At 46.0% G+C, this 70,828-nt stretch overlaps 1 protein-coding gene across 6 annotated transcripts; it reads left to right on the top strand.

Moving 5' to 3' along the window:
• Window positions 1-32,398: 32,398 nt before the first annotated feature.
• On the top strand, window positions 32,399-66,579 carry LOC128973101 (core histone macro-H2A.1). Of its 6 annotated transcripts, none has more exons than XM_054389300.1 (8): window positions 32,399-32,570; window positions 44,429-44,535; window positions 45,865-46,062; window positions 48,560-48,667; window positions 55,726-55,816; window positions 59,572-59,661; window positions 63,197-63,371; window positions 66,414-66,579. In XM_054389300.1, exons 1-8 carry the CDS (start codon window positions 32,399-32,401, stop codon window positions 66,577-66,579), a joined length of 1,107 nt encoding a protein of 368 aa, XP_054245275.1. The 6 variants fall into 6 exon arrangements, with proteins under 6 accessions (XP_054245275.1, XP_054245277.1, XP_054245274.1 ...); XM_054389302.1 differs by lacking the exon at window positions 55,726-55,816 and adding an exon at window positions 54,171-54,270; XM_054389299.1 differs by having other exon boundaries at window positions 48,557-48,667.
• Window positions 66,580-70,828: the final 4,249 nt, after the last annotated feature.

Here is a 70,828-nt window from a genome sequence, read left to right as displayed (position 1 = left end):
GGAACTCTCCTCTGCTCCCATTGGTTTGGTCCTGTGCCAGCTCAGAATGAGAAGTGGTCCATTTCCCACTTCATTTCCCCTTCCAAATTCACAGGGAGTGTCCAGCAGGTTTCAAACCTAGTCCTGCTCAGAAAGCTCAGCACAGGCTAAATCCTCACCCAGAAGCACAGCCCAGTGATCCAGCCCAGTGCTGCTGCACAGGGGACACCCAAGTTTTGCTTGCTTTCAGTATCTCTGGCAGAAACTCCCCTGCCCATGCCAGAAAGAGGCACACACTTTTGCAGCTCATCCAGATGTCTGATAGTGAGAGATTGCTCATAAGGCAGGGCACAAGCAACAGCTTCTTCAGCAAGACAAGCCAAATCCCTCTCGAATTCTCAGCCAGGAAAAGAGAGAGGTGGTTAGTTCAGGGCCAATTATGTAATTATGAGGTTTAAGAGGTCAGAATCCCTTAGGAAAACAACAGAGGAGAACATGACGGGTTTTAAAGCAGGGGCTGAGTGACCTTCCCCACACTCAGCTCCCATCTTGCTCCTCCACACTTTTGGGTGGCAAAAAACCAGGAGAGCCAAAATGTGTCTTTTCTTGTAAGCTAGCAGCTGACCTCAGCACAGCCTGAAGGCATTTCCAGCCTATCTCTGCCTTTATTATGTGAGTCATATGCCCCTATTCATCCTTTGTAGTTTAAAGCAAAAATGACCTTTTATAGCTATCTGAAGCATAATTTTGCTCATGTTCCCCACTCTCACCATTTGTTCCCAGTTAAATATCAAACAGATGTGCATCCTTTTTTTTTTTTTTTAAATATTTAATATTGGAGAGCATGCCCTCGTAAGACTGGGAAAAGCCTTTCAGGGAAATAAGCCTTGCAAATAAAAAGGCATATTAGTATATTTTAAGGTGATTTTAACTGTATATTTCCAAGCATTAAAGGCAGCAGATCCAGCAAGCCATAAAGTGACAAGTGGGAGGTGGGGAAAGATCTATGGTACTAGTTTGAAATAGGAATTAGACCTGGAATGGGGTGGGAAAATCCACCTACCCTGGAGCTGTTTGGATTCACAGGTTTGGGGAATGAGGGGGGCAGGGTGGATGACTGGAAGGGGGCACCAGCTCCATCCTTCCCCCTCTGACAGAGACAGGTTGCAGACAGTCAGAATTGGATCATGGGGAAGGTGGCAACCTCCAGGCTCATTGTGTATCTCCTGACTGGGAGGCAAAGAGCAGAGGGTTTAGGTTTTTCCAACCTAGTGGGAATGCTGCTGTGGCTTCAGTGAAGGCATCAGTCAGCTCAGTAAGAGCTTTGCTCTGGATCCCCTCCTGACTGCAGTGCTCTGATGGTGCAGGGCTGCATGCAGCATTCCACATCCCCTAACCTTTCTTGGCACTGCACACATTCAAAGTTCAGAACTCAATTACCTGGCTCCCGTGATCTGCAGCAGCCATCTCCTCTGATGGGTAGTGCTGGAATTAAACTACTTCCATCTGGCTGCTTGAGTTTCTCCTCTAACAGGGAAGGGCTGACACAGGCCTGCAAATGCCATTTCCATGTGGCACCAAAGGCAGTTTGCAGGGCATCATCCTGTCCTGGGGCTGCTTCCTCTGCAGCTTGCAGCTCTGGAGAGGAGAGGTGATAGCTTTGGTGCTGCTCAGAGCTCAGGCTGTGCCTGCTGGTGCAGCCCAGGAAGATGTACAAGGTGATCACTCCATTAGGCTGCTCCAGCAGCACCTGCTAATGCGAATAATCTGAAGCTGTTTTCCTTAATGACTGCTAAAGGGAAATGCTCCTGTTTCCATCCTCTTAGCTCTGACAATGCACCAAGCACAGGGCTCTGCAGGCATTGGAGCTTTGAAGGCTTGGAGAGATAATTCCCTTGCTTGCTCTCATGCTCTCTGTTTCTTTCAGAAGCCAGGCTGCCAGCTTGCACATCCACAACACTTCCACAGATTCAACTGTTAGCTTCACTGAAGGAAAGGAAATCTGCTTTCCTCAGCTTTGGGCAAAGGGAAGGACACTTCCATCTCTGTATGTCTCACAACAAGTGGGAGTGGAGCATAATTTACATTTTGAGAAGCTCTATTGAGGCTCTAGGAGGTTTATTCCTGTCTCTGTCAGTCTTGCTGAGGGGTCCCTTGACCAAAGTCTCATAGTTCAGAGGGCTCTGGAGCCCGGGGCAGAAGGCAAAGCCTGTGTTTGGGTAACCTTTACAAACCCCAGAAATGGGTCACACAGAGCACAGGCACCCAGGGGTCACTGCTAAAGGGCCAGATCTGTCACATCACCACATCCCTGGAGAAGGTGCATTCCCAGAGGCTTCCAGGGAAGGAAAGCTAGTGAATAATTTCCATCCTAACTGGGCTGGCCCCGCACTGCCTGGCATGTCCATTGCATCATGAGCTGTGATGTGAGGAAGCAATACTTCTATCCAGGTGCATTGCTTTCTCTGTTCACCTCCTCAGTGAACCTACCATCACCACCTAGGTCCAGCACAGGGTCATCAGGCACTGAATTAGCACTGATTTTTATTGTGCTCCTTCACAAAAGAGCAGCTCAGAGAGCTTCCAGCCTGACTCATCTCCCAGAAAGTCAGTGGAGCTGAGGTTGGGTCCTTCATGCTTCCACCTGGTAAGGAAAATGAGCCCAGGTCTGGCTGTGGAGTATGCAGCAGCCTTGTTAAGGCAACTCAAGTCACAACCCACCAGAATTCACCAGTGTTTCTTGACTTCAGTCCCTTAAACCAGGACAACCCCCCATAAACCCAGCTTCTCCCCCCAGCTACTGAAAAAGAGCAATGAAATGACCTCTGCTTGCTGTCCCCCACCAGCTCAGGAATTTTCCATGCTTCTCTGGGAACAAACACAGAGGCTGCCAGGATGTCAATGTGTGGTACTGAGGAATGAGAATCACTGAGATTCCAAACCATCCCATCCTAATCCTCACCTCTCCACCAGCCCAGATATTCCTGGGATAACCAGAAACACCTGGGTACAAGGAATTTCCTGCTGCAATTCAGCCTTAATTTCCTCAGATAGTAAAAAGCTAAGGCTCACAGAGGTGAAAGAAACCAGCAATCAATCAAGGAAATCACCACCAGCAGCACCGCTGCACCGCCACTGCCTTCGAAATTAAATTTTAATTCCCACCTGATGGTGCCCTCGGAGCTGCTTTTACACAAACCATTCACCTGACCCACCTCTGTACTACAGGAGATCTGGGGGTGCCAATAGTCATTAGCACCCACCCAAGGTCCACCACAGCTCTCTGTGTGCGTGACTGTGATCAGAATCAAAGTGAGAAGCATAGCTGCACAGATTGGAGCATTGACAATCCCACCGTGGAAAGTGATGAACAACAAAGCAGCCAAGAAATGGTCTCCAAGATGTAAAAATGAGAGGGGTTTAGTTATTTGGGGTTTAGGAAGTGGCTAGAGTGCTTCCTGGGATCATGCCCAGAGATGAGCTTCCCCTTTATGACCAGAGATGAGCACTTCTCCTTGTGGGCAACAGCCTCAGCAGCAAAAATATCTAAGAGTCTGCCACCAACCTTGGGACATTGCGCTTCAGAGGAGCTCAGACATGGATCAGAGAAGGTGAGCAGGGCTGAGCTGTCAGGGGGAAGGCAAGAGGAGGAATTTCCAGCAACAACTTCCACCCTTTCATGGCCTGGATTAATTAATTAAAGAAGTGCAAGCCAATCAAGCCAGGTTTTTAGAAGGGATATTCATAGAGGTTCCATTTTTAGATGCTCAGCACAGCACCTGCAGTTATTTCTCTGTGAAACTCTTCCAGAGCTATCAAAGCAACACACACAATTCAGGGATGTTTTAGCAAAACTTGGTACGAGAGAGTCAAAGAAGGGGAGGAAAAAAAAAAAGAGAGAAATTGAACTCAGTAGAAGATTGACCCCAAATTGCTGATATTGCTTTCTTCTTCTCCTCAATAAATCTAACTGTGAATATTTATAGAGTCCCAGGATGCCTTGGGTTGGAAGGGATCTTAAAGATCATCTTTTAAAGATATCATCTCAAAGGTCATCTGTTTCAGCATCCAAATGTTCATGGGAACTCAATTTTTTTATCCTCAGACCCTTTACTCGGCAGCTTCCTGACACATCTGATGGCTTTTAAGCCCAAAGACCTGGCTGTCCTCAGCAGGAAGGCAACAGCAGCCTTAGGGGACAGCAGCCTCAGGCAACTGCCAATGCCAAGGAGGGAGAGCTCTCCAGAGGAGGTGTGGTCACGTTTTACCGGCAGGAGTCATGAAATGTGCTGCAGCTCCAGCATCCCAGCCAGCGAGGAACACAACTGCAGGTTGCTGTGGTGGGAGCTGCTTTGCCTTCTGGGGGAAGAAGGACAGAAATGTGGATCTCTTGCTCAGCTTTACAGCTACCTGCAGCTGAAAGCTGTTGTGGTCACCATGGGGGCTGCAGCAGCATCGTTAAGGACGAGGTTTGCTCAGACACATTGCAGTGTGGGCTCTGTAAAGAAAGCTCTGTTTGACCCCAGTCACACTGCTTGTGTTTGAAGAGCAGCAGCTGGAGTGTCTCTCTTTGGTGGGTCAGGGACAAACCTCACACACCAGTTGTCTCTCATGTCAAGATCAGTGCAAGGCACTGAGATATTTCCCAACCCTAAGCCAAAGCAGCAAAGCCTGCAGTGATAGGCAGTGTCAAACCAAAAGGAAAAAGGAACAAACAAACAAAGCTGCCCCAAAAGCACGGGAAATTCAGTGGCTGTGAACTAGGGAACAGCATGGGATGCTCAGAGCAGCTGAGGGATGCTCTGTATGTGAGAAATTCGAGTTAGAAAACTGAGATCCTGCACTCACAAGGAGAAAACAAAGTAGACATCTTGTCTAGATCCTTACCCTTCCTCATTTCTGTTGTGCTCCAAGGCTGACCACAGCCAGGAAAGGCTGCCAGGGTCAAGGTCATCTTGCATCTCATACACACTGCTGGCACCTTCTGAAGGAGGAGGAAGATCTCAAGCAGATGACTCTGTAGGGCTCAAGCCCTCACAGGTCAACTAACCCCTTGGGACCTTGTTCAAGTGAAACCAAAGGAAGATTATCAAACCACAAGGGCAGCGTTTCAAACCCACCTGGCTCCCATTACTCAAACCCAATCCTGCCAAAATGCCAGGTCATGACAAGCCCTGGTCTTGAAGGGGAGAAGATTTCCAGTGAAGAACAGTTCCACCAGGCCACTTTCTAGCCTGTGACACTCTGATTTCCCAGCAGAGTGCTTTTCAGTGCTGCTGCCATGACACACGTGTGCAGAGGCGTCCATGCTCAGCCAAGAACAAGAAGGGAAAGGTGAGGAGCTGCTCGACCAAGGGCTGCAGCAGGAGCAACAAACACAATCATTTGGAAATAATTCCCTCTCCTCCTCAGCTCTTCTGTGTATTCCTTCCTTGGGCAATTCTTTCACTCCTCAGCCCCGTTCTGTGGGAGGGATTTTCCAGCCTCCTGGCTGTGCACAGTGTTGGGGTTGGCTCCGTGGTGATGTCATGTCTTACTTTAACCAAAATTCAAAGCATGTCTGCGTTGCCCAGCAACAGGGGGGAAAAAAAGCCAACTGCTCTTTCCTGAGGAGAAAATCAGAGTGCAATCAGCCAAAGTCACCCTGTTCCCTGTTAATTAAGCAAAAGACATGTTAGGAAATGCCTTCCATCGAAGTGACAGCACTCATTGCTGCTTCCACCTGCAGGACCAGATCTTGGCTCCTCTTCTGTGGTCTGCTGAGCAACCTGACAAAATATTGGATGCAAAGTGTTTCTCCTAACTCCTGGTCACTCGGGACAGCTTCAGAGTTTTAACTCCAGCCAGGTCATAGGAGAGGGTGAGGAGTGACACTTAAACCTCTTGAGGTTCACCCCAACCTCATCCTGAGCCTATCAGAACAATTTGCAGGTGTTTTCTCCAGGGTCTTCATTGTGCTCTCTGCTTCCCATGGCCAGGAAACCCACCTGACACCAAGGTCCTGCACACACCCAAAGCTCTATGACATGCTCCTTGTGGTCTGCCCTTCCCAGTGGTCCTCTTGGACAATCTAGGACTGACTTCTCCGTGCCACTGCATGCAATGTGCTCCAGGAACACTCAGAAACCTTCTTGGGTGGCATTGATGATCCCAATGAAGCCTCATCCTGTGGTGCAAAGGGTAGTGAGAACTGGGTCCTCCAGTGCTCTTCTCAGTCCCTGGGAGAGGAAGCCATGGACATGCTGAAGAGCTCAGACTCTTCCTAAAAGGAGAGCAATTAATTTTAATCCCCACTAGATGGTGCAGGAAGTCAATAAATGTCAGCTGGCTGCTAACACTGGGCTTGGGTTTCAAGCTCTTCCATAGCCCACTGCAAATACCTCATCAGATGGTTTCCTTCAGGAAGCCCTAAGCAGGGCTTGAGCTGGAATCTGAGGAGCACCCAAACTCTCTGCTGTGCACCAGAAAGAGCTTTTAAATGCTTTGGGAGTACAGTTCTGCATATTTGGACAGCACACAGTTGTTCTGAAGGATAATAAAGACAGCACTGCTACTAATACTCATCAAGGAAGTAACTGGACTTCAGAGAACTCAAGTTCTGCTGACATTCAGAACTTCTCCATGAGATTTAATAAGCAATCACATCCTCTTTTCCTCACAGGATGGTTTAATGTATCAAAAGGCAAGATCTGCTGCCTCATAATGAGATTGTAAACGATTTGGAAGTACAGCCTGTGCAGCCCCTACTACAAACACTCTAATTTGTGATTAAAGATCTCCAGAATGCTGGAGGAATATAAAAGTCTATGTAAAGATAATGAAATCCAGATGGATCTTAGAATTCTTTCTGTCTTGCCATACGATAATTGTTCCGTACCCTCCTTCCAGCTTTCTGAGTCTCAAGCCATAAACCAGAGGGGTCTTGCAAGCCAAATACGTGAGTTATTTAGGAGAGGGTTTGCTGCACATCTGAGTCTGTAGCACTGACACATGGCAGCATGCAGGTCTGAACCCAACAACAAACCCTGCACACGCTTGGGTAAGGATGAAAGAGGGAAGGAGCATGGCAGATGTTGGCTGGATCACACCAGGCTTAGCTCAAGGCACTCAGGCACTCTCTGGTGCTGATGGCAGAGTAACAAACATCCTGTAGAGAGGAGAATGCAAGTTGCCCAGGGACCCCGCCAGCAACTAAAAATAAAACCAGCCCCAGACCCATGAAATGAGCCCTCTGCCTCAGTTCTAAATTTCACCATGAGACAGAGCTCCCAAATATCCCAAAATCCAAAGTCAGACGACATTCCAGCTCTCTGGACACAAATCAAACCCAAGGAGATAATGAGCCAAACAGAGACATTAATTATTTTTTATGTTGTCATTTATTTTGAGACATTTCATTAATGCCATAAAAATCTGTAATATACATTTTCAATAAAGAAGCCAAAGTGCCCCAATCAAAGATCACATGACCTTAGGTTTCATTATGAGAAGGACCTGGATTCAATAAAAAGAGGACATTGCTTTATCCCAGACATAAATTTGGTTCAGGCAGCAATATTGAGGAAGGTTAAATGGTAAAGAAAACCAATCTCTGCAGGCAATATGAATCACAGGGAAAGAGGCTGTGGTAAAGTGATAATAAAAATCACAGCTGTAATTTTGCTCCCATGGAACCAGGGAAGGCACAGCACCGTTGGTCTCTCCACACCATGCTGCTGGACTCAAATGTGACTGAACGAGACCAGATCTGCAGGAGCTGTAGGTCACCCGTGGAAAGTGAGGGTAGGAGTGGATGCAATCTGCACCACAGCAAGCACAGAACACCTCCTGAACACAGCTGGCTTGCAACATTCTGAGTGACACCAGGGCAAGGTACCATGAGCACCTTCTGGTCTCCTGGTGCCAAAGGCTGCAGCAACATCGTTTTGGTGGAGCAGTGGCAGTTTCCCCAGGGGACAGCTCAGTGCCAGGTGTTTCCATTTACTGTGGTTGTTGTGGGACTCTCTCAGGAGGAAAATGCAGTTTGGCTTCCCTGCTGGCATCAGAGGAAGACTGACCAGAGACTGCTGTTCTGAGTGGCAGAGCTACACCAGGACAGGACATGGCTTACCTCTGCTTCTCCAACAAATCAGTTTGTGCCTGTACATTTCTGCTACCTCCATGAAAATCTTTGCTGCACTTGCACGATCCTGCTGTCAGCTGCCTGAAACCACAAGGAGTGTCTCTGGAATGCCAAAGCTCTGTCTTGTGTCTGAACCTCTTTGGTGGCAGTGTTAGAGGCACAGGCTGGGAGTGAGCTGGCTGAGGAAGGAAGGTTGATACTTCCCAGAACGAAAAATCCCATCCCCGTTACTCAGCAGCTGGCTGTGGCTAGCACCAGCTCACATTGCCAGGAATTTTCATTTGTGGGTATCAACCGGACTGAGAAATAGATGGAACTCCAAACCTCCCATCCTCCCACAGAGAAGCCTCTCTGGATTGGGGGCTCATGCAGAGCAAGAGCAAGAGCTGAGTGAGGCTCAACTGTTTCACGCTCTTGAGCAATGCAGGACCTCTTGTCACACTGGCTGAGCACAGGATGTGACCTTCTGTCATGCCACTCTCTCCCTCCTGCATCCCTGCAGTTAAATATTGGACTTGCTCCTAATTTCTTTGATCCTCTTAGTATTTATTGCCAGACCCTGCAGAAACCATTCCAGCATCCCTTCGTTCCCATTTCCCTGGCAGCTCTGCAGCTACCTTTAGGATTTATTTCTCCTTGGAAGCACAGCCTGAGTCCCAGACACGATCACACTGCATCACCTCCCCAGGCAGAGGCTCTCTTCACAGGCTGCTGCCTTCCCGCTGAGTTTCTAGATGATTTTAACAGTGATTTTTTTTGTTTGTTTAACTGCATTCATTCTGTTTTTTTAATTGTTAGCTTCCCTGATAACCAAAATCTGGTCACTGGGGTTGCACATTGAAGGGTTTAATGTGGTACCCCATCCACTCTATGCTTCCGGAGGGACAGATGCAGCCCAGTTAATGCTGTCTGGAGAAGAAGAGTCCAGGAGCTAGGGAGCTGCAGCATGTTGTACACAATCCAGAGCACTGACAAGTATCAATACAAAGCAAAATGATCAATACTTCATGCAACAGACTACAAGGTGTCTAAAGAAAAAGCACACATCTTCAGGGTGGGTATCTGACAGAGGTCAGATAAAGTCACCAAGCTCTCTTCCAGCCTCAATAGCTTCAACCAGCTCATTCCATCTGCAGTGGCAATTCTTACACACTGCAAACTGATCACAACCTTCTCAACATGGACTCCAGCACTCAATCCAGGCAGAAGGCAAAGCTGGGGGGATCCCCTTTGCCTTTTGAACAACAGCTTTTCGTGGCTGCTGAGCTGCTTCCCAGATTTAAAGAGAGGAGCACTGCAAAGCAGAGCTGCATTTATGTGGCAGCAGGTACAGCCCCATCATCTGCAGAGCAGCAGCACACAAGCACTGCAGCAAAAGCATCACTGCTCTGCAGCAGGAGGTGAGCATTTCACCACCAGATGTTGAGGAGAATAACCTAAGAGAAGCAGTAGCCCTTGGTGACAAGCTGCCATAGGTCTCTACAGGAGCAGACGCTTCTGAAATAAGCTCTTCAGAAATAAGAGCTCTTCAACAAAAAATCACGAGCTTCCTAGAAACAAAGTTGATGATCTTCTATAATCCTCTCCCGTGGCCAGCTCCCCATTTTCTGTTCCTCCCTCCTCCTTCCCTCTGGCTGGTAGAAGTCAGCCAAGCTGTGACAATAAAACAGCCACTGCCTGCTGAGTCTTCGGGTGGAGGTGATGGCACAAATCTCTGCAGAGAACAAAACGTCACTGCTGCTGAAGCCATTTGAAAACCATCTGGTGTAATTTACTGACTAATGGAGTGAAGACTTGCTCTGCCCAGCCTCACAATGCCAGTGGCTCCTTCTAGAAATCTCCAGGAGCCCTGGCACACAGAAAGGTTGTGGTGTTGCAACCCTGCAAGGTGACTGTCCAAACGCTCCTCACTCTTGGCAAATGTAAAATCTCCAAACCTGGTTTGAGCCTCACTGAAAAGCATTACAGGAGCTCCAGTTTTGCAGTGCTCTGAGAGTAAATTCTCTCCCAGCAGCTGGCATGCTGGCAGTAAGGAGAGCAGCACACAGAGTGCACAGCAAACCCCAGTAAAGCTGGAGTCCATGGGGGTCCAGATGCACCTCAAAAGCTAAAATCATGCATTACCTCCCCATGCCTTCCTGGATCTTGTACAGTAAATCACCAACCTTGACACTGAATCCCTTCCTTCTCCTTCCTAATGCCTGTTCATTTCTGCTAATGTCTGAAATAAAAACCAGTGTGCTGGAAATATTGCAGGGAATCTGTGGGAAGCCAAGAGTGCATCACCAGTTGGGATCCCACTGGATTTCAGGTGCATCCGATTTACCTCATCCCCCATACATTGGCAGGTGGATTTTGTTTAGCAGCTGAAGGGAGGAAAAACAAAAAAAAAAAAAAACAAGAGAAGTGTATTTAACTGAATATATATCCACATAACAAGAGAAGTTTATTTACCTAATAAACAAACAAACAAATAAATACATAGCCTGATCTTGGCAGAATTTCTCCCTTAGTTTAGGGTAGTTTAAAGCTTGCCAGTAGCTGCAGCCTCCATCCTTTGCACATTTTTCTTCCTTTATGCCTGCAGCTCCTTTCCCTCCTGGGAGGTGCAATAATGCTGGAGCACCCAGGTACAGAAGTCTGCTGACAGCAGGCATGAAGCACTGCAGCAGGAGAACAGAAAGGCAGCTCAGAGCTTATTGTTTCAAGAGAGGAGCCTCATATATTGCCTTTGCTTTTTGGAGTTTTCTTGAAGAAGTCTTCGTGGAGCAGGCTGCTGATTCAGCATTGCCTTCTGGTGAGCTGTGAGAGAGTGATGATAGGAAACTGAAACACCAGAGCTGGGACTTGAACAGGGCTGCAGACCAGCAAAGCCAATCTTCTGCTGCAGCACAAAGCCTGGGCTGTGCATTGCTGAGGTTGTCTAAGGTGGCAAGCAAAACACTGCTGGTTTCTGCAGCCAGAGAGACAGAAAGAATAAAGTGGTGCTCTCTGTCTGAGCCCACCCAGGCAGGGACAGCCTGCCTCCCAAAGTGCTGCCCAGCCTTATGGCAGCCTTCCTGGCCACAGCAGCTCTCCTTCTCCAGCACCACTTGCCAACTTTCCTTATTTTGGCACCTAGCATGGAGAAAAGTCTCACTGCCAGGTGAAATGTGTTCCTTGAGCTGAGGTTATTTGGTGGTAGATTCTTGCTAGGGCTCTGTTACTTGGGTCTGCTGCAGTTTGTCCATCTGCTCCCTAGCTGCTGCATCCCTTATGGGTGCTGAGATGCTCATTTTGTAGCTCTCGTCATTTCCTTCTCTCTTCCAAGGCATTCAGCTGAGCAGGTGCCTGATTTACTGGAGCATGTTTTCAGATGCAAAGACCTGAAAGATGTTTCAGTGCCTCCAAAAGCCTGAGCACTCTCCAGCAGCTGTTTTACAGCCTGTGTCACCTGCTTTGAACATGCTTTTTGTGGTGCTTCACAGCTCTCCTCTGAGTCCTTACTCACAGGTTTAGTATCACCATTAGGAACTGGTTTAGATTAAAGCAGCAGTTTTTTCTGCAGCCTGTGTGTTTTTCCTGAGTGCTCTGCCTGCAGTTCCTGTTGCCTCTGCAGCAGCTGGGTTGTGCCACTGCCTGCTTTTCATGGCTACCAATTCCCTTGCTTCTCCTGCATAGCTCAGAAGAAGCCAGGGCAGCCTGGCAGGCCCTGAGCTGCCTGTCTGCTTGGCTTTCCCTTCCCTCTGTGGCTGTTTTTGTGTCCAATGGAACTTTATAGATTTTATGGCCTGCACCTCCATCAGGTTCTACAAGCCCTTCCAGTCAGGAAGGTGCAACATTTCACCGTACAACCCCCACAGCAGCATCTAACTTTTAGTTTTTCTCATTTTTTTCCCCCTGAAACCTGTGCCATCAGGCCTTGCCTGGATGCCAGGACTGCTTTCATCTCTATTAGCCAACCCAAATCTCATCATTGCTTTTTTTTTCATACTCATAACGCACTTGTGGGTAACAGCAGAAACTGTCTCCAGAACAGAGCAGCTTATGAGGGCAGCATTCAGAACCCAAGTTTTGCCTTTAACCTTAAGCCAGAACTCGTTGTGTAAAATCAAGTGATGCCAGACCTTGGAGTTCAGTTCCAAGATGGAGGTACAAGCCTTGGAGCTGGCTGCACTCCCAGGCAGATGCCAGCCACAGCCATATCCTGCTCCAAAGGGCTGGCCAGCTCTGGTTTCTCTTGCTTTGGCTGTTGTTCAGCACTAGGCTCATGGCAAAGCTCAGTGACAGATGCAATAAGCCCTGGTCTCATCTACCTCCCATAGCTACCAGCAGAGCAGCAGCATTTTTGTCAGTTATTTCTTGGCCCTCTTATCTCTCTCAGTGCTTAATGCAGCTTCTAGCAAAGCACTGCCACCAAGTTCCACCCTGAACCTATCCTAAGCCTATGTTTTACCCTCAAGGCAAAAATTTAAAAGGCTCACATTGGGAATTCCATTCACCTGAGTGCTCTTTCTCCCTTCCTGTCTGTTCAGACAGACATAAAACGGGCAGCTGACTTTACTCTTTAATTAATTTACACTCAGTGACAAGTATTCAGCATTCCTCCACACTGCTCCAAAGCCAACACAAGGAAATCTGCGCTGGCCTACAGGTAAGTGGTCTGACAGTGGATGGAAGCTGCAGGGACCCAGTGAGAGGCATTCCCAGCAGCACAGCTCCAGCTGAGCCAGCCTCAAACTCTGCTGGTTAAATGCAATTTAAACTCCATCTGCTGGCTGAGGTCCTTCATGGCATCATGTCCTGACACTGATGGTAAAGGTGCTCAAGGATGCTCCACTTTGAGTGCTAAGTGGCTTAGGAAGGATGCTCCAGTCCCTTCATCATCCTCACAACCCTTCACTGGACACTCTCTTGTACATTCCCTGCCCTCTTGAACTGCAGAGCCCAGAACTGGATGCAATACCCCAGATGTGATCTCACCAGGGCAGAGTAGAATGGGAGGGGAACCTCCTTTGAGGTGATACAAGACTTTCTAAAGTTATTCGTGATCTCCACAGCTCTGTTTAACAGAAACACAATCACTAATCACATTGGAACACCCTGGCCACAGCAGCCCAGAAATATTCTGTGATGCAAATGAGTCTGAGGAGGAGGAACAAAGTTCCTCTTAATAAAAACGTACAAACAAACAAGCTAAAAACACCAACCAAAACCCACCTGACTATATTTTGACAAGAAGGCTTGAGATAGGAGTTTCAGTGTCACAGTACATTAGAGGTTGGAAGGGACCTCCAGAGATCAGTGAGTCCAACCCCCCTGCCAGAGCAGGATCACCCAGGGCACTCTGCACAGGAATGCATGCAGGTGGGTTTAGAAAGACTCCAGAGCAGGAGACTCCACAATCTCTCTGGGCAGCCTGCTCCAGGGCTCTGTCACCCTCACTGTAAAGAAGTTTCTCCTCATGTTGAGGTGAAACCTTCTTTGTTCAAGCTTGTACCTGTTGTTCCTTGGTTTATTATTGCACACCACCAAAAAGAGCCTGGCCCCCTCCACCTGACACCCACCCCTCAGACATTTATACACACTGATGAGATCCACTCTCAGTCTTCTCCTCTCCAGACTAAACAGCCCCAAGGCTCTCAGTCTTTCTTCACAGGGGAGATGCTCAAGTCCCCAAATCATCCTTGTGGCTCTCCTTGGGACTCTCCCCAGCAGGTCTCTGTCTCTCTTGAACTGGGGAGCTCAGAACTGGACACAGTGCTCCAGGTGTGCTCTCAGTAGAGCAGAGTAGAGGGGGAGAAGAACCTCCCTAGGCCTGCTGGCCACACTTTTCTCACTGCACCCCAGAGTTTGAGTAAGCTGATGTTGTTTTGTTTGCCCAATCCAGTTTCCAGAGATATAGTTGCAATGACTGAATGAGAATGGACTCTGCACACATGCAGGGTAATGAGGGTAATGGGACTGGTGCAGAAAGATGGGATTTACTTCTGCTGGGATTCCTGTATGCCTGTGATTTTACAAAAAATAGATACTGAAAGAAAATTATTTTAGCACCTAAAAACCAACTTCAGTGGAGGGAAAAAAAAAAAACCAACAAACCAAAACCCACCCATTTTACAGAGTGGTTTAAGAATATGAGAGGCATTCAGGAGAAATGCTGCACAAAAAATAAATGCTTCCATGTGTGATAAGGGTAATTTAGCATAAAACTATATATTTCTTATTTTCTCAGAACTGGTCTGGCCTTAGAAAAATGTTACAGTATTAATGAGACAGAAACCTCTGAGAATTCAGTGCAGAGCATAGAGGGAAATCAAAAATTAATTTAGGAGGCACATTCCCAAGCCATGGGGGTTATCCACTAGGACTCAGGAAGTCACCAAACACTTCTTTTCCTCTCAAAATAGCACACTGAAAAGGGATTTTTAATTTTTTTTTTTTTTTTTTTTTTTTTGCTTCATGCTCATATTTCGTGTTCATTTGTTATCCAATAAAGAGTTTATGTGAGCATTTTTCCATTGTATGAATAGTTTGGGAAGCACTGACCACAATGATCACCCAGAGGATGCTTTACCTTCCATAGTTCAGCTTGCAGGACAGGTCAACCAACACTTGAGACTAATTCTGCTTGCCTGCCTGATCCACAAGCTTCAGAATGGCTCTCTAAGCACTTCCAAATGAATACCCTGGCATGCTTCTCACTGATATCCCCCCCAGTGCTTTCCACAAGCCATTTTTTAATGAACAAAAATGTCCTCAAGACAAGAAGTATGTAGAAGGGAATAATACATCCCAAAATTAATCATAAGGCTTTATGGGAATAAAGCAACAAGGAATATTTGTGGCCCCCCACAAAATCATACATGTGTTGCAGACATCTGCTTATTGTTATTGTGCCTAATGACTGTGGCTGAGGATGACAGAAGAAAAGTCTATCTTGTGCCCTAGGCTTTTGCTTGGGTTCAGCACTGTGATGTTTTCCTCCCTCTGTGACTCCTGCTTCTTCCAGGGACTGTGTGGAAGGCTTGGACTGCCAAGGCACAGAAGGATGGATGGACCTGGTGATAGATGGCTAGCTGCCTGCTGGTTCCCCCATCAAAAGCAGCACATGTGAGTGTAATCATAGAATCATTAAGGTTGGAAAAGATCTCCAAGATCGCTGAGTTCAGTCAGTAACCCAACACTGCCAAGCCCTCACCAAAAAATATCCCTCAGCACGACTTTGAAACCCCTCCAGGGTTTTGGACTCCACCACTTCCCTGGGCAGCCTGTGCCGGGGCTTAAGCACCCTTTCAGTGGAGAAATTTTTCCTAGTGTTTAACCTAAAGGTTGTCCCATCATTTGCTCCTTGGGAGAAGAGACCAACCCCTACCTCACTCCAAACTCCCTTCAGGTAGTGGTAGAGACTAGAAGGTCTCCCCTCAGCCACCCCTTCTCCAGGCTGAACACCCCCAGTTTCCTCAGCTGCTCCTCACCAGCCCTGTTCTCCAGACCCTTCCCCTGCTTCATTGCCCTTCTCTGGACCTGCTCCAGCCCCTCAAGCTCCTTCTTGGAGTGAGGGCCCCAAAACTGGACACTCTATTTGACGTGTGGTCTCAGCAGTGCCAAGTACAGGGGGACATTCCCTGCCCTAGTCCTGCTGGCCACACCATTGCTGATCCAGGCCAGCTCACTGGAATTTAAAAACAGAGTAAAACTCAGAAATTGTGTTTCTCATTGACATTTGTGAACACTTCCAAAGCACAAATTGTGAGTAGTTGCCAAGAAACCAAGACTTCAGTTAGCAGTCATTATGGGTCACACCTCAGCATCTGCTGGCTCCCAGCCCCCCCAGCCTCTCTGGAGCCAGCAGGAGGCTTGGTCCAGCAGACAAGCAATCAGTCAGCTGCAGGAGAGCCTGGGGGTGCAATCTGGGGGACTCCCACAGAGGGAGATGTTGCTTTGCCTATTCCTTGTTTCCAAGATTTCATCTGCCCAAGCCAGGGGAGAGACTTTCCCTGCTCCAGCCCTTGCACAGACGCTTCCCAACCTGTAGGTATTTGAGAAGAGCAAAGCAAGCACAAGAATTTGTCGTCTGTGTCTGCTGCTGAATTCTCTTTTCTCTGTTGTCCTGACACAGCTTTTCTGCAAGACAACTTCTCCACCAAGTGCTAAAGATGGACTTTGAAGCTGTGATGTGGGAACTGCTGAGCCAGCAGTGTTAAACTCGAAATTCCTAACTCTTTTCTTTACCTACCCTTAGAACATCTCCCAAACGGAGATTGAAACTGTCCTTAGGAAACAGTAGGGAAGCAGCTGCATTGCCAGAGCTCTTCAGGTCCTTCAGCAAAGCCCAGGGTGACCTTGTCACCTTGCACAACTTTTGACACAAACATGCAGGCACACTCACAGGATCACAGAGTGGTAGGGATTGGAAGGGACCCCCAGAGATCATTGGGTCAAACCCCACTGCCAAAGCAGGATCACCCAGGACAGGCCACACAGCAACATGTCCAGGCTGGCTTCAGAAGTCTCCAGAAAAGGAGGCTCCTCAGCCTATCTGGGCATCCTGCTCCAGGGCTCCAGCAGCTTCACAGTAAAGAAATTTCTCCTGATGCTGAGGTGGGACCTCCTGAGTTCCAGCTTCTATCCATTATTCCTTGTCCTATTACTGGGTGCCACTGAAAAACGCCTGGAACACCCAGCCCTCAGATATTGATAGACATTGATCAGATCCCCTCTCAGCCTTCTCTTCTCCAGACTAAACAGCCGCAGGGCCCTCAGTCTTCTGTGCCTGTCACAAACATCCAGCACCACCATTTCTTCACTCTGTACCTCTCTGTCCACACAGAGAGCAAACTCCAAAACAAAGAGAAGAAATTCTGGTCTGCCTAATAGGAATGAATTCATGCAGTTCAGTTCAAACTGAGGGCATTTGCCTCTAGGAAGTGGTTTGGGTTTTTGCTGGGTTTGGTTTTGGGATTTGTTTGTTTGTTTGTTTGGTGGGGGTGTTTGGTGTGTGGGGGGGGGGGGGGGGGGTTCTGTTGGTGATTTTCACATCTGCGATAAAAGTTTTGTTTAATTCCAAGAGTAGTTTGTCTCAAGAGATGAGGATGAAAGCCCTTGATTTCATTGCTGCCTGGACTCTAATTCTCTTGACTCCTTCATGAACTATATTCTATATAATATCTGGTGTCCAGCACAGGAGCTTTTTTAATGCATATTCCTCAGAGATGTGATCTGATTTTGCTTTTGCAGGCAAATAAATGGGTCTGCTTTAAAAATAACTTCTGATTTGAAAGGATGCATCATGGAGCTCTCATGCAGAGCAGCAGTTAGTAAAGTATTCCATGGCAACAGCCACATCTTCATAGGTGATCATCTTCTGGACATCTCCCTCTGCATTTCTGCAATTACCAACTATGTCTCCTACCATCTGCAATTATATCAAATCCCTCTGGCATCTCCAGCTATTGCTTACATGGAAAATTAATGTTGGGGAAGCAATGGGATTTAATAACTAAAAATAAGGAATATGAGTTATTAGTACATGACTACCCACCAAGCTCCTCACCAGCTACCAGGAACCACTAGGCAGATCATCATGGGATGTCATTCTGAATCCTCTGAGTTAATGACATAAATCACAGTTCTTAGATTTGATGCTTTCTTTGCACAATAACCCAGAACTTTCCCCAGCCACTTGACATTATAAAGGTAGTCATGCAAGAGGCTGTTTCAGATACCAGAAGAGAATGAACTGCTTTGCTTAATGCACAACCTGCAGTGGGATCATGCTCAGAGCAGGAGGCTGCCTACAGGACAGCAGGCACAGGTGCCTGTGCTCTGGGGGCTCCAGGGTGCTCCAGACTTCTTCTAGAGGCCACATATTCCACATTGCTTGGAAACAAGTACTGGCATTTCCTGATGTCACTGTGTCACACTGCTGATTTCAGAACTCAAACCAGCATTTAGCTTTCATTTGGAAGGAGCAGGCTGTGAAGTGCATTGTACTGGAGGTTAATACTGCCGCTAGTCTCCAGGTTAATTATGATTTTGCAGACTGGCTTTTTTGGAGTCAAAGCATCTGTTAGCTGCATGAATAACTTCCCAACTTGGGTTAAAAAGTGCAGTTGTCACAGTGGCTCTCCTTATCCAGATTTAAAATGGATTCAAAAGTTGGTCTTCTTGGGAAAAAAAAAAAAAGAGAGATATTTTCATTTTTGATATTTTCAAAGCAATTGAGCATTATATGAGATAAAAATTCCTATAGTTGCTATTTTTCTATCAGAAGAAATTGCTAAAATGACACATATGTTTGGAAAACTTGATTAACACAAATTTCATGTCTAGTATTAAAAAAAAAGAAACCATAAGAGGTATGCTGCCTACAACAAATCTGAAACAAAAGAAGCAAATTATCTGTACTAACTTATCACTGTCTACCAGCCTGGGAAATGAATCCCAGACATCCACTCTTTGTGCCCTGGAAGTATTAATCTCCCCACAACATATTAACATCAGTTGGCACTTCTGCTACAGAACAACACAGCTGGCAATCAATCTCCAGTTGACAGTGCCTTGAGACCATGGAGGCAGGAACAAATAATTGTTCCCTGTCTTCAGAAGAGGGGGAATAGCCTCGCACTTGTCTTCAGCTTCGATGTCAAAGCAAAGAGTGACTATCTGAAAATGGAATTAGTTCTGTTCACCTGTGGTGGACAAAGGCAGAGTGTGAAACAGCAGCTCACTTCCACAAAACCAGCTGTGGGGTTTGGAAGTGAGTTGGGAAGTGCAGGTCTGTGTTTGGCTAGGTAAGGGAGATACAAAGGGTTCATTAAGATCAGTGGCTCTGGTAAGGAAGATAAAGAGGGATCATGAAGATCAACAGCTCCCACCCTCCATGAAACAGGTATCAAAATACACAGTGGTTCCAGCACCAGTCTGTGGTTGAATTCACTTGCAGAGACTCAAGATCTTAATGGGTTAATTTTTACCAAGGAGAAGCTTCATGTCTTTATGGTGACTGAAAACCAAAGTAAAAGAGAAGTAAAGCCCTGTCCCACACAGGCAATCACTCCGGTGAGTAATTTCTCAGTGAAGGAACACCAGGGTGGATTACAGCAACCTGCTGAAGGTCAGTGCCAGCCCTCTGGCACAGCTAATCACAGCTAATACTCCTTTGGAACAGCTACACAGTCTGTGGGCTGCACTAGGAGCACACTGAGCACTGACTAGCTTTGGTAGGAGGTCACTGTGCCCATCTGATGGAGAATGTGAGAAAGCCAGAATGCCAATAGCATTAAGCACAGATCACTGGTGGTAGCCTGACTGTAAGGAGTTAAGTGGAGCATGACTTAGGCACTCAGTCTGCAAAAAAAAAAAAAAAAAAAAGGGAAAGAATAAGAGGCTGCAGGAAGTTCAAAGAAGTTGGTCATGTCTGAGGGATCTGTACTTTCTTTTGACCATGTGAAGGTGGAAGGAAAACAGCTGGGACGTCCTGGCCAGGCACACTATATCCTGAAGAGGTACTTCGGCAAAGCAAAGCAAGCCTGGAGAGTGCATTCTGCATACCCAGTAAGCACAGGGTGACAAATAAACACCAGTGACAAATGAGGTGACACACTCAGAATTATGATAGCTGTCCCAAAGTGCAAACACTGACCTAAGCTTAAGAGGATTACCATGCACCACAACCCTCCCCACGCTGCTCTCTCCCCTCCCAAGCAATATTTCCTTCTCGGCCACCTATGCTGCATAAACAACTTAAGCGTTTATGTTCCAAATGGCTCTGAGCTATCTTCTGCAAAGAGCCCCTTGAGCTTGCTAAAATTGATTACAGAGTCAGGGTGTCAAAATGAAGTAAGAATACAAGAATGTAAGAATCAGAACTGTTTATATTAATCATAAAGACAGTGGAGCTCTGGAAAGGTGCTTTTTATCATTCCATATGTAAATAAATACATCACTAACCTGGCAAAGGGAATAAAAGCTAAGCCAAGGTTTGTTTTAGTGAGGTGGTTTATGGAGTGGAGCTTCACAGACTTTCGTAAGCCAGGCTCCCTGTCAGACACTTGTGACACACTGTGTGCTCTCAAAACAGGCACTCTTTGAAGGCTCAGTAGGATAAACCTGAGCTTTGGTGGGAGGTGAGCCAGTCAGCATTAGCATTAAAATGGCCAACAGCATCTTATTCCATGGACAAATTGTTCAGGCTCTTTGCAAACTCAGGCAGGTATCACTCCAAAAGTTCTCACCAACCATGTTTTGAAGGCTTTCTGGAAAAGCAGAGATTCCAGAGACTCCATTAAAAAAACAAACAAACAAAAAAAAAAACAACACCACCAGACAAAATGAGCCATGACGGTAGAAGAGCACAGAAAGTGACCTGCCCTGATTTCCCAGCTAAATCCTGTCTGCTTCTGCCCCTCTGCTCTGCTGTGCTCTTCTGAGACCCCCCCTGCAGTGCTGGGGCAGCTCTGGAGTCCTCAGCATGGATAGGGACCTGTTGGAGTAGGGCCAGAGGAGGTCACAGCAATGCTGGGAGTGCTGGAAGCCCTCTGCTGTGAGGCCAGGCTGAGAGAGTTGAGGATTGTTCAGCATGAAGAAGGCTCTAATGAGACCTTCTGGTGGCTTTTCAGTACATAAAGGGCTTGATGCGAAAGCTGGGGACAGATTTTTGAGCAGGATCTGGGGTGACAGGACAGGGGGTGATGGATTAAACTGAAAGAGGGAGATTCAGACTGAAGAGAAGGAGGAATCTTGTTACAGAGGGTGGTGAGACACTAGCCCAGGTCGCTCAGAGAGATGTCCCATCCCTGGAAACATTCCAGGTTAGGTTGTTTAGGGGTCTGAGCAACATGATCTAGTTAAAGATGTCCCAGAGGGGTTGGAGCTTTGAAAGGTCCCTTCCAGCCCATAATGTTCTACGACTCAGTGTTTCTATGACCTGCCCTTTCATCATGTCAACAGCAGTATTCAGGGGTTGTTTTTAGGGTTCTTTGGTTTGTGGTTTGGTTGTTTTTTGTTTGTTTTGGGTGGGTTTTTTTTTTTTTTTTGAGATAAAACTCATGTGCGTGACAGCAAAACAGAGTGGGAAGAGCCAAGCATTGGAGGACCAGTTCTGCTCAGTACTCTGCACAGCACATGAGAAGGGTTCCTGTGTGGGCAGCACTGCCAGCAGGAAAAAAGGCAGCAGAGAATGAAGAGGAGGAGGTGGGAGGGAGATGGTGGAACACAGGGAACATAGTGTGTGTCCTCAGCGTTGTAAGCCACGACAGATGGCCTGGTGAGTACTGTATCCATATCAGTGGGCTAAGGGCAATCAGAGACCAGAAGGTACTTGACTTAGCAGGGAGTCTTTGTTAGGCAAAACCGCCCGTGTGAATAGCACCGAGGCTGCAATTAGCACTGGGGAGCACAGCCAGGCCAAGGCTGAGTTTCATAGAATCATAGAATCAGGAAGGTTAGAAGAGACCTCAAAGATCATCGAGTCCAACCTGTCACCCTACACCTCATGACTATCTAAACCATGGCACCAAGTGCCACGTCCAATCCCCTCTTGAACACCTCCAGGGATGGTGACTCCACCACCTCCCTGGGCAGCCCATTCCAATGGCCAACCACTCTCTCTGTGAAGAACTTTCTTCTCACCTCCAGCCTAAACCTCCCCTGGTGCAGCTTGAGACTGTGTCCTCTTGTTCTGGTGATGGTTGCCTGGGAGAAGAGACCAACCCCCTCCTGGCTACAACCTCCCTTCAGGTAGTTGTAGACAGCAATGAGGTCTCCCCTGAGCCTCCTCTTCTCCAGGCTAAACAGTCCCAGCTCCCTCAGCCTCTCCTCATAGGGCTTGTGCTCAAGGCCTCTCCCCAGCCTCGTTGCCCTTCTCTGGACATGCTCCAGCAATTCAACATCTTTCCTAAACTGAGAGGCCCAGAACTGGACACAGTACTCAAGGTGTGGCCTAACCAGTGCTGTGTACAGGGGTACAATGACCTCCCTGCTCCTGCTGGCCACACCATGCCTGATGCAGGCCAGGATGCCATTGGCTGTCTTGGCCACCTGGGCACACTGCTGGCTCATGTTCAGCTGCTGTCGACCAGTACCCCCAGGTCCCTTTCCACCTGGCTGCTCTCCAGCCACTCTGACCCCAGCCTGTAGTTCTGCATGGGATTGTTGTGGCCAAAGTGCAGCACCTGGCACTTGGACTTGTTGAATCCTGTTGGACTCTGCCCATCTGTCTAGATGGTCAAGGTCCCTCTGCAGAGCCCTTCTACCTTCTAACAGATCAACACCTGCTCCCAGCTTGGTGTCATCTGCAAATTTACTGATGATGGACTCAATCCCCTCATCCAGATCATCAATAAAGAGATTGAACAGGATGGGGCCCAGCACTGATCCCTGGGGGACACCACTAGTGACAGGCTGCCAGCTGGATGTGGCACCATTCACCACCACTCTCTGGGCTCGGCCCTCCAGCCAGTTCCTAACCCAGCGCAGAGTGCTGCTGGTACGCCCCTATGCTGCAGGGGAGCCTAAGGAGAGATGTCTTGGGAGATGCGGAGTTTAGCTGCATTAAAAACCAGACCATTGATATGGATGAGAACACACTGGCAGCACCCAAGCCTAGCCAGTGCAGCTGCTCATGGCACTGCTTTCCCAAGCCCTGTGCATGCTGTGTTGTCTTCTCACCCTTACTTCAGAAACACTCTCTGAAGGGACGGTTCCCAGACCAGCTCCACAATTTATACAGACTGCCTGCAGTTCCCTGCTTTTCATTCTTCCTTTAAACAATTTTCTTCATGTTTTTTATGTCATATGCCAAAGGTACTGTGAGTACTGAGCAAAACAAGGAGAGCTGCAGCTCAGGGAGGTTGATATGAAGAGCAAGAAACTCCTTGCCTCTACTAGCCTTTGGTAGCTGGAATGGTGTTACACTGGCGTGCCACCGACACCCATCATGGCTCTAGCCAGGAAACAACAGCAAGGGACACTGGGGAAGTGGCTGAAGACTGGGATCCCATTTGGGACATTGAAGTGAGAGCATGCTCCATTCAGGCAGGAGCAGCAGAAGGGCTTGGGAGCGTTAGGAAGCCAGCAGTGTTCTGTGACACGGCAACTTGTTATGACTTGTGTATCCCACGGCCAAGACCTTCTGCAGCAGCTACCCTCTTCTTCTGGCAGGTGAGGCAGCTGGGAGAGAGGGAGAAGGAAGAGGAGAAGAGGGAGAGAATGAGGTGCTCCCACCCTTTGTCAGCTGTGTGTGTGGGTGCCAGGCAGCAGCACCCCAGCTCTTCCAAGTCAGCAAGGATCATTCAAGCGCATTAGCATCTCCCAAGCAGAAACTCCTCCGAAATCCTCCTCTGGGGCCTTTATAAAACGGCAGAAAGCCATTTTCGTACAGCGCAAGGACAACAGCGGCAAGAGCGTGCACGCCTCACGCCAGCAGTAACAACCCCATCGCTCCTCTTCGCTCATTTCGGGAAGGAAGCGGTGCTGCCCTCAGCCCTGCCCTCCCCACCGAAGCACACCGATCAGCACACAATGGCCTAGCCAGGCGCAGGGAGAGGAGGGCCGAGAGCAGCTGCGGAGAACGCTGTGCCAAGGCCCAGCCCCGCGCAGGGACGGCACTTTTCAATAGGCAGGCGGAGCACCCGCACGGCAGCCAGCTGCCGCGGGGTCCGGCTGAGCTCGGCCCCCTCCCGAGTGCACCGCGGGCCTGCGCGGGCGGGCCGCGAGGAGCGCTCAGTGCGCGGAGCGCCAGGGCCCGGGCGCGGCAAGGAGCGGGGCGGAGAGGCAGGGATGTGACGTGCGGAGCGGGCGCGCAGGGCATTGTGGGAGTTCGCCGCCAGCCCCCTCCAGCCGTTCCCGTTGGCCCCGCGGGCGGAGCGGAGGCAGCGGGGCCGCCGCCGGTTACCGAGCGACCGACTGACTGGAAACGTCTTGTCGCCGGAGACCTCGCTGTGAGTCGCTGCCGGCGTTCGGCGCGGAAGGGCCTTCCGCCCTGTGGGGAATGCGGGGGGCGCTGAGGGGCTCTGCCGCGGCGGGGAGCACCCGGCCCGCGGAGCTCAGGGCCCCTGCAGCTGGGATAGGCTTGGAGGGAGCTGGGGGCTTGCCCTCCTCGCTATTCCCCGAGAAAACCCCGGGGCTTGGGCCACGCCGGGCGGTCTATCGGTTCTACCCCTTCTTGTCGTGCTGTGGGTGAAGCCGGGAGATCCACCCCGCGCCCAGCGAAATGGTGGCAGCGGGGGGGTCGTTTCTGCGGAACCTGCCTCGGGGTTGGGGTGTGGAGGCTGGAAGGGGTCCGGTGGGCACCCCGCAGACGCTGGCCCTGCAGATGGGGGGTTCGGGGAACGGCTGAGGGGTCGAGCCGCGGTTTCCTCACGTCTCCCTTCACACGTACGCACGGACTCCTTCGCCTTTCCCACCCCGGGTCATCGGGCAGGAGAAGATAATGTGGAGAGACCGCAAAAAGCGCGAGTGAAAAGCAGCAGAAGGTGTTTTCGGTCTGTTTGCACTCCGGGATGAAGAAACTGTGGCATAAAAGTTACCTGCCGCATGTGAACGACTTAATTTAAAAGAGCCAAACGAGATTTTTCAAAGCGTCAAGCAAAGGCTTCCGAGAGAGGTGGCAAATAAAGGCTGAGCTGGGACGGGGGCCGGGTGTTGTTTGGGAACTGTCACTTCTTGTGCAGCCTGCAATATGTCTGCCTGCAGGAGCTGAGCAACCCAGACGGGGCTGTCTCTGGCTGTGGGTGTTCCTCAAAGGGGACTGCAAGGACTGCAGGTGAATGCAGGTTCCCAAGACTCCGCACAAGCTCCTGGATTTAGACCAAAACCTGCACCTGTAGCAGGCAGTCAAAGGGAACAAGCTGCTCCTCTAACTTATGTCTTCCTATGAACCTTTTGTTTCCTCTATAATCTTTTAAAAGTAAGTTGCAGAAGGACCATGAATTTTCACCTGAAGCTAGCAGTTGGAACCAGCTCATGTTCAAGTAGGGTGGTGTAAAGCTGAGGTTGTTTCATTAAGGTTCATGGAAGGCGGCTGGCTGTAGAAATCTGTTTGGATGAGGTTTGTTATTTATCTCTTGACCATACAAATGAACCACCTTTTTTTTTCCCCAGGGCTGTGTGTGGCTGTCACTTAGCAACAGGTCTGTAGGGAACTTTGCAGATCCATTGTGTCCCCCATTCCCAAAAGCAGAAGAAATAAATGAGCTAAAGAGAAAGTCGTCAATTAATTAAAAAAAAAAAAAAAAAAAGGGTTCTTGGGCACAACCAGAGGTAACACTTTAGTTGGAAACAAAACAGTTACCGTTGCTTTGAAAAAATACAATTTTAGCCACTGACTGTGAGATATTTTGTATCAAGTGGTCCCTACAAAACTCCCCAATGTGTTGTGTGGTTTGGTTTGGTTGTTTTTAAGTGTTCTGAAAGATAGCAATTACGCTGTTGATTACTTAGTAATAGTCACCAGTTAATGTTGCTGTGTTGTGTATCCATAACCTTTCACACTGACATCTTCCAGGCCTTCTGTGTTCCTAAAGAGTAACTTTGTTTTGTTGTGTGTAAGCATTCCCATCTGATTGCTGGTAAAGCCAAGCCGAGGTGCTGTAGATTAAGCTGTAACTGGCCTGAAAACTAGAGGTAAGACTAAAATTTGGCCTAATGACAGCACTACAGGAAGCACTGCTTAGATCAGCACTGGCAACAAAGTCCAGCATTACAAAGTTAGTCTTAGAAGGTATCAGTATGTTTAAATTTGTCCTTGGGAGCTGCCTAGCTCTGCAGGTTAAATAAAAGGAAACATATCAATGCATAGCTTTGATAAAAGATGTTCTCTGGATAAGGTAGGTGATATAATCGCACCCCAGAGGAATGGTCAGAGTATTGTGCTTTCAAATCAATTAGAAGTATTTTTGTACAAATCTGACAGCCAAGATCAAGGCCTGGTGTCTGTTCTGCATAAGAAGTAGTCCTGCCCCAGCAAGGTTATAAAGTAGGGATAAAGGAGCAGGAATCTGGAATGGATGCCACAAGAGGGATAGAAGAAGCCTCCAGAGAGAGCCTCCCTTGTGAGAGGGAATATTGACCCAGTGGGCAGTGCAGTGAGCATTAGGTTTGGTCAGCTCAGTGCTTTCCAGAGGCAAAACAGGCAAAGAAACACCAAGTGTTTGTGGAGAGAGTGCAGTGCCTGCTGGCTTGTTGGGGAAAGCTGCTATAAAGATATGAAGAAGCTATAGTTCTTTGCCCACACCCATTCTAAGGGGAGGATGGGCAGGACTCAACTTGTGGTCCTTGCTGCAAGTTGGTAGAGTCCTGCCATTCGTGGCCTGCTCAGAGGGTCAAGTTGTTATGCTCCCTCCCCTCTGCAGGGTGATGTCTTGTCTTAAATTGCATTCTGTATCTGGATTTTGCCTTGGAAGCGTCCATGTGAACTCTTTATTACCTTTCTGCTTTCTTCCCAAAATGTCAAGGGGCAAAGAACTTTCAACATGTTCTTCAAACCAGTTTTTCTGACTGTTGAAGTCATAAACTGTCCAGTGATTTAAGGGCCTGTAGCAGATTTAATGCTTCCTACCTAGTACACAAAAGCTGTAATGTACAAATGGGCTTGCTTTCATGCCAGTGCTCCCAGCAGTGGTCACTGGAAACAATTCCTTGCCCTTCTCCTGAGCAGTGGTGGCAGGATGCCCAGCTGAAGCTCCTGTCACACTCCCACCACTGTTCTTCATGGAGATTTACAAGTTAGGGGGATACTTGTTTGGGGTTTTCAGGGCCATTGTGGCAAGGAGGGACTTCTGCCAGTTGTAATCAGCTGTGCAACAGTATTTTGGTTTGCACACAGATTTTATGCAAATGTTACTCCTCTTCTACCCTTTACATTATCACTAAAGGCATTCTAGTCTTGCTGATCTCCAACTGAAAGCACTCCTCCTGGGCATTCCTAGGTGGGGTTTCTTCTCTCAGTTTGCCAGGTGAAAGTGAAGGTCTGTGGTGGTACCTTTTCAGGTGAGAAATGGCTGGAAGGGTCATTTCACAACCAGTTTCACTCCTCCTGTTTCAGAGAAGAGAGTTGCTGCTTTGTCAAAGTACTTCAGCTACAATTTGAAGGCAGATCAAAGGATAAGCTATTGACTCTTCTTTGATTCCTGTCGTACCTGGAAACCACGCTCACAGACAGAGACAAGATTATTAGAGACCATTTTCTACAGAGTCTAGAAGCAGGATCTCTTCTGCATGTGCCAGACTAGCTCCTGATTAGCCAAGAGCAGAGCAAGTTAGTTGTCAAAGCAAATTCAAATGCACCTTTTCAAAAGGAGTTCAGTGAGCAGCTGTTGTTACAGCCCAGAAATAGCTGTAAGAGAGAATGGCAGTGCTTACCTTGTTAATCTTTGAAACAATGGAAAGAAAATAGCATTGCATTAATCCCTTCTGAATCAAAAATGAACTTTCCAGTTTAGTCTTGGTACTGGAAAGAAGAGAAGAATAATTCTTAAATCATAGTATTTATCCTGTTGTAGGATAAATGAATTGCAGTCCTAGATTCTGCTAGACTTACTTGATGTGATCATGTAGATCTAAATTTAATCATCTGTTTGCTGAGTGCAGTTAATACACCAATGCAAGCCCATGCTGCCAGACAGTAGCAGCATTCACGGTAATTTAAGTCATTTATAAGCAGAACCTGAAAACTATTAATAGCAAGAGGGTTTATTTACTACTGTTTGATGGAAGTGTCATATTGACTGAGCTAATGAAGTACTGGGCTTTAGAAATGAGGGATCCTTTTACCAGGATGTGCTTTCACAATTAAGTGATGTTAAACCCTTGCCTGTGTGCATTTTGGGAAGATGATATTTGAAAGTGTAGCTTAGTGGAGTACCTATATATTCACCCAGGACAATCTTGCCAACCAGAGTCCACCACAGCCAATTTCAAACAGAAAAAATGTGAATTCTGCTGCTTTTATCACTACACATTTAATATTATTTTTGTTCTTAGAGAATTTATTTCTGGCTCACAAAGGTATGACAGCAGAGAAGCCTTGTAGTTTGAACTTTTACTGTAAGCCAAATTAGTATATTATCAGATCCTCATTTCTGTCAGCTCAGGGATCCTAGAAAGCAGTCTGAACCTTGCTACAGTCTTTAAGGGGCTTTCAAAAGGCTACATTCTGCAAGCAGGGCAATCCGTGTCCAAGCACAGCAGAACCACTGGAGAACAGAGCATTAGATGTGATTGGAAGTCAGAGATGGACTTATCTAAGTTGACTCCTCAGTGATACGCCCTGGTTGTCACAGTGATCATTTGGAGTACTGTCCCAATGAAGGTCAACCACTCTGTTGTTCTGCTGTTCAGAAATGGCACTGCAAAGGCAAGAGAGAGGAAGGAAGGGACAGGACTGGTCTGCTGACTGACTGACTGCTACTGACTGATTCCCTTTTTGTTTTTTCTTTTAATTGTAAATGATCCTGCTCCAATCTTGGCTGAACTATGGCTCATGTGATAAGATTCCCTTTGGTTGCCTCCCTCATCTGCTGGCTAGCAGTGACTCAGCAGACAGCTCTGGTTCATTAGGGCTGGCAGCATTCCAGAGTCTCTGGTATTACAAAGATAAACCATTTGAGAACATGTAAGGCACACGGTTTTCTTTGGGGCTTTGATCTGTTGCCATGCTCTTTACACTTAACTTCAATAAATCTTTTTTGTGGCTGTTGCAAGTGAAATCTCTTCTCTTTCCCTTCTCTTTTGCTGTGGAGAGCTCAAGAAGAGGCTTGGAGAGCTCATTGGGCCATTCCTCAGCTCAAAGGCAGGATAAACAGGTTCTGCAAACCTGGTTGTGGATCCTGAATCTGTAATTAAGCCCAAAGAAGGTCTTCCATGCCAGGTTCTTCTTCCCCTTCCAAATCACATGGTTGGCACAATTAAAAATGGTACTTGAAACTTAATTGGAATTTGCCTCCCTCCACCCCCAAACATCTAAAGATACAGTGAGTCACTACATGTTGTAGGAAGAGGATCTCTGAGACAGGAAGCTCTGAAAATCATCTTTATCTCATTTCTCCTTTAATGCTAGAAGTTCCACAAGTTATTGCTCTCTTCAGTAAGCGAGTCACCCACCTTTTTGTTCAGGCAGAGATTTTCCTCACACAGAAACTTCCAGCCAGAAAGCTCTTTAATCTGCAGTATGAGAGGATCAGGTTAATTGTCAAGGTAGGTGCAGGGCTATGTTAAATATTAATAAGAGAAATTCACCAAGAGTACATAATAAAGGGGGGAATTAACTTCTAGAGCTAGCAGAATTGATAAATTAAGCTTATTATGAAAAAAAAAACCCTACTCCATTTTCTATATGGGTAGAGGTGAGCTAGCTGCAGATGGTAGGAGACTCGGAGACAGTCAGTAGAAAATGCTGTATTAAAGGGAAGAACATTTTCTGAAGACCAGGTGAAAGAGGCTGGAAACAGCAGTGTTTTGCTCAGAGGTAATGTAGAGGAAGTTTGTTTACTGTGACCCATGGCAGTTGACTTAACAGCACTCTGAAGAGCTGGGATGTGTCCAGGGACAGGAATATGCAGTACCTGTTTGGTTCCATGTAGGAAGGAGCCAATTCCTTTACTTCTCTGAATAACTGTAGTCCTGGAACTGCAAAGGAAAGGGCAGTGCTCTTTTATCCCTTTCTGCTACCATCTGCAGCACGGCCATCCGTCTGTGTCTTCCATTTGGGTTTTATGTTGGCTGAGCTGTATTTACTCCAGCTCCCTCAGAGCCTCTTTGGCAGTAATTCTGCAGTGCTGCATTACTCATACTTTGATCTAAATGCAGCTGGTGGCTAGGTGACACTCTCCCAAAGAAGAAAAAGAAATCCAATATCAAGAAGTAAGGATTTCCATGTTAACTTCCAACTATTTTGGCTATCCCATAAACTTATAATCTCATTTATAGAAGTTTAGTGCCTAAGACTTGCAGGTTTTCCCTGGAAAAAGATAGGCTTTTCACCATTCCCCTATCAGTTACAAACCAAGGAAGTTATGGGGGAGACTAGAAGCATTTTTTATGCCTGCTTTCCCTGGTGCAAATTTGATTCAATGAACTTCTTAACATTTGTGAGATTAAACATCTGTAGCATTGATGAAAATGGATAATGAACTATGAAAATTGCTGGCAGAAAGTCCATAGCCAACTCAAAGCCACACCCAGCCTTCCTGCTAACAAAGGCAGAGCTAACTGGATGAGAAAATGCAACTAAATGCAAGGGTTTTGAAATCAGTTGTGAGCTCCACTTAGGCAGTTTCTCAAGGCAAAAACATAGGCTTTTGTCCTCCTCTTCACACAATAGTAGTTGTGAGAGAGCAGAGCAAAAGAGAAGGAGCTTCCCCCTTCCAAAATGTCCTGTCTGGTTTTTTGACATCAGTTTCAAAATGAGGTGTGACTTTCATCTGAGCTGATAAGATGGGATTGTTCCATTTGCCTTTAACAAGCAGTTATTTAAGGTGCAATTCAAGTATAAACTCTTTGATTAATGTAGTGTGGAAGTGGAAAAGAAATGTTTGGTACTTTTGTTTCTGTAGTTATCCTGAGTGGTCTTCATCTGATAGTTATGCAGTGTGAATCCCAGTGACTCATGGAGATTAAGACGACTGCAGGACATGTCAGAACAGGAACTGCAGAGCTCAGAAGTGGGCTTGGTGAACTTGTTTTGCCTAGTTCTGAGCTTGCTCAGTCATTGTAGGTCAGGCATGTGGTAAATACAGATAGGTTCAGAAGGACAAGGGCAGACTTCAGAATAAACACCACCAACCAAAACCCAAAAAGAGAAGCAGAGAAGTGGTGTGATGGGAAAACAAGTTAGAAGGGAATTCACTGGGGAGTACAGAAACACAGTGGGGGATTTGTGTTTGGTAGGACTTGTGCAAGGAGCATGCTGGGGGTACAGAGGTACACTTATCACTGATGCATGCCACTGGTTTCCTTAGAGTTCAGACACACAGGAGGGCAAGACGGGGGCTGTCTCCTTTCCTCTGATCTGGTTTCACAACTCAGTTCATTGCCTAAGCCTTCTTCACAGATCCCTTGAGAGCCTGCAAACCCTTTACCCTTTTGAGTTTGTCAGCTTCTATACAGCCTGAGTCAAAACCAAAGAGAGAAAAAAAATGTTTGACAGCTGTATCAGCATCAGGTTTCTTCACTGACATACACTGAGATACAGTTGTCAGATAGCTGCTGGATGTTTAGACCACTGTCATGTTAAGGAAAGGTGGCAGGTTGCAGCTCATCAGATTCCTAGAGGGCATGTTGGAGCAGCAGAGGCTTCCATGTAGAGATAGCTGGTTTCTGTTAGGGGTTCATTTCAGATCCTCTGGAAACAGAGCATCTAGTGTACAGGAGAGGCACTCTGCCCATCACAGGTCTTTGTTCTGTGAGTTCATACATCCTGGAAAATCTGGTGCTTTAAGGAATGTGAATATACTTTAGGAAGCCTGGAGAAGAGAAGGCTCCAGGCAAATCTTGCAGCAGCCTTCTAGTTTGAAGGGGGCTACAGGACAGCTGGAGAGGGACATTTTACAAAGGGCTGGAGTAAGAGGACAAGGGGTAGTGGCTTCAAGCTGGAAGAAGCTGGATTTAGATTAGACATTAGGAAGAAATTCTTCCCTGTGAAGGTGGAGAGATCGCCTGGAGAAGTTGTGGAGGCTCCAGCCCTGGAAGTGTTCAAAGCCAGACTGGCTGAGGCCTTGAGCAACCTGGGCTAGTAGTAGGAGGTGTCCCTGTGCGTGGCAGGGGGCTTGGAACTAGATGAACTTCAAGGTTCTTTCCAACCCAAACCATTTTGTGATTAGAAGAATGACTCCATGAACCTTGCAGTCCCACCACAGTTGTTCAAATGGCCAGTCAAGAGTTTTGCCCAGAGAGCTGAGGCTTGTGTCAGTCTCCTCGTGGGAAGCATCATCTGCTTTAATACGGAGTCTCTAGTTTACATTAGGCAGTTACCAGACTGTACTCCATTAATGGTACCAGTTTAATCTGTCAGGAATTTCAGGAACTCAATGGCAAGGCTGATTCAAATGAGAGAGTTTCCTTGGTTTATATATTTACTGTGTAAAATGATGCCAAGATTACAATGGCAACTAAACCTTGTGTCAAGCTGTTGGAGCTTCCTTGGTTTATATCCTCCAGAAAGCCAGCTTGTCTGTATGGTGTAGGCCTATCCCAAAATACCACTCTCTTGGGAGGTTCAGGATATGCTGTTACAGTCCTGTTTGGTAACCTTTATCTTTTCTTTTTCTCTCCTCTTCCTAATTTACAGAGTGCTGTTCCAGACCCAGTAGAGACAAAATGTCCAGCAGGGGTGGAAAGAAGAAGTCCACCAAGACTTCCCGCTCCGCCAAGGCTGGGGTGATCTTCCCTGTTGGAAGGATGCTACGTTACATCAAGAAAGGCCACCCCAAGTACAGAATTGGTGTTGGTGCTCCTGTGTACATGGCTGCTGTACTGGAATATCTGACTGGTAGGTTTGGCTGGACTATGTCAAATGGAAATAATAATGCAAAGTAAACTGTCACAGAAAAAAAAAAAAAAAAAAAAAGAAAAGATTCTCTGGTGTTTAAAAAAGTTGTAAGTGAAGTCAGTGTTGTGCTGATCACAAACTGAGCCAAAATCAAGGGCCCCCAACCCTGCCTCAGAGCTTTGATGGCTTTTGTACATTCCAGCACTAGATTTGCTTTGACCTGTTGCAAACAATCTTCTTCCACATGGGCAGTCAGAAGGATTCCTGCCAGTGCATATGGACTGGACCTGCAGTGCTGCAGTCCTTCCTGGTCCAGTTTTGTGCCTGACAGCTTTGTTTGGGTTGTAATTGTCTGTCAAGCATACGCATTCCTTCGAAACAGAGAGCTTCTCAGTGTTTATGCAGGGCTGATGTTGCTTCCAGCATTGGTTAAACATTTTTGTTCAATGTACAGATGATTTTTGCAATTTGTTTGGCTGAGCCTGTGTACAAATGCACAGTCTGCTCAGCTGACCCAGATCATCAGAGCATATTTGCTTATATTTGTAGTCCTTTCTCACTTTCTCTCTTCTCATCACAATGAGACCACCTTAAATAATTATTCTTGGAGGACAAAACTATTATTTTTTCCACCATTTAGTAAGAAGCCTCAAAAGAACAGAATGCTTTGCCTAAAGTCATACACAATCAGATGTGCAAGTAAAGATCTTTATGTAGCAGTTCTCTCAAATGGGACTTTAAATGTTGTAAATTTACCTCACAAACATTACAAAAGTAGTCTTCAAACAGAAAATTAACCCCAGCTGTAACAGCAGCAACACATGGGCTTGTTGCAGTATTGGTTTGCTTAACAGGAGAATAAATGGTAAGAAGTGCATAAGAATAAACCCTCAGTTCAGTCACATTCATGTGGCCAGCCTGACTCACAGCATGTAGCTGTAGGCTGGGGGTCTAGCAGAAAGCACAAGTGCTAGATGGATTACTCTTTGGAGGCAGAATCTGTTAGCATGACTAGGACAAAGTTTGAGCTGGAGCTCATTTCTCAGAGCAGTGTTTCTTTTACCAGTGCATCTGCTTGTGTCAACGTTCTGGCTGCAGCAAGTTCAACTGTTTCAAGGGGCCGTTGTCTTTAAGCTCCAGTGGTGTGCTCTAAGGAACAGAAACACTTCACTCCCTCTTTGACTTAAGCACAAAGCAGCAAAGTGTGTGCTTTCACTTAAAACCAACCTGACCTGACTCTTAAGAATTTTAGATACACCTTACAATAGATACTGACATGGAAGAGCAGAAATACGCTGATTTGGCTTTTTTTCTTTTGTTCTGGGAGACTGCTTCTTCTTCTAAAGAAGAAGATTGGTAACACTAGAAAATAATTAATAGAATGCCTGGGTTTTTGAGGGATTCATATTACTTGATAGAATTTTGTCAGTCATCAAATATCATTGTCTTTTTCCCCCCCTGCTTTGTTCATGTTTGTAGTTTTCTTCAGTCAAGCCTTCTCTTTCAAAGAGTGCTTTTCAACTTCCTAGCTGGCCTTAAGATTAACATTTCCTTCAGCTGGGTTCCTGCTTACAGCAATAACAACTCAAATAAAATGCTTCTTAGGGTGAAGGGTGCTTTGAATGTGCCCTGTTAAAGGCAGGGAACAATACAGGTGAGCTTAAGGCACTGCTAATGAGCAGCACATGTTATGGGTAACTGATTTGAAGTGTTTACTGAGGCACTGATGGCTTAGGCAGCTGAGAGTAGACTGGGGAAATAAAGGTGTTTCTTTAACTGCTTTGCATCCTGGGAAAGTGTCTGAGGAGATTAACAACAAAAAAGGTCAAAAAAAAAAAAGTTTTACACATTTCTTCTTCAGGAGGAAAAAAAAAAAGGAGAGGAAAAGGAGAGTTAGGGGGGAAAGTACGTTTCTATTTTTTTTTTTTCCTTTAAATACTTTGAAGCTATGTCTGGTTTAGTTTTTTTCTAGTATCCTGCACCAAGGTTTGCTTTCCTTCTCATACATAAATGCATCTCAAAAGCACAAATACTTTTCTTTCCATATTGGCTTAGCAGTAGCTTTGACTGCTTCAATCTGGTGGGATTTTTTTCTTTTTCCCTTTTCTGTAAGTTTTTCACACTCTCTATTGGTGTCATTTTTTCAGCCTTTAATGCTCAGTATGCTTTCTACACTTCAAATCATTCCTGCTCTTCAGTGTAATTCAGGAACACTCACTTGGAATGGGATGCATGGAGATTTTGGGTTCTTTTTTACTTCTTTGCAGTTATTGCTTTACAAAACCAGAGAAATCCTGAGTTCTCTTCAGGAGAGTTTTAAAGATGCTCATTGCCAGCACAGAATCTGAGGCTAAATCAAAGCATTTCAGCCATTTCAAAGTAAAAGCAGGAACATGACATATTAGGAAGGAGAGCATGTGAAGTGGCATGCTAATAAATTGACTAAATCAAAAAGCAGCCCTGTGCATGCAGGAAGGAGAGGGACAGCATCAAATATCAAAAGCAGTTGTAGGAAAGAAGAACTTCAGAACAGACTAGGAGGGAAAATGGCAGAGACGTGACCTAAGAGAAAGGAACCTGCTCAGATCTGAAAACTATTTCCTGTGTGTGCAGAACACAGCACTGCCTTGAGTCCTCCAGGAGGTGAGGTGCAAGGTTTTGTGAAGTTCAGCTCTGACATAAGGCTGGAATTAGCCCACGATGTGCTCAGATCTGGGATCTTGGTCTGGTTCGGTTTGAGATGTGAAGTGGAGTAATGCTTCCAGCTGCTCAGACTTGGAGTTCTGCTCTGGGTCCATCCACAGGTTTGGCTTTAGCCACTTTGTGCTTTGAAGGTGACTTCCTGTTTCCATCTATGTGAAGTGAAAATGCACATTCTGTAATTTCTCGTCATGTATGGACTATTTGTCATTCTAGTCTTCTTCAGTCTGCCTGACAAAGTGCTTTTTCAAACCACATTGCTGTTGTTCTTGTACTCTGTTAGTGCATTTACACACAGTTCAGCCCCACTAGCAGCAGCGGGCACTGTTTGAGCACACAGGTCTTAGTCTGGATGCTTCAGTTGCTGCGAACTAAAAACTGTGTCCTTGCTGTGCTGCTTTTCAGTCTCCTGCCTTCTGACAACTTCCACAGGGGCTGGAGTACATCTTCCCTGTGTTGTCTGTTGTAATAACTTTAATAATACTAAATTCACTGTATTATTAGATATACAAATTGAATTCTGGTCTTCAGCTAATAAAGAGGTTTCCCATGTCTTCCATTTCAATATACTTGACATACGAGCAGGTTGCACAGTGAGCGTTCTCCTTCTCTTACTTACTACAGGTTCTTGTTACCTATCAGTAATTATCACACAGTGATGCTCCAATCAGCACACCCAGTGTACGTAGGGTGGTTTCTTAAGTGTACCACCTGCTTGTTCTTTCCTGCTCTTCATCTCCAGAAAAGATCTGTAAACAGGATCCAAGTGTGTGTTCCTGGGTGAACTTGCAGGCAGTACCTTTGAGCTTTACAGGTACTGCAGCAAGCAGATACATTTCCTTTCTTTACTCTGAGGGAATAGTGTGGGTGCTGAAGAACTATAATTTGTGGTTCTGGTTTCTTCTTCACAGTAGCAGTTGATGCAGTGCTGCCTGTCTTGCAGGGAACAGAATATTTGATTACTTTCTGCTTATACTGCAGAACTGATTTTAAGCATTGTCAAGCTCTTTAAGTTGGTGAAAAGTTCAGCGTTAACAATTCCTTTGTATTCTTTCCTTATTGTGGCACTTGTTTTACAAGGGCTCATTGCCTATTTATCTTCCTTAGCTTGTACGTCAGACAACCACAATCCACTCTTTATTTTCTCTGCAAACTTATGTGTCAGTATCAGTTTCTGTCAAATAAAAAAAAATAAACAACTAGGTTAGTCAAGACCACAGACATCACTTGGGGCATTGTGACCATTCAGATGAAGCTGCATGGTTTGTATTTGTCAGAAGTGGTCCGGCCATATATGCAATCAGCTATATTCCCTTCAGATGTATAGCTTGCTCAAGTTAGAGTTTACTCCAAACTTTCTCACTAACAGAAAGAGATATTTCTTTGCCCTTAAAAAGCAGAAATCTCTTGAGCATATTTGAAGGCAGCAAGAAGCAGGCCTGCAAGTCATTTCTGCTCCCTCCACCCCCCCATCGTCTTCTCTACACTGTAAATAATTTTCAATTGCCAAAACGTCACAGCAAATGAGGAGAAGGAGAAGTTTATAAAACAGCAGGAGAACTGGAGTACAGAAGAAATGAGACTTTGATTTATATTGGTCCTGTACATACTGAAGTGAGGGAGGAGAAAATGAGAAATGTCTGCTTTTTCCATTAGAAATTTTTTTTTCCCCGCGACTGGATTTTTTTATTGCCCAGTGTTTACTGTTGATCATGCATTTTGTTAAAATGCAGAATGAGCACCTTTGGAATCCCCGGGTTAGAATTACAGCTGAGGCTGGCTAGTGCTTGCCTGAGCTTTTGTTTTCAGGCTCTCTGATGTCACCAGACTCCCCTAATGGAGGTTCATGTACTGGAGCTCAGTTTGTTGCATTTTCACCTTGATTAATTTTCGATGTGGAAAAACTTTCTGAAGCCAGCTGCTGATTGGCTGCAAAATAAAAGTCTTTCCTGAGTGCTGCTCACTTCAGGTGCTCACTTTCCGGCATGCAAGCTGATCAACTTGAACTGCTGTTCACCTCTTGTGTTTTGCTGGCTGCTGAGAATTGTTACAGGGTCACCAAGGAAAACAACGGTTTGCCTCGTTTGTCAGAGGTGGATGAGCACAGGGGAGCCCAGAGGTCTGCAGTAAAAAAGCATTAGGTTAAAAGATTTGAGTTCCAGGCAGTCTGAGACTACCATAAATAATGGTCCTTAGGGAGTAATGAAATTTAAGAAGGGAATTAATTGACAGTATCTTTTTGATAGGGTTGAAGCATGCATTCACTACCAGGGTAACTTCTTCTGTTTAAACAAGCAGCTGTAGAAACACTAATCCCTATTATGGTGCCACAAACTATGTCCCAAAAGAGGTTTAAAACAAACTAGGGGCTTGTAGGACCTGTGCCTTACTCAAGCAAGCATGAAACTACCTCTTCAGATCCAGTGTGTTTTAGTATGGATTAATACTGGACCTAAAATCCAACAAGAGCCTCAGAAGCAGAGACCTTTCGGAAGTATCAGCCTAGCAAAGCTCCTTCGTAACGTTCCCCTGAACGTAAGACTTGTGTCAGGCTCTTAGCAGAAGTGAGAGTGTCTGAATTTAACGTTGTCATGCTTGCCTCTTTAGACAGGAAACTTTGCATTGTTACCAACAGAATGATCACTTTTTCTGAACTTTAAATGCAGGAATCAGTCTGCTTCAAATGCATAGAAACAAAGAGTTTTCTTTCGTTGGTATTCACATTCACCTAGCACAGAACACCCAAAGCAGTAGATTTATTTTTTTTCACATGTTTGTTCTCAAAACCTAGATCTTGTTTCCCCCAAAAGGATGTTGAACATGCTATGTAGTTACTGCTAAACTGCTTCTGTAAAGTAATGGGGGGGGAAATACTTGTAAATATTTGCCTTCCAAATGATACCACTTGTGCTTGTGTATAGATAGTTGTATCTATTATGGCTTCCATTGCTGTCCTGGTGCAAAAAAGATCTGATGTGGGTGAAAGACTTTCAGACAACAGCAGTTTAATGAGTCATCATATTTTCCTCAGTGTCAGTCTCTAATAAAACCGTTTACACCAGCTGCCAGATGATGCTGAAATAAGCACAGTGCAAGAATGAGAGCACAGCATCTATGGATTGCATCAGCTTTGGGCATTGTTTAGTAAAGCCTTTAACACTGGCTTGTATGTCTTGCTCCTCTTTGTAGGGGTGTGAGTTGTACCCTTTTGAAACATGTATCCTTTTCTTCCTTCAAGCCCAGGTTTTGGAGCCACTTCAGTAAAATCCAAAATGATGATATTGAATCCTCTCTTTTTCTGATACTAACATTATTATTGTTCACTGAATCTGCCACTTGACTTCTCTAGTGTGTGAAAGTGCCAAACATGTGCCTGCAAAAGTCAAAGACTAAGGTGGGCCCAAGTCTGGAGTAGCCTCCTGCACTCTGTAACAGCCAGAGCAAAGCATCTGTGCTGCACTCGATCGAGCACCTTCTGCTGGCAGCAGTCAGATTAATCACCTTTGAGTATGTTTCTAAAGCATATGTAAAGGGTTAGGAATAACAGCAAAGGGAGAGCTGCTGGGTAGAGGGAGAAAAAGAAAGAAAAAAAGTTCACCTGAGTTAGATCAGAATTCTTGAACAGAAAGAGGTTATCTTTTGGTTTGTTGTAAGTAATATTTGAGATGAGCTTCACTTTCAGCTTTCCCTGACAAGTGAGCTCTCATACATCTACAGAGCAACAGTGTAACAAGAAATTAAAAAAGAAATGGTAAGTTAAATAACACTGAATCTTACCATCCTTTGCTCTATTTTAATTTTTTTCTTTACTATTAAAGTATATAAAAGAGCTGAAAAGAAATGTGAGTCAAAGCAGATCGAAGTGGAAGTGGCTTTTGTGGCCTGAACTGGGGCTTTATGTAAGCAGCAGTCTGTCACCCGCCTCCCAGAAACACAAACTTACAATGACTTGGCAAAGTTAACAGTTTCTCCTTTAAGGGACCTAGTTTTGATGCAGCTCAGACACTAAAGACTGAAGGGTTGGGGTTTTTTTATCACATCCTAAGACAGGGATTGCCCTGCTGGGAGCTGAGGTTTCATCAAGGCTTGTTCAAAGCAGTAAAATTCCTTGAATTGATTTTTCACTGCATCAAATTTCCATGACTTTGAACCAAGGCTGAGAACTGTTTTATTGGAATGCACAAGAGGGGAAAGTGTTGTTAAATGATTCTACTTTTGCTCTTGTAACTGCAGATTCCAGGGGGATTGGGTGGAATACACAGAGAGAAGAATGCAGGAAACTCTTTAACCGTCTTGGCTGATTAGGGTTGATTGGGTTAAAACCTTCTGGAATTATGTAAAATGATTCTGAAGTCAATAAAATGCTGATGGAAGGATGATTAATTTAAAGTACAATAAACAGACTCCTTGTCATGTAGTTGGCTTTGTAGCAAATGCCTAATTCTCAGTGGAATTGTATCAACATTCATTTGCTTTGATTTCTGGGTGTCATTTCCAATTTTCTTTTTGAGGAGAGGCTTCAGGACGTTTGGAAACCCCTGACCTGTTCCTGTAGGAACTTGTGTTCAGAAACTGGCCTTGTATCAACACATCACCTGGTAGCTGTTAAGAGTTTAATTTTTCAAAGCTATGATTTCATCTCCCTGAAGAGAAAGGGGACAAAGGGATTCAACGCAACAGCATTGGATTAGTTTGAGATGTAAAAACACACCCCCCAAAAAAGGGAAAACATTCTGGGAATGAACTTAGACCAGGCTGAGCTGAGTACTTACATTTTGAAAGGATTATTGCCTGGAGTGTTTGATAAACTAAAGGCCTTGTCATTTAGGCGTTCCATTCCATAATGACCAGTAATACTTTGAAATTTAGAAGAAATGAACTAGAGCACTCTGCAAGAGTGGGAGAAGGGAGCACACTTCTGTTCTCATGCAGGGCTGCAGTTCCTGCTCTGCCTGCTTTGTCTGGGTCCAACAGCAATTTGTTTCCGTTGAATCTTGTCTTGAGTTCTTGTTCCAACATTTGTGAGTGTGCTGGAATGCCAGAGCAAGGCTACTCGAGGCAGAGCAGTGCCACTGTGAGACAGCAGATAATGAAATTGGGAGCTTAGCAGGATGTTCAAGAGATGACCAAAGAGCAGAGCCTCTGCAGGTAATGGATGAGGAACTCACCCTGAAAACTTGCTTCCGGATGAGGTTTCTGTGGAGGCTTCTGACGCTTTTTGGTCGTGTTTGAGTAGGAAGTGCCTTCAGAACAGCTTTCCCTGCGGTCTTATCTCGGGCTTCAGTACAAAGATGTGCAACCCATTTTCCTTTCCCCTTTAAAAATATTTAACTGAACTTTTACAAACCTCAGCAGACAGAAAACCACCACTTCTGGTTGCAGTGTTGAGAATGGGCTCAGACCAGCTTTCACTCCCCATCGCCATCTGCCCACTGCTAAACCTTGCAGAGGAGTTTTTCATCTGCTATGAATGAGAACTGCATTTAGGCTGATTTGGAAGAGAAAATAACTTTTAGAAATTTCAGGGTCCCTTCCAACTCAAACCATTCCATGATTCTATGAAATTCATTTCTCACTTGAACCATTTACTTTAAAGGTGACTGAAAAGAAGAAAAATGCTGCTCACAACTCTGTCTTTGAAATGAAATTGATGTTCATGTTATAGTCAGACTCAAGGCATCCATCTCTTTTCCTGCTACATAACAGCTGGCCATACATGAAGATAGCACACACTGACATGGCTTCCCTTCTTCATTTTTCTTTTCCTAATTATATACATGGGTTTGGGTTATTCTGCTTGAAATTATTTAAAAGCCCAGAAAAAGCTATTTGGGCAAATAAAGAGTATCCCTTAGTATTAAGCTAAGATTTCAATATGTAATAACTGAAAAATGACACCTTCAGCACCTCATAACATTGAATAACTTCTATATTTTCTTTATTTAAAAAAAACCCAGGGATTTTGGTGTGCAGCAGTTGTGCAAAGCATGTCTCATAGTTGCCTTTTGCCTGAGTGGTGGTGGTGTAATTATTCTCTAGAGGGGAAATGCCTTGAGTAAATATCTGAAAGGAATGGAATAGACATTATGCAACTTCCATCCTTTCTGTGAGTCCTCGTTTTTCTGAAATGCTCTTGTTTTGGCCTTCTGGCTGGATAAATACAGGCTGAGTGAATCCTGATGTCATGGAAGTTTTTAAGCCTCTCTTTTGCCTCAATGCTTACAAACAAATCTTTCTCTCTTGACCCTGTTCAGTTGCAGGAGTTGATTTTTGTATGTCTGGTTCTTTCCCCACCATTGGAAGTTTAATGAAACAGAACTCTTCAATGGCTCAGGCCTCTGAGCCAGGTAGAATGGCACTCCCAAAGGTGGCTCTGACCTAAGGATTCAGATCCCATCTCATTTTTAAATACCTTTTCCCATCTGCTACCATTTCCAGCTCCACACCTCAATTCAGAGCGATTATTCTGGAAGTTTGAGTCAGCTCCCTTATGGAGAGAGCAGGATTTTCATCTAGTTTCAGACCTGGAAGAAACACCATTTATATCTTTAAAGTTGCATAAACCAGCTGTCAGAGTAAAGCTGGCTGCAAGCCTTGGTGCATGCAAGCAGTCCAGATCCCACCCAGATCCAGAAAGTCCTCATTTCTAGCATCTGTAAGGGCTCTGATCTGTTGGGTTTGGATTAGGTTGGTCAGTGCTAAATCCAAAAGCTGTCATCTGTGTTGGCTTCAGCTCCAAACCCTCCTCATCTTCTATTTTTAACTAGGGGAGAACCCTCACTTGACCAGACTCTGTACACAGCTATGTTTTGCTGTTCTCTGTGCTGTGCTCTCTTCATGTGTTTGATTATTATTGGAGAGCTGAGAAGAAAAATTCCACCTTCCATGCTCTCCTCCTCCTCCCTCCCTCTCCCCAAGCTACTCTTCTGTGGTCCCCACTGGCAGTGCAAAGCGTTCTGTGCCTGCAGAGGAAGTGGGGTACCTCAACTTCCCTAAAGGACCATTAGAGAACTGTAATTTCAAAATGAGTTTCCTGTCCAAGGAAGAGGGCTTAGCACTTACAAGAACAGTTCTCCACTGTACAAGGCAGACATTTTAGTTTTATGAGGAACAAATAAAACATTCCTCTGTGCTTTACAGGCATCACACTTTCTTAGACCCTTTAGTTAGAGAATGAGCTGTCTGCACAGTTGGGCTGATGGGTTGCAGAGAGTAACACGGCCTGACTGTTCAGCACTGCCCCATGCAGTAAAGGAGCAGAGGTGGGGGAAGCAGAGGCAAACCCAAAAGGAATCTGCTGTTGGCAGCAAACCCTTGCTGTGCTTTTCAGACAGTAATAAAATGTGAGACACAAACAAAACAACTCCTGACCTGGAGAGGTGAAGATGGTGGCATTAGTACTGCCATACAGAATCTTCCTGAGGTCAGTGGGGGTGTGCAGGATGTCACCAAGAGCACAGCTTGTCCCTTGGAAGCTGGGAACAGGTCTGCTGTCACAAGAGGCTGCACACGTGCTGCACGTCATGGCTGAGCTGTGGGCCTTCAAGGATGTGAAAAGGATTGTACCAGCTTAAAGAAGTTCATTGGAGGTGTGGAGAGCACAGTGGGGTTGACCTTACCCTGCTAATCCTTCTTTAAAAAGAAATTACAGCAATTGTTGTCAGCATGAAATGTTGAGTTACTTTGGGGGCTTAGACTTAATATTCTGTCTCGCCTTATAGTGAAGTTAATTGTGCACTTTAAAGAACACAGAAAGAGTGAAAGCCTCGCAGAGGCCTCTCTGAAGTTTAACTGTGGCACATCCAGAGGCAGCTGTAGCTTTTCCAGTAAGTGTCCCATGAGCTTGTTATGGGACTTAGGATGAAAAAGAATTGGAGAATCATGTACATTCAGTCTGAGGAAAAGCCATAGTATGTGCCATGTAGTATTACTCAAGATTTACTATGTGCTATGGTAAAGGTATGTGGTCATGTGGGCTTTGATTTTAGTCGTTTTCATTTCTGGATTAATGTCCTAATTCAGTTCTGTTTGCCTCTAAAGCAAGCTTATGGGGAGAGCTTTCATGGTGTAGTCAGTTGTTAAATGTGAAATCAGTCTCATGCCCTATTCTACTGTTACATTTTAATAGATTAGTGAGTAATAGATGTGAAAAAGGACATTTTATTTCTATTTTCCCTTTCCAGATGTTAGCAGCTTTGCAAAAGGAAATAGACCAAAAGCAATAGTGAAAGGCAGCCTGTGCGGAGAGGGAGATGAAAGGTTGTGTATAACAGAGACAGCAACAGCAGGGAGTTGCCAAGGCAGATAAACACATGATGTCACTTTCTTTTTTTTTAATTATTCCCCAGGCTTTCTTGTAATTAATTGCATTCTTTGCCTAGGGCTTGTTGGGTTGAGGAGGGAGAAGTTAGCAGGTAATGCTCTAGCCTTTCACTTCACTGATCCTTGCAGGGGAGTCAGTTAATCTTTCCTGATCCCAATCAAAGCCATCATATGTGTGGCTGTTAAAAGTGTTTTGTGAGGACTGGAAATTTCTTCGAAGGAGATAATCTACTTGCAGTAAACAAACATGATTCATCAGTTACTTATTCTGGACAGAAACTTCAAATAGAAGGGGAAAAAATCCTGAAGTCAGCATAGCAGCAGAGTTTGTATTTTTAGTGTCCTGACTTGGCTGTGTGCTGACATGCTTCCATAAGGTGACAAATGAGAAGCAGAGAACAATGTCTTTTCCAGTCAGGAAAAAGTAGAAGTGATGTGAGCCAGAACTCACATTTATGACAAGTCTGAGGGGATAAAAACCCTACAGTATTTGTACATCTAATACTCTGTCACTTGATAGGAGAGGGATCTGAGGAGATGAACACATAGCAGCCCTGAAAAGAAGGCTGAGAAGTCAAGAATCTAAGGGAGCTGCTTCAAAAGGATAGGAACTAAACCCAGTTTAGACCACAGCACTTCCAGTGTGCATTCACCCAGCACTGATTAGGCACAAAAAGAAAACTATCACTTTAGAGCTCAGTATCTATTGAGGGCATTCTCCAGCAGTTAGGAATTGCAGGATGTAATTCAGCTCTCTTTGGCTGGCTGCTAAGTAACACATTGATTTCTCTTAATGATCCCAATGTAATTAAAAGGCTTTTTTACTTTTTTCTCAGCGGAAATTCTGGAATTGGCTGGAAATGCAGCAAGGGACAACAAGAAGGGTCGAGTCACTCCTAGGCACATCCTGTTGGCTGTAGCAAATGATGAAGAATTAAATCAGGTAAGAAAAAAACTCTGCTGTGTGAGGGACATGATTTCCTTTAGGGCTTTTAAAATTGTCTTTCCATATAGCTGAATTGTAACTCAAGACCTCAGCTTATTGAGTAGCCCACCAGGAAACAGCTCCTTCACTCACCAGCACTGCCTTTGTAACTAACTACAGCACTCAGCTCAATCAGATCTTTCAGGACTCTTAAAATGTGTAAAAATGCAGTGGAGATACAACATTGCATTTGCTCACATTGTGACAACCACCTCTGGTAGAGAGGGATGTTGTCAGACCTCCACAGAGACACAGAGAAAATCTTGTAGATGCTTTGTTCTGTTTGGTTTTGTTTCCTCACTTATGTAGCTTAAGGGCTCAGTGGGACCTATCCTGTTCCTATTGAAGTCTGTCTGTGTGACCACAGAATTAAGAGGTCTGGAAATCTTGCAAGTCTGTGTCCTTTGCAGGTTTCAAGATGCCTTTAATTTGGCCTAAAAGAAATTGGCCACCACTGTTAGTGCTGTGGTGCCAGGCAGAGGCACTGGCTGGGATTAATGTACCTTTGTGTGAGGTGCTGTAAAAACGTGTCTCAAAAGCTGCTTTTTCCCAGCCTGTGTGTTGTGATGGAGCAGGGGAAAAAAATATATCCGCAAACCAACCTCCTCTTGGCTTTGTCTGTAATTTGATCATACTTTCCATTCATCATCCCTTGGTAAGCTTGGAGCCTCACTCAGCCATGGCTGGGGAGCAGTAAGCACAAAACAGGAGGTGGGAGTACCTGAGGGACTTTGATGTCACCATTTGTATCCTCCCAAATAGTGAATTAGACCCCGTCAGATGTATAAAAATTGGGCTGAAGTGGGATTTTAGTATAGAACATGATAGGTTTCACCTCTTCTTTTAAAGGCTTGGGTGAAATGCACGCTATGGAACAGTGATCTGCTTTTCTTCAGCCACATAAAGAGGTTTTTTTTGTTGAAGTTTCTTTGGTGTCTTTGCAAAGCCCTTGTGGCTGGAGCTGTCCTCCTTTTCCGGTAGCTGGGTAACAGTCTTCATTCTATGGCTGCACAGAAACAGGGCTTGTGTGAGCCCAAGAGGTGCTGACAGTGAGAAGCATTTGTGCAGGAAGAATACAAAGCATACAAATTCCCTTTATAGTTATCTAGTGTCTGGCTTCTTCTCATACCTCTGGTGCCCCTCCACAAGGGCAATGTGTTGAGAAACACACAAGAACCAGTTAAAACTCAAGGCAATATCCAAAGTTTGCAGTCAATGCCATTTTCTGTTTATTGGGGAGTTAATGTTGGAATTTGTCATCTGCAACTGGTGTTGTTTTGTCTCTAGCTATTGAAAGGGGTCACCATAGCCAGTGGTGGAGTCTTACCCAACATCCATCCAGAACTCTTGGCAAAGAAGCGGGGATCCAAAGGAAAGCTGGAAGCCATCATCACTCCACCTCCAGCAAAGAAGGCAAAGTCTCCATCACAGAAAAAAACTGTATCAAAGAAAACAGGAGGCAAGAAAGGGGCAAGGAAATCCAAGGTAGAGTCAGCTGCTTGTTTCAAACCGAAACTAGCTCATGAGAAGCAGCTGTGGGGAGCATCGCACAGGGGGAAAGATGTTCTGGGTGTTGGGAACAATCCTGGCTTCAGTAGAACTGTAAGCAAGTGCTGAAGGAGGAGTGCTGCCCTCTCCCCGGTGCAGCTGCAAGCCTGGAAAGCCTCAGCAGTGGCACAGGCACAGCCAAGCTGTAAATCCTTTGCACAAAACAGTTGTTTGGTGGGCACAGGCTGGAGGCAGCATGAGAGGGAAGAACAGAGTGTTTGGGGGCTTTACCAGTTGTGCCTTACTGGAACCTTGCTTGGACTTTGCTCAAGTATTGCTGTGTGCCAGCAAGAAAGAGGGAGTCTGGCTGTGCTTTTCACAAGTAAGGTCCCACTAAAGCAGCATTTGGCAGTTTTAAGTCCAGAAGAAAACTAGCCCAAGTCATTGCATTGTAGTAATGTCCTCAGCAAGTCAGAATCCTGTTCTCCAGTCTTGTATTTTTCTGTTGTTTGTTGGAAGGTTTTTCAAATGGGTTTGGGTTTGGTCTAGCTTAGTACAAGGTTCCTCTTAGTTAGTGAAAGCCAGGGAATGTGAAATCTTCCTTCTGAAGCAGGATGCAGTTGTGTTGGATCAGATATCTGAGTCTCCTGCAGCAGCAGAGAAACTGCTTTGTGGCCACACAGAAATCCTTTGGCTGAGCTAAAGACCCCCAAATCTCCTCTGTTATTATCATGGTTTAGATGTGAGTCTTCCATCTTTAGACTTGTGGATTTGAGTCCTAATAATTATTTAAACTCCTTCAAAATGAAGCGTGGAGGCAAGGGGAAGAAGACCACCAAAATGGGATTGCCCTCAAGCTGGGAAGCTTTTAGAAGCTGGGCTCAACTCTAATTCATTGCTTTTTCTTCAGTGTCAGGTTGTGGGAGTAGGGAATCTTTCTAATGAGTTTTTGTAACCAAGGATATTTTGGGTGCTGGCTTTTGTGTTTTGTTGGGGTTTTTTTTGGTTTTGGTTTTGGTTTTCTTTTTGTTTGGTTGATTGGTTGGTTTGGTTTTTTGTTTGGGGGTTTTGTGACAAAAAAACTACTGTCAAGAAATAGGTTGGGAAAGTAGGAAGAGAAGTACACAAATGTCACAGGAGATGGGCAACGTCAAAAGTTGCCTTCTGGGTTAGACAAAGCTGCAGTGTCCACCCTGTGTGTCTCTGCTCTTGTTTACTTGGTCACTTCTGCTTGTTTCACACTTCTGTTTTTCAAGTTGCTGAATTTCATGTTTTCCCCCTAGAACACCTAGCAGCTGACATTCCAAGTGTAGTGCTTCTAGTAACCATGCACTAATAATTTCCGTAAATCTGGGGAATTTTTTTTCCCCTCCTTGATTACAAAAGCAGGAAGTCTGTTGTGGGGTTCTGTTTTTCTTCTACACAATAAACTGTATTGTCTGCTTACTATATTGGTATTTGGCTAACAGTAAACTCATGGGGAATTGAAATGGGACCCAAGAAAATCTAATTTTCAAGACATTTGTGCAAAGCAAAGCATGGTTACAGCTTCTGGAAGCATGAATATACTCCCAGCATCAAAGTCCTTTTGGCTGCTCAGCCACAGATTTATTTTTTGTACTTGGGAAGGGGACAAAAGTAGAGCAGTGGCTTGCTCAGTACTCCAGGTGTGCTTTTTAGCTTCAGCACTGATATTGCTGAGGCACCAAATACTCATCTGAAACCACAGTTTGATTGAAAATGTGGAATTACTTTTGTCACTAGTCGGGTTTAGAACCACAGCAGTCATTCACTCTCTTCATCAGACATCCTTTTCAAAACATTCTTGATTCTTGTTTTCATTCAGAAATCAATTCAGCCCTGAAACCTGTCACTGTCATTCAGTATGAGTGGTGGCTGAGGGCATCTCCTCCTCCCCCTGCACTTTTACTGGAGATAGGGAAGGTGATGATGTTAAACAAGACAGAGAAAATTGCTCAGCCTGTTTCCTACTGCTAGGAAAGCAAACTTATTCTGGCACCAGCTCTAAGGACAGGCAGATTTCAAAGCAATCTTTGTAAGGAGAAGTTTGTGAAATCTGGCAGCAGCTCCCTTCACTGAGGGAGATTTGCACTCTGGCAAGTCAGTTTGTATCTGGGAATGAATGCCAGCCCACACATACAAACTGACACATTATCTCACTCCACACGAGCCATTAGAAAGCTGCTGAAAGTTTGAGGTTGTGTACATGTTCCCATGAAAAACTGAAGAGAAGTCTCATCTGCACTCTGCACTGCAGGGCAAGAGAAGACTCCTGGAGAAGGGCAGGCACTGAGGCCCTGCTGCCTTCAGCTCTGATCAGTCCCTTTAGCTGGACTGAAGGAAAAACTCCAAACACCAGACCTTGTGCTGGCATTTTATAGCCTGCTGAGCATTTATGGCACATCATATATCTTAGTGTTATTAAAGTGCTTTTCTCTCAGCCTTAACTAATTCACTGTATTTTTGGAAGAAGAAGCAGGGAGAAGTGAGCAAATCAGCCAGTGCTGACAGCACAACAGAGGGGACTCCTGCAGATGGCTTCACAGTCCTGTCCACCAAAAGCCTGTTCCTTGGCCAGAAGGTATGCTCCTCTATTTTTACCACTCAATACCTGTTTTTCAGTGCTGCTTAGGGAACACCCTTTGCCACCACCCCCATCTCCCCAAGACACTTAGGTACAATGGCCATTTCCCCACTGAGCACTCAAGGACGTGTGTGATGCTAGACTGTGAGCAAAGACATTCCCTGAAACAACTTTCAGATCATTTGGAAAAATGCAGAAATTAATCTTCTTATGGCTACACAATTAAATACTCACACAGAAGGAGAGGCTGTGTGCTTGTAATCTGTCTCCTTGTTCCTGAACAGCATAATGGTTACAGCTAAGCTTCTGCCAAAGATGAGATTATTCCAAGAATAAAATGTCTTTTTCCAAGGAGCAGCCCACTTGCTGTGCTGATGTAAAGGATTCCCAGGTTTTTATCAGAACCTGTTTCAGACCTTTGTTGGGTTCCTGTTCTGTTCTTCTGTTATTTACACAAGTTAATACTGTGTCATAATGAATGATGCTTTTATCAAAAGCTAGAAGTCAACGATCCTTTTTTTTCCCCCTGTGAATATGCTCTGGGACATGTGGTGGTTTAATACAACTACAGATCTGCTTAAAGAGAAGATGCACTTACAGAGACAATTCATTAAATGAATTTGGTCCTGCCTTGAAACCTGCCTTTAGCTCATGATACAAAATTTTGTTAAGTGAAACTGCATCTTTCTTCTATCATTCAGTAATCAGATCATTGTGCTGTAAGTCATAAGAGATGAGCCATTGTCCATTGTGGAATGTATCTCCTCTGAGTCATTTTTATTTCATGCTGAGGTTGTTCTCCATTTATCCTGCCACAGTTTGTTTGCTCTCTTTAACATGCATGAGAGTAATGTTAATTCTTTTGCAGAATTCCTGGTTTCCCACATTTAATTTTAGAGCTAGAGCTAGATTGCTGCTTGGGTGGGGGTTTGTTGTTTGACTGCTACTGAGGGAGCAGGTTTGAACATATTTTTTAACACATTAGAACTCCAAAATTATAACCTACATTCCTATTTCAAGGAAGCAAGTAAAGTCAGACTGTGGCACCTGCTTCTGAACTCCTTTCAGTTACCATAGGAAACCTGTGCTGAGCCCTAGCATTGCTCCAGCAAGAGTGACCCAGCAAAGCAGTTGGGCTCTGCCGCTGGGCACAGTGCAAGAGAATCATGAGCTCCAGGACTGCCTTAAGCTGTGATGAGCAAAGCCAGTGCCTGCTGTAGAGCTTTCCAGTGAGTAACTTGTACTGGGAAACGGACTTGCTGGCTTTCTCATTCACTTGGCATGCAGCCCCCTCCAAAGGTGCTTTGTGTGATATGTCCATGCCCACACTGCTTTGCTGTCAGTTAGCCCTGCACATGAGAGAGGCCAAGAGTTGGCCTTTACTCGTTACATAATGCACAGAATTAAAAGAAGCAAAATGGAACCCCATTTGTCTGCTGTGAGGGGACACTCTAAATGAAGCAGGTTCTTTTGAGGGTTAGAGGATGCACAGGTGCTGCTGAGATGTGGCTAGCACAGCTAGCACTGGATCAGGTCAGTGCTGCCCTTAGCCATTTCTACAGGCAATTGCTGTTTAAGAAGATAATGTTGATTCTTAAAATCTTTATCCAAGTTGAGACCTTGTGCTTAACAGGGAAAAAATCAGCTTGGTTAGAGTTACCACATGGTAATCATAAACATAATGAACAGGGAATTTTCTCACATAGCAATTCTGGGCAGTAGTCTTGCAGTTCAGTTCCTTGGACCTGGGGATGCTGTATTTTTCAAGATAGTCTGCAGGCAGAAGCTGTTTGCCTCTTTGGAGGAGGATTTTGTACCATTCAGCAGAGCCTCTCTCCTTAAACAGCATTTTGAGGGCAGGAGAAATCTGCTGATCAGGGAGGACAGTGTTCAGGTGGAGGCCTGGAAGCCATGGCTCCCGGCTTCTGCTTTCAGCTGCTTCAGAGACACTGGGAATCACCTCTTCTCCCTCTGTTGCCTTCCCCATTTGTGAAATGGAGATACACACTCCTCACATGGGTGGTAGGAAAGGCTACTATGTTGAAATATGTTGAGCTTTTCCATTTGAAAAGCAAGACTATTGCTGTGAGCCACAGTCCTCTGATTGTTTCTTGACTCTGCAGCACACTGTGATGTTCTGTGTGTCCTTAATAAACTACAACCAAACACAGTAACCTAAGACCAGAACACCCAAACAAACAATCAGTTCTCTTCCAAGCCTCCTGGACATCCTTGAACACCTTTACAGCATGCCTCTGTGGTCTGCAAAACCACTGCTTGCTGGCTCAGGAAATATTTATGAGCTGCAGGGAAGGAAGAAAACAATCCTGGTTGGCAGTGTCATGGCATTCAGCAGGGCTGAACAGGAAAAGTCTTGGCTCCATGCTTCTGATATCATAGAATCACAGAATGGTTTGGGTTGGAAGAGACTTTAAAGAACATCCAGTTCCAACCCCCCTGCCATGGGCAGGGATACCTCCCACTAGCCCAGGTTGCTCAAGGTCCCATCCAACCTGGCTTTCAACACTTCCAGGCTTGGAGCCTCCACAGCCTCTCCTGACAACCTGTTCCAGTGCCTCACCATCCTCATGGGGAAGAATTTTTTCCTAATGTCTAATCCAAACCCAGCTTCTTCCAGTTTAAATATCTCCAGATTTAATTGCTGAACACAGAAGAGACTGTTGCAAAGCTGGGTGTTGTTAAGTCCTGTTAGTGCAGTAAAGCTTGAGGAAACTGCTGACTTTCAGCTAGAAATTCAGGTCAGGAAATGGCAAAGAACCCTGCAGCTATACCTGTAGAAGTATATCAGTGCTACACTAATTAAGTATTAAAATCTGGATTATATGCAATGATTGCATATCCCACAGGTGGCATCCCTGTGGAGATGTGGTGTCCCGAGACAATTTCTGGAGCAGGAGCAGAGCTGTAAGACCTTGAGCCCAGGCGTTAGGGTTTGGACTTTCAGAGAGAACTCAGCTGCTTGTCTGCAACAGGCACCTTCAGTTTTCTGTGTGAAACTCATCCCAGAAACAGTTCCAAGAGCTTAAAGGTAACATGGTGTGAGGGAAGAAGTGCAAGGCTTGGCTCAGGAGATCCTCACAGATGTGCTGGATGCCACCTGCATTTCTTCTAACTAACTAACATTTGGTTTAAATGTTACCCAAAGTTACATCCCTTCCCTGTGCCTATGTTGCCTATGTAACTTGTGCCTGTTTATTTCTGTAAGTGGCCCTTCAGGGGTTCACTTCTTCACTCTACTACATGCTTCATACTGTTGGGTACTAAAACTGAGTAGTTACTCAGGGAAGGGTTTAATTCTGAGGGAAAACTTAAGCTTTTTTGCATTGTTTTTGCCAACCCAAGAGCTAACAGTGCCCTGACCAGGGAATGCAAACCCCAGCAGCATCAGACTCATGGTGTGGTGATGGGCAGCTCTTTAGGCATCTTCTTGTTGCTCTTAAATGGAAACTTGAATTACCAGCTGGTTGCTCTGTAAACCTCATACATGAGCAGGCACAGAGAGAGACCGAAGGTTGAAACCAAACCACTCTGCAGCTGAGAGGTGTGGGGCAAAACCCTATGGAACACAGAATGAGGGATCAAAGAGAGTCATCAATGAACTGAACAAAATGTGCTTAGGGAACATACTCCAATCCCCACAGAAAAGTCTTTTGGTGTGTGCATGTGTTCCGTTGTTGGTTTTTTGATTTCAAAAGTCATGAAGTTCCTTTTAACATTTTGGTTTGATTTGAGTTGACATTTGGTGTTTTGTTGGTTTTTGGTTTTTTAAACAGCAGTTGCTTGTAGTCAAACTCAAGACTCAAACTCAGATGTGAAGTAGGAAAGGCTTGTGAGCTGTTTGGAAAGCAAGCTTGCTTAGATTTTATTGCAAATTCCCAGACCTAAAACTGAATGCCACTCATTTTTAGCCAGAATCACCCCGTTTGGAGGGAGTATAGCTTGCTCAAGCAACACATGCAAATTGCAGGCTTTTCCAAAGAGAAGGAAGGTCAGTTCATGGCATCACATCATTTAAACACCTGCCTGTTGTCCTCCTTACCTGGCCCATTCACTTCTGCTGCTGGCACAAGTCAGCTTGGAGGACTTTAGTGAACTCACATAGACAAGGAGAGGGTTTGAAGAGCTGAGCTGACAGAAGATGGATTACAAACCAAGAGACAGAACTCAGTTCTTGATAAGATCAATTGCCATGCCATGAGTGGTAGGCTTCATAGGCTGAAACCAGCAGGCTTGAGACTAGAGGGAAAGCCTGGCTTAATTGCAGCCGGCTTCAGAACTTGCATAAAGCACGGAGAAGCTCCTCTTTCCTAGCTGCTCTCCATATTGCCTAATCAGCTGCTGAAGTCACCATTCTCAATGCATGCTGTAGACATGGTGCAGATGATGCACATCCCCATAGGAAAAGGCCTGGTAAATGTATTTTGCACTCTCAAGTGATTAAAGTTTTAGCAGTAATAAACCTGGTGCATGTGAAGTGAGGCTTCCCAAAACAGTGCCACAAACCCCTGGCTATCAGCTTCCTGCACCTCTGAGCGCTCCCAAAAGAGCATCCTCACTAGTCTAGCATGGCAGGCTCAGTTTGTTACCATCGACTTGATGATATATATGATGAATTGCAAGTCTTGCTCAAAATGTGCTGTTGGAAGTTGGAATCTGCACTTTCTCACATGTCTCTAATTCTCCTAAGCTCACGCAGTGCAGATGTGAGGTTATTCTCCAGAGATCTGTGCCAACTTCCAGAGTTTTCCCCTGTGAGAAACCCTCCTGAATTTGTCACAGCTCAGACAGAAATGGAGATACCCAGGTGTTAATGAGGGGAGTTAATGAGTGGGGTTAAAATCTCTGTTCCCAGAGATGACAAAAGGGATTAAAGCAAATAAATAAGGGCTAGAAGCAGCAAGCACACAGTCCCTGCTTACAGTACATCAGCAGCCACCCACAGAGGCAGCAGAGCTGTGCAAATGCAAGTTGCAGTGCCTGCCACACAGCATGTGGGGCCCACTGGGAAGGAAACACAGCCCAGCCTCAGCATGGAGGAGCCACTTGGAGCCAGGTCTGTGCCTTCCCTAGGATACACTCACGTTTGCTGGCTTAAAGGAGGAGCAGCAGCATCTTTTATCTGGCTTCAGTGCCGAAAGGTTCCTGTAACCCGGGCTTAAGAAATGATGAGGATGCCCTTCATCTGTGCTGTGAGGAGATGCAAACACCCTCTGGTAATGCCCAGCTGAGGATCCCCAAGAGCATAAATCCAGAGCAGAGCTTGTTAGCAGGTGCAGGCAGGTCCCCCAGTGTGAAGTGTTTGAGTCTTGTGTTTGAAATCCTTGTTGGGTAATAACCCTCCCTTACGACCTGCCTTTTGTTTTGCGTATTTGTTTGCAGTGATGCTATCTCCATCTGTGTTGCAAAGCTCACTTTTCTGCAGCTTCTCTGTGATTTCCCAGCTGTCCTGTTATTTCCCACCTCATGCTTTTCTTTTCAGCTGAACCTTATTCACAGTGAAATCAGTAATTTAGCCAGCTTCGAGGTGGAGGCCATTATCAATCCCACCAATGCTGACATTGACCTTAAAGATGACCTAGGTAAATGGGGCATGGGTTGACACAACTAACGGTCACATGGAAATTATGGAACCCAGAATTTACTCTCCAGGCCCTCAGACATTCAGCAAGAGCAGAAATTGAAACCTGGCAGGTTCTGTTTCATTGAAGAACTCAATTCAAAAGACTGTTTGGGGTTTTTTTCCCACCCAATCTGGACCCTTGCAGCCATTGCTAGTCTTCAAGTTGATTTCACTTCCAACCAATGGTTTAAATTCTTTTCCATAATACTCATATGTGACTGTTAGCTACTCTGGGGGGTTTCTTATGTGGATACTTTGAGGACTAAAATACTTTTTTGTCAGGTTGCCTTCAAAATAAGCAGTTTCTCCATTCTAACTGCAGCCTCCTTTTGTTTGTTCTATTTTCCTGACACTCAGAGTAGGCTCCAAGCTTTTAAAGAGGAGTCATTAAATAATTAGCTATCCCCAAACCTTTCCTCCCTTGATTTCATGTTTAATTCAGTCAAATAATTTGTTTCCATTACGCTTCAATTACTCCCTGTCACTTTCATATTCAGCTGAAAACAAATCCTGGCCTTGTACCAGCACTGAACTCATATCCCCAGAGGTGAGGAATCACTTTTAAAGCTTCTGTCTTGTTTCAGACTGAAAAAAAAATCCTTCTTCTACAGAAATCTGAAAAGAAAAATTAGCTTTCATGCACCATGGCCTGCATTCCCTTCTTATTTGATTACACCTGCTGCTGTCTCTTTAAACTTCCTTCACGGAATACAGCCCATAATTCTCTGTGACTGCATTCCTATGGGAATGTCCACAAGTCATTTAACAGACAAAAGACAGAAGAAGGCTAATTTTGAAAGCAGCCTTTCTCAGAAATACCTATTTCTGTATTTCCAAGTGCACACAGTGAGAAACCTCCCCCTGCCTTTAGCTGATCAATCATTTACATCTTTCTGAACCAAATCTAGCATAGCCCTGCCTGCAGATGCATGGCTGCCTCCACCTGAAGGAGTGACCTGATGCATCCCCATCCCATTGCAGATGAGTGCCTGTCAGCTTGCCATGCTGGCACAATGGAGAAACTGATTATTCTGTGTGGCTCGATGATCCTGGATTTTGTTTTAAACAGATTCCATATTGTAGTGCCATGCTCTGTGGGGAACTGGTTGTTGTAGGTTTCTGCAGAGTGAAACGGGGTATTAGCTGCTTTTAAAACTGTGGAAATGATCTGATGTGATTGCTCTGCCTTGTCATGTTAACCTTTATCTGATCATGTCATGCTCAGTATTGCTCCTCCTGTTCCCTACTCCCCTCTCTCTACACACACCTGCACACACAGCTCAGCATACTCCTTGGGCGCAAGGTTTGGAGGTGGAAAGGTAGGACACTGTGGACGTTGGTACATGTGTAAATGTAGAGCCTGTGCTGGGTCTCTGTCCAACGTGGTTGATCTCCATCTGTTTACCTGTTGTAGTTGCAAGTTGTACAGGCTGACATTGCCACGATCGACAGTGATGCTGTCGTTCACCCGACAAACTCTGACTTCTACACCGGTGGTGAAGTAGGTAATGGCGAGTTCAGTGCTGCCCAGTCTGTATGTGTGTGCATGGTCAATCAGCAGCCACAGCTTGGGGTAGCTATGCAGGTTTGCATTCATTTCTCACTTCCAGCAGTCCTGACTGATCCTAAAAAGATCTGAACGGTTGCAAGCTCAGTAGGCACTGTGATTGTGGTCCCCCAAATCGGCCCTTCAGAAGCCAGCTAAAACTGGAAGAGCAGGAAAAGGGCATTCAAAGCAGGCATGTGAGGCAGGGCCATGCAATGCCACATGGCTTGTGTGAGGTGGGAAATGCCTGCCTTGAATTGCTTTGGCTCTTGATCATCAGATCTCTCACCAGTTCCAGCACACGCTCCCCACCCCAAGTTTCAGGTGTTCACATCTGCCCTGCTAGCTCTAGCCCACCTGAGCTTCTGACCTCCAAAGCTTGGGTAGTTGATATCTCACCTGGTGCACTGGTGACCTCTGCAGCCCTGCTCAGTGGCCCTCATGCCCACAAGCAGAAGGCAAGTGCCACTGGCTGTGTTTGTCAGGTAGCTGGCATCCAAGCTGCAGCAGTGAGAGAAGCCATGGTAGAAAAACGACAGACACCTTAATTCAGTGTCTGAAGTGTCCTCTGAGTAACCTCCCTCAGTGACACTCCTCTGCACACACTGTTTGGAAGGACCTTGTGGAAGGTTAGCAGCACTCGGCCTGACCTGTCTGGTAATTTGAGAAGGCAGTCAGCACCAGGGCTGAATACAGAAGCTGCTGGGAAAGGTGATGGCCCACCCTGCTTTAAAAAAGCCACCTGATCCCAGCCTTTGTTCTGTTCTCCTCTTAATGCCATCACTGCCATGTGATGGTCTGCTCTGCACTCAAGGCTGGGACGAGGGTCCTGCTGCAGATCCAGCCTGTCCCACAGCCCTGCTTCTGCTGGAGGGGCTGCTGGGAGTAACACAGACAGACGTAGGCTGTAGGCTGCTGGGAAGGAACAGCTGTGGCCTGGCTGGCAAAACGTTATGCAGAGACATTAAGTAAGTGTCACAGCACCCTGTTACCTGAGCAGCAGGCTTCTGAAGTCTGTCAGACCCCTTGGCTAAGGAGGGGAGCTCCTACCCTTTAACCAAGAAACACTTTGCCACCCCACACAGAAAATTGCCGCTTGAAGCTGCACTGCTTGTTCCTTAGTGTAGGTTCCTCTTGCCTCTGACTGCTGTAAGGAAGAATAGAAGTGCACAAATGCTTAGCTTCCAATGATTAACTTTTACCCATCTAAATTTTTTATTTATTTATTTTTGATTTTTTGTTTTTCCCTAACAATTTCCATGTACTGGGGGCTTCTCCTCAGAGTGTTAGAGCCTAAATTTCTGCTAACGCTGTTTTCAACACTGATATCAATGCCTGCTTGGAAAGCATGAGATAATGATCTGCTTCTCATGGGAGTGACACATATTTATGCCTGTGAGCAAATAAGCTGCTAACCTTGAAGCTGTGAAGCAAGACTTGCATCCAGAAACTTGCCAGTGTAGTGGAAAATGGTTACATCCACAATGTCCTTTCCCAGCTGAAACTCATTTACAACATAGTTCTGAACTATGATTTCAGTATAAAGCCTCAGCAGCAATCAGAGGAACAGAATTGATGGGTAACTGCAGCAACCTTCACTGATTCGTACCAAAACACTCCCCTTGCTCTTCTTTGTACCAGAGCTGCAAGAAGAGAGCTCAGTCAAATAAACTGACAGGGTTGTTCATTGCTTTTAATTATAAATTAATTCCCAATAGAAGGGGGAAAGCTGATCCTTCTGGATTGAATTAAACCAAACTAGGCTAAATTCCATTAAATGTACAACAGCTTTGCAATGGCAAAGGAATGACCTACTTAATAGATCTTTGCTGTTCCTGGGTTCTGCACAAGGCTTAATTATGTTTCCCCTTGAAACAAGAGAAATTAAGGATTACAAATGTCATGGGGTTTAGGAGTGATCTCAGTTCATGGACTCAAGGGGAATGTAACTGCAGTCTGTGGAAATACAGCAAGGATAGAACCAGAGTGGAAGGCTCTTCCTTTCCCTCCCCATCCTTCTCAGAGGGATTGTGTAAGACCCTGCTGCTGCTTCAGGGTCTGGTCCATGGTTCAGCCCATGGCTGGTTCAGCAAAGGACACGATGTTGTTGAAGCACCCAAGCACCTCAATTGTGGGTGGATATCCTTCCCTAGCCTGCTCTCCTGAGACACCTTGCAGCTACAAGCAAAGCCATCAGTGTCTTCTCCAGGAGATTTGGGCAATGGTGCCTTCCACTCTGTGTCACAGGACAGGTGACTTGGGGATTCACACAATTCTCAACAAGGAGTTTGCTTGTTTAAACTTTGACCAAAGTATTTGTACAAAAGAGCTGAACTGAGCCCAAAGAGCAAGCGGCAGCCTGGCCTGTGTGGGCTGGCCCTGCAGCCCAGCTTTTGGCAAAGCATTGGGACCTGCTTCTGACAAGAAAAGCAAGAGAAGAGACACAGGCTTTTTAATTTTCCTCAGCTTTTGTACCCCAAAAGCAACAAACAGAGGCAGGGTCACAGAGTCAGCTCCTGAACGAACGAACAAATGCATTCTCGTTTCCAACTTTCAATCTGCATTAAGGAAGAAATTTAGCGGTGGTGCCAAACCCAAAGCATCTGGCGGCTCCCAGAGCTGTAGCCCAGTCTTGGAGGAGGGCCTCTGCTCCCCTGAGCATACAGTATGTGCACTTCCATCAGAAAATGCAACTTGTCTTTCCTCATCAGTGGAAGTAAGGGGTGTCACCAAGTAACTGCTAGAGGTCCTAGTTCTGAAGTGTTGGAAATCAGTTCTCACAGTGATGTCTCAAACCAGAGCCTGGATGAATCACTGCTTTTCACTTCTCTACCTTTGCAATGTGCACAGCGCAGACTCCTGTGGGGTGATGCTTTATGTAGTCAGGAAACTGCTTTCTTGGGCTGTATTTTATATTAAATATTTCAAACTAGAGCTGCAAAATAAGATCTAAACCATTTAGTGATGGACTGCCTTTGTCAAGAGCACACCTTTGGTTGCCCTGCAACGCCGCACAGCTCTGCTCCTCCCAGAATGACCTTGCCCAGCTCCTTAGCTGTAGCTAGAGAAGTTCTTTGGAGGACTATGTTCCTTAGAGATTCTCCTGATTTCTGAGGCTCTTCCTCTTGGTTAAAGGTGGCTCAACAAGCTGGGCAGTTACCAAGTAAAGCAGCCCGCTGCACTCACGAGACTGTTTCATTCCTGGTGCCACCTGTTGGGGTCAGGGACCAAGATCAGGTGAGTTTCAAATTCTTATTGTGGCAAATGGCTCTTTAAAACAATTTGTAAGAGAGAGGGGAAATGAGTCCTAGGGGAAGGAGTGCCGAAGCTTCGGCCACTCCTGAGCTAGCACATTCTTCTGGAGCACCTCACACTGACAGCTGCTCAGGCTGAGGCAGGAGGCAGGGACGTCACCTCAGATGTCCTGGCATGAAACTCAGAGTCTGAATGGTAGCGAGGGAGACCGAGGTGAGGTTTTTGGGTTGCCAGGGTTGTCTTTTTTGGTTTTTTCTTTCTGTTGTTGTTGTTGTTGTTTTTAATGACTAGCTAACTCTCAAGTCCCAAAAGGTTTAGATCTTACTTTGCAGTCCCCAAAAAAAAAACAATGTTTGGGCAGAAAACTCTAGAGTGATGTAATGACTAAAGATACCAATGACTGGCATGTCTGAGTGGCAGGCTGGGAGCAGAGCAATAAACTCATCCTTCTCTGTCCAGGGAGCACTCTGGAGAAGAAGGGCGGCAAGGAGTTTGTGGAGGCTGTCATAGAGCTCCGCAAAAAGAACGGACCCCTGGACATAGCTGGAGGTGAGTCCTGCACCCAGCAGCCTGCCTGCCACCCCTGCTGCTGCAGCAGCTGGCTGCATGCCTGCAGACACACTCATGGGTGGCCTGATGGTTGTGTTGTCTTGCACTGAAATGGACACACTGCACCCTGCACCTCCTGAGCCAAGGCATCTGGGAGGTGCTGGAGTGCTGCAGTGTAGAGTCACAGATTGCACTGAGCTGGAAGGGAGCCTCAAAGGTCATCTTGTCACCACCCTCACTGTGCAGAACTTCCTCCTGAGGTCCAACCTAACTCTGCCCTGCTCCAGTTTCAAACCATTGCCTCTCATCCTATCCCAACAGGCCCTTCTGAACAGTCCCCCCCTGCTTTCCCATAGGTCCCCTTCAGATATTGAAATGCAGCTCTAAGGTTTCCCTGGAGCCTTCTGTTCTCCAGGCTGAACATCCCAAATTCTTTCAGCCTGTCTTCACAGGAGAGGAGCTCCAGCCCTCCAGTGCCATAGGCTGTCCCCAGGTACATGCAGCCACCATGGATGTTGATTAGTGAGGGCACAGGTGAGCAAAGCAATGACTGTGATGCTGCTTTCACACAAGAGTTGAGTCCAGCCCTGTCAAACATCTGCTTTGCTGAAACGCTGCTGAACTTCACCCAGCTGAAGCACGTGCTCAGAGTTAAGCATCTGCTTGGGTACTTTTGTCTAATCAGTGCCAAAAGCATCCCTGCAAAATCTTACAGCTTTTCGATGCCTACTTAGCAAAATTTATGTCATCTCGGAGAAAAATCTACTCCATGAGTAATAAAGTTTGGTAATGGGGAGAGAGAATCTTACACCATGTGGGAGCCTGCAGATCCTTGTTGTTCATATAGAAGGCTGCTTCTGCCATCTGTGTTTATGCTGTGAAAATAAATACAGTGTGTGCAGTTTTGTAAACTGAAGCTGAAAGGGAGATGTGAAGCCTTCAGCTCTGACAGCAGAAATTAATTCTGCTTTTTTTGTTCCTCCCCCCTTGCTTTTTCAAAATGTTAATAAGTTTTTCATAGAATTCTTGGTCTGCAAAAATATGTACAGTCAATTACTGCCTTTTTTCCCCTTGCCTCTGTACAGTGTTTCTTATCAACCCAGACCAAACTGCTCACAAGTAGGCTGCTGCAAGTTGGAGAGAAAAGATTTGTATTTGTTTTCCTCAGATCTGAGCAATGCTTGGCAGACTTACCCCAGGGGGAGAGCTGCACTACACTAGGACAAACTGTCTAGGGAAGAGCTGATAGATGTCAGCTTCTTCATCATACAAATAGCCAGTGTTCAGACTTCTCTCTTTTATTGATATCCCTTTAATTAGAATCATAGAAGTGTTTTGGTTGGAAAAGCCTTCAAGATCATTGAGTCCAACCTTCAACCCAACACCACCATGGCCATTAAACCATGGCCACAGGTTTCTTGAACACCTCCAGGGATGGGGACTCCACCACCTCCCTGGACAGCCTCTTCCAATCCCTGGCCACTCTTGCAGCAAAGAAATTTTTCCTCATCTCCAACCTAACCCTCCCCTGGCACAATTTCAGGCCATTTCCTCTCCTTCTATCACCTGAGACTGGGGAGCAGAGCCCAGCCCCCTCCTCACTGCAGCCTTCTTTCAGGGAGCTGTAGAGAGCAATGAGGTCTCCCTTCAGCCTCTTCCTCTCCAGACCAAACACCCCCAGGTCCCTCAGCTGCTCCTCACCAGCCCTGTTCTCCAGACCCTTCACCATCCTTGTTGCCCTTCTCTGGATCTGCCCCAGAAGCTCAGTGTCCTCCTTGTAATGAAGAGCCCAAAACTGAACCCAGTATTTGAGGTGTGGCCTCACCAGAGCTGAGTCCAGGGGCACCATGACTGCCCTGCTCCTGCTGGCCATACCATTGCTGATCCAGACGAGGCTGCTGGTGGTCTTCTTGGCCACCTGGGCACTCCCTGGCTCCTATTGAGCTGGCTGCCAACCAACAGCCAGGATCCTTACCTGGAGCACAATTGTAATTAACACAGCTTGTGTCTGTGGCTCTGTCTCTAGACCAAAAGCCTTCCCCTTTCAGAGATGTGTGTGTGAGGTAAGGGACAACTGCTCTTGGTAATTACCAGTTGTCCTCCACAGAATCCTAATGAGTTAATTAATGACTACCCTGGTAAACAGTCCCTGAGCAGCAGTCAAGTTGCTGATGCATATCAGTGCAGGGTTTATGTTGGGGGGATGAAGATGTGATCCACATTTCACATCTGACTCGAGAGATGTCAGCTGCTTTTGATAGCTTCCCCTTGGATTTATGATGCATTGTGAATCTGCCAACATTTTAGCTGCACATTATGACAAATTAGCATTGCCTGACACTGAGGCTGCTCAACACCTTGTGGCTCCCCAAAGGCAGAGGAACACAAATGCTTCCAGATCCTTTAGGATGTGCTCTGCTGGGTAACCTCCAGCCAGGCCCAGATGGCAAAGGCTATTTTCTCCTTCCTGCAGCAGCCACATGTGGGGATTGTTCTCCAAGAGTTATTTCTACTGTGCTTAAATAACAAAATGCCTCATAAACATTCCAGAGGGGAGCAGAGGATTTCTGGCCTCTGAGCATCTTTGCAAACCTGATTTTTTAAATTATTGGTATTTTTGTATTGTTTTTGAGGACCCTGAGCTGCCATTTCATTCCTCACTGACTCCTTGTGAAGGTGCAGTGTGTGCTCCTGTGGGATTTCATCCTGGTGTTTTTAATCCCTCAGCTCATGATTAGAGCATTTTTCTCCCCTCTCTTTTTTCTTTCTGTCCTTAACTAACCAAAGTTGCAAGCTGTTAATTGCAACCACAGACCTGTGAGTTCACAAAAAGCAGTGATTCTCTTACCCTGTTTTCTGGCAGGCAGAGCCCAGTCAATTGTTGTTCTGTGATGGGAAGTGGAGAACCCAGCCTCTTGTGTGGGGAGTCCCTGAGTCTGCAGGCAAGCTCTGCTGCATCTTCCTATTCACATGGCCATGGTAGTGGCATGGTAAAAATTCTTCTCCCTTTTTGGCCAGAGCACCAATAGCTCTGAACAGTTCCCATTTGGGCTGCAGTGTGAGCAGAAGCTCCCCAAACAAACTACAGCAGAGGTGGCTGAAGGTCACAGGAGCCAGAACCCTGCCCAGCATCCTGCTGTTGACTGTAGCTCTGCCATAGGCTGACCCAAAGGAGGATCCTTCAGGCCTGGAACAGGTTTGTGCTCCAGCACATCATTGCCTTTCCCTGACACCTTTACCCTGGCTGACACAGCCCCCAGCAGAAACGTGTTTCCTTTGATGTCAGCCATGAATTCTCACTCTCTCCAAGAGGAGCTGGGTTGTAGCTGTGATTTATAGATTAGCACAGAGCAGTGGGAAACGGGAAACACAAAGTCTCTGTAACTGGGGGGGCAATGTGCTTTGAGGCTGTGTGATTTGTACCTTCAAGCGTTCACAGGGGTCAAAAGAATGTCTGTCAGCTGGCTATGTTTTAATCCCCCCTTTCTTTCCAAGGAGAGGAAAGCAATGATGTTTCACTTTCATTTCTTGCTAGCTGTTGTCAGTGCTGGCCATGGACTGCCTGCAAAATTTGTGATCCACTGTAACAGCCCAGGCTGGGGCTCGGACAAATGCGAGGAGCTGCTGGAAAAGACAGTGAAGAACTGCTTGGCTCTGGCTGATGAGAAGAAGCTGAAATCAATTGCCTTCCCCTCCATTGGCAGTGGCAGGTAAGGCTGCCACACAAACCCACTGCCAAATAGGTCACATCTTCAAGTGCCATCTCCTGTGTTCCAGGCTTTTCCCATTGCTACAAGGCTGCCTTTGTTCTCCTTTGTTTAAATAGGGTCCCCAAAAGAAATGTTGCTGCTAGGTTTGTTCAGGCTGTGCCTGCAGCCTGCAGCATTCTCCTGAATGCTGCTTCAGCTCTGGTAGGTCTCCTGGTGGTCCCTGCAGAATCTTAAAGCATGCAGATAGGTTAAAGTGCACAAAACAAACTGTTAAAGAGGACAGTAAAAGACTTTTCTCAGACTCTCAGTTTGATCATATAAATTGAGGGTATGGAAGAAAGCATTAAGAAAAGGTCTCTGGTTTATCTGGCTTTAGGGCATGATTGAGCTTACTGCAGTGTCTGTCTTAGGATGGGCAGAAGATGGCTTAAGCAGGAAGCCTGAAGTGTCTCAATTCTCAGGATTTGCAGAGTCACTTCAAACTTTCACCCCAAATCTGTAAGCTGAATTCTGTGCAGTTTGCTCTTTTGTGGACAAAAAAAAACCCAAACAAACCTTGAAAGCCTTTGCCAAGGTCTTTGAAAGCCAAAGTCTGAAGTGAAGGTCCTCTGGTTCTGCACAGAATGCTTAGTGCCTTTGAAAGTTGGATCCCATTCCTAAGGGTCTGAACCCCACTGCTAATCTGAGGCTGCTGGGCTTGGGGTGGGGAGGGAGGGTTGGGACCCTTGGCCTGTGAGGATGGCTCAGTGTGAAGACCAAGGGCCAAGTGTAGGCCGAGTTACACAATTGTGTGCTTAACCCTGAGCAACTGCCCCTCTGCAGCCTGCCAGGACAGAATTGGCTGGTGTACAGCAGGAATATTCTTCCCACTGTGCTGTGATTGATTCCTGCATAATGTGTGAGGCAGGGCAGGAAGAGCTGGTTGAGTGAAGAAATCAAAGTCTCACTCAGGTACTGAATGTAAAAGACTTGCATCTGCCAGAGCTGCAGCTCCTCAGGTTAACTGGCATGGCTGGCACTTGAGGCAGACAGCATGAGCAGGGATAGCAGAGAAATATTGCAGGGAGTCATAACTAACCTACTAAACTGCTGTCAGGGTCCCAAGCTGGTCTGAACAAAGAGAAGCTCTGCAGGGCTCTCTGGTAGAAGCTGCTCCCCATGGGCTGAGAACTGCCTGTGGAATTGGTTGTGTCAAAGCACAACTATGTGAAGTATCCTCCACAGAGCCTTTCCTTTCTGGAGAGCTCCCAGCAAGGAACCATTCCCAACCCTTGCTGTGAAGCAGTTGATTGGTGTTGGAAGATGATGAAACCCTGAATAATCCCGAGGCCCACACTGTGCTGTGAGAGCTGCTTCCTGACAGGCAGGATCTATGGCTGAGCTCTCAGCTCCGCATCTGCACCTCCTGCTCAGTGCCAGCTGAAGTGCTGCCTTGAAAGGATGGAAAGGGGTCTGCAGGCCTTGAGAAGTAGAGGAGGTTGTGTGTTTTCCCTTTTTTCTCTTAATTAGAGATCTTCAAGGCTCAGTTAGTTTTGCAGAGAACAGAGTACATTCTGACAGTGCTCTTGACTTGTTTTTATGAAGTCAGAAGCATTAAAAGAACCCCAAAGTAAAGCTTTTAAAACCAGCAAATGCCAAAGACACCACATGCATGCAGCTGCTGCAGTGCAGACATCTGTCAGGCAGACATCACCCAATAAAGCCACATAAACAGTTTCATTTTCTTTTATAGTTGAGGAATGGGATTACACCAGGGCAGTTCAAATAAATCACATGGGCAAATAAAACAGCGTTCAGAGGGCCAGATGCTCAACTCCAGCCAGCCTGGGGAAGGCACGAGCTGGGTGCTGCGCAGAGGTAGCCTGGAGTTCAGGAGAGAGGGAAAGGGGAGTTGGGGATTAAACATAAAATCATCCTTGGTGCAGGGATTTCACTCTGAGGCTCTGCCTTTGATCTGAATTGACACTGGAGGCTAAAGTCTCAAGCTGCTTTTCCACAGGAATTTAACTCAGAGCAGTAGATGAGGCAAGAGGCTTCTGCTTCCTGCAGCCCATACATGGCTCCTGGGTCAGCACCTTGCTTCTCATCTTCCTGCTGTCTCTGCTTCCTTTTGGAAGAGTGGTTCTGAGCAACTGCCTGTAATGGGCTTCCCTCTGGCCAGGCAGCTCTTCACTGAGGCAGCACCGGTGTGTATCCTGAGTGTGATGCTGGCCTGCATGATAATTCCTGCTCAGGACCAAAGCCCTCAAAGATCTGCTCAATATATGCCAGGACACAGCATTTATCAGTAAGCAGCAAATGAGCTGCTGCAGAGACTTGCTGAGCCTGTGTCCTTTGCTCTGTGGGAGCCAACAGTATGCAGTAGCTCCTGCATCTCCATCACACCACTGGGTCTCCCTGAGCAGCTCAGTCAGTTTTGCAAGAACAGGAGAGGTTTGCAGCATGCCTCTTCCTTTGCTTTTCTTTTCCTTCTTCAGTAAAAGAAAAAACTGAATCTGGGCAGGAAAGAACAAACCAGCAGGAGCTATGGCATGGCATCACCTGCAAGCAGCACAAGCATTGCCTTCAGGCAGCACTGGCACAGAGCTGCACTGGCAGTGTGCTTTATGGTAGGGTCAAGAGCAGTGAGCAGGCCCTGGCACAGGCACCGCCTTTCTCATTCTGTGCCTGGCAGCATGAGGGGAGAGTACCACAACATTTAGTTGTCAGTTTGGTGCTTCCATGAGCAGATGTTGGTGATGTTGATCAGTGTTGGTGCCAGCAGTGAATTCAGCCCAGCTGCTCCAAATTGTTGAAGAAACTGAGGAACTCTGTAAGGTTCAGCCCAGTCTTGTGTGGGATCTGCATTACCATTTGGGGAATGCTTTGAGTCTCACCTGAACGGAGAAGTTTGTAGCTTCCATCTCCCAAGTGTGACCTCCGGCTGTGCAGCTTTGTTTCCTACACTGCACCAGAGAAGGGGCAGGGCACTGCCTGCCAGGCTGCACCAGCAAAGCTCCTTCAGCAGCTCTCCATTTCCTTTCTTTTTTTCTCTCCTCCTAGAAATGGCTTCCCAAAGCAGACAGCTGCTCAGCTGATCCTGAAAGCCATCTCCAGCTACTTTGTGTCAACCATGTCCTCCTCAATCAAGACGGTGTACTTCGTGCTCTTCGACAGCGAGAGTATAGGGATCTACGTGCAGGAAATGGCCAAGCTAGATGCCAACTAAGCCCAGAAAGCTGCAGCAACCGCCCCTGGTCCTCCCCGAGCCCTTAACTCCTCGTGAAGCAGAGCAGCCCTCGTTTGGAATTTTGCTCATCTAGGGGAACGCAGGTGGGGGGTTTGTTGGGTTGGGTTGGTCGGGGAGGGCTTTTGTTCTGGTTTTACTTTCTTGACCCATTTTCTGTTGGCACTGATAGCTGGCATTACTGCTGTTAATGCACTGTATTCCAGGCATTGTCTGACCTTAGTGTAATCTAGGAGATTTTATAGTTTTATTTTCCTGAAGTATGACCTGAAGCAGGAAGCTGGTAGGAGTATGTAGTCTTTTACTCGTGAGAGCAGCAGGCCGCCCCCCTTTTGTAACTGTGTCGTGGTGCTTCACCCACCCCCGAGTGGTGTCCCAGTCTTTTTTTAAAAGAACAGATGCTGTCAACCTGAGTTGTGTTTGTTTATTGTCTTCATGATGAATCTGGAAGGAAAAAAAAAATGCAGAACCCCTCTTGTCCTTAATTATATTTACAATTTTGCAATGGTGTGAATCGATTTAGTAAAATGTTTGAACTGTTGCTCTCGGTGTACTTGGATTAATTTTTCTCCTTAAGCCTTCATTTTCTACTGTCTGAAAAGGGATGATACAGCACCAGAGCTGAACCAGGGGCCTAGGAACATGTTTGGAGCTGCTGAGCTTTAGACCCATGCTGGCTGGATGTGTGCATGCTGCATTCACCCTCAGATCCCTGCCTAGTTAGTGATCAGATGTTCCACTTGCTTCAGATCCTCCTGTTTAGAGTCTGATCTAATTAGCTGTTTAGCTTGGGAGGCTGAAGCCTTTTAGATGAGGCAAGGCCTAAGGTTTTTTTGAACTAGTTCCAGTTGTTTAATATTGGCCTGTTTGAAGCCAGTTTGTCTGTTTTCCAGCTCTTTATGAGCCCAGTTTGTACTGGTTGCCATATCATTTGCACAGCTGAAATCCATACCAGCATGAACCTTTATGGAAGCCACTTGGGTTCCTACTTGGAGAAGGAAAAGGTTACACTTTGAAGAGCTGTTGCACACAAATGCTCACTCTGAGTAAGAAGCTCCGCCTTTGAAGTCTTCAGTCTCCTTCCTAGCCAGCAGGCAGACATTTTCCATCACTGCTGAAAGGGGGCTTCACATCCACGCCAGGCTGGTCCAGAGCATTGAGTGGACCACATCTGATTGACTTTGCAGTAAACTCAGGACTCTGTAGGAACACCAAGTATTAAAAAGGTATTCCTAAGCTCCTCAAGAGTTTGGAGTTTTGTGCAGGAGTCCAGATACTTGCAGCTTTCAGTAGAGGACAACAGCAGAAGACAATTTAAAACAGTGGTACAAACATGTCCCAAAGTTAAAGCAACAAAGGGTACATTAACTGGGCCTCTAACAGGCGAGGTGCTTGACCAGGCTCTGTCCTCAGATTTAAATGGCCAAAATGCACTTGATGCCACCCTTCGAAGACAGCAGCAGAAGGGGAATAAGGGAGATAAGAGGCAGGACTTGCAGCGTTGGACTGTGAAAAGTCACCGTGAGCCTCCGCGTGCAGACCTGGAGCTGCACTTCCGCCCACTGCCACTAGGTGTCACCCAAAGGATGCAGAACAGAAGGCAGCCTGCCGGACCCGAGATGCTGGGCGCAAGGGGCCCAGGTCCTGCTGAGAGGGGATTTCGTAATCAGAAGGAATGTGCACAGCAAAACGAGTGAGCAGATGACAGCTCCTTGGTCTCTTTGTGCTGTGATATATAAAGTCTCTTTTTTTGTTGGCTTTTTTTTTTTCAGTATCAAAATTGTGATGTCAGTACCAAACCTGTGGTTGTCCACAAGTGTTTTCCAAGCAGTTAAAAGCAAAGCTCTCCAGGCACTTCATAAATCCTCTGCACTTCTACACCATGCAGGGAGGGTCAGCTTTTGTCTTTCAACTAAGAAAATCCCAAAGCAAACTATGTTGTAATTCAAATCACATGGACTTGCTGCTTCTGGCCTCACATCTCAGCTGCTCCTTCAGCCACACATAGGCTCCAGAAATAGCTCTCTTGATTTCCTTGGGATTCCCCCCAAAAAAATACCATGAACAGTTCCCATCTGCTGAGATTCTGAGCTCTTAGCCCCATGCCCGTGTGCAACCAGAACCATTCAAAGGCCTTTTTGCACTGCCTTGAACAAGGAGAAAGCTTCCCATGGTGCGCAGTCCAAGAGCTTTCAGTCTCTCTTCTCATTCTAGCTCATAACTGTTGACCAGGCTTTGCTCCTCTGTAAAACCATCTGCTTGTTGAAACTGGTCTCACAGGAGCACCACCATGTTCCTCCCATACAAGTTACCAGAATATCCTCTGCTTCAGTAATTCAAGAGCCTGCAAACCCTCAGCACCTTCAGAGAACACCACGGTTCAGTTTTGACCCAGCCTGTTCCACAAGTGCTTTTGAAGCACTGCGAAGCAGGTTTGAAGTGAGTCTGCCTGGAGGAGGAGCAGTAGGAACCTACCTCTGTCAGCGTTCACTTCTCAGCCCCAAGAAGGCTGCTTTGAGGTCCTGAAATCCAGCAGGCTCTGCCACAACAGCTGGAGATGCCTGAACAGCCTTGAACCTGGCCACATGGGGCAGCCTGAGCAGATCATGGCATCGGTTCAAGAACCTAAAAAGTAACAGATCAGGTTACACACACAACAAGAAAAACAGGAGAAGGAATTCCTGCTGACACGTGCTCTGCAGCCAGGGCAGCTCTGCTCTGGGAATGTCCCCAGCAATGTGCTCGTTGGAGCTGAAAGTGCAAGCTCTGTTTAAAAAAAAACAAAACCAGACACAAAACCAAACCCACACCCCATCAATAAATCACATTTGGGGAAGGACACCGGGAAAACACCTCAGTGAAAGTGCCCTCACAGCTTGTTCTTGTCTTGGGAAGTCCATTATGGATCTCAGCAGAAAACAGCAGCTGAAACAGACATCCTCTTTTTAACCACTTCAATACTTCCAACAGGTAGAAGCACACTGTGACCAACAGCATCTCTTTCACTCTCAAATCCTGCTCTCCACTGCTTTTCTGCTTCTAGCCCACTGATCTTTTCCCTAACCCAAAACTCATGGTAGGAGATTCCCTTTGATGTTTTCCTTAGGGTGCACCCAGCTGTCCCTCTTGGTTTTATAGCCTTTCCTCTTGCCAACCTGGAGGAGCTGATGAGCTGATGCAGTTACCCTACCCCATCTCTGCTCAGGTGCCAGGCTGGGTTATAGCTGCAACAAGCTGCTCACAGGTTGACGTCCTCTGCAGCCCAGAGAGGACATCAACAAAAAAAAAAAAAAAAAAGCAAGTTTGGGGTTATTGCCCCCTCCACCACGAAGAGTTCATAACCTTGCTGTAGCTCATCTGCCTTTTTGTCTCCTGAAATCCAATTTTCAGTCCTGAATGAATGAAAACAAAACCAGGAGCACTGAACAAGAGCATTTGTATAACCTTTGCCTTTCTAAAACCATCTGGGAAGGGCAGAGCAGCCAGCAGCTGCTCAGATGTGTCTGCTGGCTGGTTGGTGTCCTGATGGACAGGTTAGACCTTCAGCCTCAGGTTCCATTCCACTGAGATCAGCCCTCCAAGCTTCACAATTCATGCAGGAGTCCAGCTCCTCTGGGAAAGGCCAGCTGCAGGGTTTTGGTAAATTCAGAAGGCCATCACCCTGCAGCAGAGGCTGTGACAGCAGTGAGATGGCCAAGCAAAGGCCAGAGAGCTGTGACAGCAGGGGGTCGTGGCTCTGCTCAGTGCCCTCTCTAACTGCTTATTTCCAGTCTGTTGGGGTTGCTTTTGTTACACAGCTGTCTGCAAAGCGATGCCTGCAGCTAGCATCTTCTAAGTGTTCTTCCCACAAACTGGATTACTTTGCACTCTGATCACCTATTGAATGATCTGCTTCAAACTCAGAGGATGTTGCAGGGGCTCCCTCCAAACCTTCACCCTGTGCAAAGCACAACCTGCAGTAATGAACAGGACAGCAGCAGAACATCTGCTCTCCAGAGTGGCCATGAGCAGATGCTACCATGTACAAGATTGCATCATTATAAGACCTCAATTGAGAGCTCATTAGAAGCAGCATCTACACAATATGAACCTGTGAAGTGCTGAGTACTGATAGCCAGGCAAGAGAGCTGCTGAGCCTCCCAGTGTGCTAGGGGGTGAGAGAAAAGTTGCTGCTTTTGTACAAGTGTGAGAAAGGCTGGGGTCAGACTCATGAGGTGTGAGCAAGGCACCT

Source organism: Indicator indicator, chromosome 18, assembly GCF_027791375.1.
Source record: "Indicator indicator isolate 239-I01 chromosome 18, UM_Iind_1.1, whole genome shotgun sequence".
Taxonomy (NCBI): domain Eukaryota; kingdom Metazoa; phylum Chordata; class Aves; order Piciformes; family Indicatoridae; genus Indicator; species Indicator indicator.
The sequence above is the reverse complement of the archived record's forward strand: the minus strand, read 5'-3'. Positions and strand labels throughout refer to the sequence as shown.

What these genes read in the sequence shown, in the direction of transcription:
- LOC128973101 (XM_054389301.1), top strand. Translation starts at nt 32,399, where the DNA reads ATGTCCAGCAGGGGTGGAAAGAAGAAGTCCACCAAGACTTCCCGCTCC. An exon ending in ATGATGAAGAATTAAATCAG is followed by an intron (nt 44,536 to 45,864) that starts GTAAGAAAAAAA and finishes TTTTGTCTCTAG; the next exon opens with CTATTGAAAGGGGTCACCAT. An exon ending in ACCCCTGGACATAGCTGGAG is followed by an intron (nt 59,662 to 63,196) that starts GTGAGTCCTGCA and finishes ATTTCTTGCTAG; the next exon opens with CTGTTGTCAGTGCTGGCCAT.